The 64,924-nt window shown below is 41.0% G+C and overlaps 3 protein-coding genes across 5 annotated transcripts; all 3 read right to left on the bottom strand.

Annotated features, from left to right (window-relative positions):
* Positions 1-22,621: 22,621 nt before the first annotated feature.
* Positions 22,622-38,075, bottom strand: cc2d2a (coiled-coil and C2 domain containing 2A). Its single transcript, XM_022759097.1, has 39 exons — positions 37,988-38,075; positions 37,756-37,837; positions 37,482-37,535; positions 37,216-37,296; positions 36,967-37,099; positions 36,508-36,599; positions 36,317-36,421; positions 36,155-36,235; positions 35,858-36,067; positions 35,285-35,450; positions 35,036-35,172; positions 34,801-34,932; positions 33,228-33,437; positions 32,966-33,072; positions 32,707-32,847; positions 31,888-32,044; positions 31,408-31,679; positions 30,938-31,115; positions 30,677-30,830; positions 30,433-30,580; positions 29,571-29,709; positions 29,251-29,454; positions 29,070-29,162; positions 28,887-28,978; positions 27,527-27,694; positions 27,289-27,349; positions 27,095-27,204; positions 26,765-26,861; positions 26,573-26,671; positions 26,305-26,481; positions 26,035-26,049; positions 25,694-25,897; positions 25,513-25,602; positions 25,310-25,423; positions 24,100-24,234; positions 23,861-23,983; positions 23,724-23,782; positions 23,456-23,633; positions 22,622-23,276 (listed from the first exon to the last, which is right to left on the bottom strand). Exons 3-39 carry the CDS (start codon positions 37,485-37,487, stop codon positions 23,091-23,093), a joined length of 4,854 nt encoding a protein of 1,617 aa, XP_022614818.1. The 5' UTR covers positions 37,488-37,535; positions 37,756-37,837; positions 37,988-38,075; the 3' UTR covers positions 22,622-23,090.
* Positions 38,076-38,461: 386 nt separating this feature from the next.
* Positions 38,462-43,373, bottom strand: LOC111231849 (complement C1q tumor necrosis factor-related protein 7-like). The gene is made up of 3 exons (XM_022759104.1): positions 43,181-43,373; positions 41,057-41,293; positions 38,462-39,316 (listed from the first exon to the last, which is right to left on the bottom strand). The coding sequence occupies exons 1-3, from the start codon at positions 43,200-43,202 to the stop codon at positions 38,688-38,690; spliced, it is 888 nt and encodes a 295-aa protein (XP_022614825.1). The 5' UTR covers positions 43,203-43,373; the 3' UTR covers positions 38,462-38,687.
* Positions 43,374-45,997: 2,624 nt separating this feature from the next.
* Positions 45,998-62,966, bottom strand: cpeb2 (cytoplasmic polyadenylation element binding protein 2). 3 transcript variants are annotated; one of them, XM_022759076.1, is made up of 12 exons: positions 61,248-62,966; positions 59,451-59,720; positions 56,135-56,225; positions 53,805-53,855; positions 52,880-52,897; positions 52,622-52,645; positions 50,687-50,860; positions 49,939-50,028; positions 49,689-49,807; positions 49,488-49,602; positions 49,023-49,204; positions 45,998-48,719 (listed from the first exon to the last, which is right to left on the bottom strand). In XM_022759076.1, the coding sequence occupies exons 1-12, from the start codon at positions 62,214-62,216 to the stop codon at positions 48,492-48,494; spliced, it is 2,331 nt and encodes a 776-aa protein (XP_022614797.1). In that variant the 5' UTR covers positions 62,217-62,966; the 3' UTR covers positions 45,998-48,491. The 3 variants fall into 3 exon arrangements, with proteins under 3 accessions (XP_022614797.1, XP_022614798.1, XP_022614799.1); XM_022759077.1 differs by lacking the exon at positions 52,880-52,897; XM_022759078.1 differs by lacking the exons at positions 52,880-52,897; positions 53,805-53,855.
* Between the last annotated feature and the right edge of the window lie 1,958 nt (positions 62,967-64,924).

Below are 64,924 nucleotides of genomic sequence, written 5' to 3'. Positions count from 1 at the left end.
ATTTCTAAGTTTATTGAAAGTTGTTCTCTAAACTTATCCCACTTTGCTTTGGAAAAATTAAACCCTCTCACAATACTTTCCCTCTCCACCTGCAAAACCCTTCCAAACTGACTTAAAATAGGAAAATGATCACTCCCCATTGTGTAACAATCCATGAGATCCCAGCCACCACACCTAGCTAACTCAGCTGATGCAAAAGTTCAATCTAAGCACGACAGACTCCCATTTCCAACCTTAAATCTTGTCGACATACTATCATTCAGCATCTAGAGAGTATTTATCTAGAAGATCCTCTATTACTGCACCATTCTTATAAAGCTCTGACTCTACATTTACTCTCCTGTGCTGGATTCCCTCTCTAACGAACACAACTCACCCTCCCCCAGAAGAATTTTGATCTTTCTGTAAACAAAAACATATGTATAACATGTATAACAAAACTCAGTGCATCTACAAACCTCTTTAATTCCTGTCCATTTGCTACCAAACTCCTAGCATTCCACTGTCTCTTGTAGACACATACAGTAGCTGTGGAGAACTGACGGCTCAACCCCTGTTATTCCAGGAACCTTCTCTGCAGCCTGCACCACACTTCTTACTACATCAGTTATTTCCAGTCTGCTTCATGATACACAGGACCTCAACAATAAACGCCAAGAAATTAAGCTCACTCAACACCTCTGAATCCTCTGCTATACAACCTATAAGATGCGCCTTTATTTAACTCTCTGCATTGCTGCACCCTCATACCTTGCTTGTATTGCTCACATTCACGACTTCCAGCAATGTGTCCTCCACCACAGGAACCACATTTAATCACCTTTTCCTTACAATCAGCAATCTCATGCTCACCCCCGCATTTTCCACATCTTCTATTTGGGAGGGAGGAGTTTTCGATCAGGCAACCCCACAGTATTTTTTTAATTGTGCAAACAGCTGGTTTTCAAATTCACCGCCCTGATCATGGTGTATTCTTGCTGGGAAGCCAAATAGAGCAGTCATTAAAGGTTTTATCTGCTGCTGTTTGCCTGATTTGGAAGTCGTGGCAGGGACCGAACAGAAGATGATGATGATACTTAAACTTTTAATGTTTTTTATCCTCCAGTGGAGTTCTAGGATTTTGGTAGCTAAAGGACAGGAGTTAAAGAGGTTTGTAGATGCATTTAAGGAAAAAACAGATGTAATATGTATACAAGGAGTTTGTTATACCAGGATATGTTTGCTTACAGAAAGATCGAAATACCTCTGGGGGAGGGTGTGCTGTGTGCTTGGGTAAAGTGTGCAAAAAGTGTCGATGATGACAAGAGTGTATTCACAACCACCCTTACACTTGTCAATGTGAAGAAAATCAACAGAGACGGCTCAGACGGCTGGGTGGTGACGATGTTAGTGAGTGGCGTTCTTGTCTCACGACAAACACATCTTCTTATGACATAATCCTCTATTTCCCGTTGCATATAGGGCCAGTAAAACCCATCCCGTACCAGTGATGTGGTCCTGTCTACACCTTGGTGACTGAGTTGTTTTAGTGCTGGGCCTGATGGCTTTTGTTCTGCCAGTTTGAATCACGGGTCCACTAGTCGGATCACTCCTCTGATCCTGTTTGATCTGTCCTGTTGTCAGCGGGATGTTCGATGTGTCCGTAGTTAGAGCTGCACACTGGGCAGAGACACCCATGGACCATGACACGCTGGACTCATCCTGATTTTCCACTGCCTGTGTAACTGCTCCAAACACATCACACGACATCTCCTCTGAACATTCTTTCATAAACATCTGCATATCTATAGACAGACAATCTGCACCAATATTTTCCTTGCCCGGTCAATACTTGATTGTGAAGTAGAAATCTGCCAATTCTGCTACCCATCGGCACCCTGTTGCATTTAACTTGGCAGTAGACGGTAAATAGGTAGGTGGATTGTTGTCGCTATATGTGAAGAATGATGCATAGTAGAGGTAATCATAAAATTTCTCTGTGATTGCCCATTTGAGAGCAAAAAACTCTAACTTGCCTGAATGCAGATAGTAGTTTTTTCTCAGCTGCAGTTAAACTACGAGAGCCATAAGCAATCACACAGAGGTTTCAATTCTGCTTTTGGTACAATACAGCACCTAATCCCTGCTTTGATGCGTCAGTGCGGAGAATAACTGGCTGAGAGAAGAGGAAGCCTAGAGCAGGGATCTGAGTTAAACAGTCAATCAGCTGCTCCAGTACTAACTGATGCATGTCGGTCCACTGGATAGGTGTACTAGAGGGTTTCAGTGTCTGTGGGTCCTCTAAACAGGACATACAGAGGACTGGTGATCCGTGAGAAATCCTTGATATCCTGTCTGTAATAACTCAACAGCCTCAACGCTGCTCTCAACTCGCCAACAGTACCCGGCTGTTTGTTTTTCAAGGCTGTTACTGCTGCAGTATCAGCAGGGTCTATCCTGTTTCCCTCTGCAGACACAATCCTCCCTGTGGTACCGGACTGTCCCTTTGAACAGGTCACGTTACCTTGGTTTTTGTTTTATTCAATGCTCCCTCAGCCGTCGCAGTACTCTCCTGACATTGTTAACATGATCCTCAAATGTCCTGCTAAACACGAGGACATCATCAAGATAGGGCACACATATTTCATCTTGTTAATCCCTCCAGACACTCTTCCAAGCAGCGCTGGAGTGTTGCAGGTGCATTCATGAGTCCAAATGGGATTCTGACCTATTCATACAAGGCCCGGGGGGTCACAATGGCGGTTTACTGTCCTTGCTCATGAACCCCAAGTGGAACGCCTTACCCTGGTCCAGCAGTGAAAAGAGGGTGTTTCCACCCAGATTGTCCATAATGTCCTGTACTCTCAGGATGGGGTGGCAATCTGGCTGAGTTTTGTTGTTGAACTCCTTGTAGTCTATACATAAACGGAGTGCTGTCCCTTTTTCTCACAGACACTACCAGGGAGGAATAGGAGGAAGTGGCTTTTTCCACCCACCCCTGGGCTATCAGATCCTGTAGGTTATCCATCATCTCCTAATACAAGGGCTTTGGGACAAACGGATATGTCCTTGATACTGGTTCATTATCTTTCAGTGAAATGTTCATTTGCAGACTTTCCACACAGTCCATGTCATCACCAGATCTAGAGAATGACTCTGAATCTTCTCTTAACATCTCAGTCACAACCTGTTTTCAATGTTCATCCAGGTGAGTCAGGTCAACAGGAGGGTTCCATTGCTCATCAGTGCATATGTGCTCACTGGAACTCTCGGCCTGAACTTGGTGGACTGATGCAGTTTCTCTAATTTGGGAGACCTCAGATCTCTCAGTAGCACCATGTCAGAACGCATTTCTTTCATTTCTGAGAGGAGATCAGGGGGTAGAGTGGTTTTGCTTTGCAGGTTGGTGCTTTTCTTTTCCACTAATGATTCACTAGACTCCACAATATCTACATTAATTGCTCGTGATGAAGCTGAATGGTTCTTTTTGTCCTGTCTCTCCTTTTCATTGGTGCAGGCAATGTTCATTTTCTCCAGTAGCAGCTCATCTGATGTGTTTGTTTGCTAGAGGTAAGGCTGTAGGTCACTCTCAATATTGTCATTCTGCAGACCAGTGAGGACAGTGCGCATGAGAAGACTCTGGACTAGAGCTGGATCATATTTTAGACTTGATTCGATGTGCTGAGAAGCAAACTGAATTTTCTGTCTCAACTACTTTCTTGATTAAAATGTAAGAAAACAGTGGAAATGAGCGTTAAATGACTGAATGAATGCTGAATGATTGTTTACAGAGATTATAATGACAGAAGATGTAGTGTTACACTGCCCCCTTGTGGCTGGTTCCTCAGTTATTTGGGAGATCTCCGTGTTAAAATGAATATAGCCCGTTGGTAAGAGGAAAGAGGTACGGAAACATTGATTGTGTACATTAATGTGTCATTTATGTTCATGAAGGAAATGAGAATTTCATGGTTTGTTCATATGAGTAACACTGCACAGTTGTCCTAATTAAAGCAGAAGATTGATCCAAACTTTGAATGTACATTTAAGAGGTTTATTGTAACGATTCATATGGTACATTATGTTGTTACTGCTATATTTCAGGCTCATTGTAGCAGTTTACAGTAGCATATTTATGAGCTTGTCACAATGTATTGTATTGTCAGTTAGTCTCATACATGATTTTATATGTGTATTGTACAGTTACAGATCAGCACTGTATTTCTTTGTTTATTACTTTTCACGGAGCTTCAGCGTAAAGAGGAAGAAAATAAATACAAATGCACCGTTTGAAACTCTCTGCGTCTCTTATTGAAACCAAGCAACCGCTACCATAGCAACAAATGAATGAGCCTGAAGCAAATTACAGCATTCATCCAACAGGTGGACACCTGAAGACATTCATTTTACCATCATATATGGCAAAGAGAAGCAGAAAGTCATCACATTTTACAAAGTGGAACGGACTAATTGTTTGGCATTTTTGCACACGTTTCACAGCGCTGTATTAGCCATTACCCATAATGCAATTCAATTCAATTCAATTCCAATAACAATTCCAATTCCAGAACCAGCCTCGTGCTTTGTGGCGTCACATAATGACTAGTGACATCACACACAAGCTCTCGTTCTCCGAGGTTGTATATAGGAGTCGTTTCTGTCTTCAGACTCACTTCCACACTCCCACAGGACCCGTGGTTGGAAGCTCTGTTCTGCCGGATCGCAGCCCACTGACACACGGCTGCGGTGGAGGCCCACATATCCTGCCGGTTCCACGCCCCGGCCCCTGCGATATGCAGCGGCTGGAGCGTCGGCAGGACGGGCTAAGCGTGGTCCGGTCCTCAGAGCTTTCAGGAGTCCTCCGTGGGAGCAGGGGGCGGGCGGCCAGTAGGGAGACCCGGGAGATTCTCCCGGTGACCTGAGGCCACCTGTCCGCCCCCAGTGGATTCAAACTCTAATAAAATCTATTAGTATAGGCTAGGTAAATAAACAAATAAATAAACAAACAAAATAAATAAACTGGCTGGAAGCCAGGTTAGCTAGGGGCTAACATGCAGAACCAAAATGACATCAAACATGATGACACAATCAAATAATCACATGATACTAATATTCATTATAATTGATTATTCATCACACATATCTACAGCACTAATCAATAACACACATTTTAATCAGCCAAGAATTCAGCGGGAAACTTTCCTCCAAACACACAAATATACAGTTAAATATTATCTGAGCTCAGCCCACATCTTAAATACAAACATGAGAGAAACATTCATACACTATACATCCACATACTTATATACAGAGCACCTTTACACCTGATTATTACTGCAGCGTTTTGTTTCATACATTCAGCAATATGTCAGTGATATGTTCACAAGCTGCCAATCCAATACAAACATTTGAACTATTTGAAAAAGGCTCAAATGTATTGATATATTTTGAACAGATAGAAAGGGCTGATTGGATATAGGGTAGATAGGTTAGGGTAGATAGGGCTAAGAGGGTAGTTAAGGTAGGGCTGATAGAGTATTTTACTATAGTGTTATTTCCATTTGACACAGAGTTTTCAAGTGTTCATCAGAAATAACTCACTTTTCAGTGTTAAACCTACTTAACATTACATGCTGATTAAGAAATTACTCCCAACAGTGTTGATTTTGAACTGACTCCTGCAAGTGTTACACATAATTTACGTGTGTATTTACTCCCTGTAAGTGTTATTCCTACCCAACACCTTGTTGATTTTTAGACTCCTATTCTACTTTACCATGTCTAGCTAACACTTAAAGCAAGTAAGACGTAAAATGTTTGCAGGGGAGAAAAAACCAACAAACAATTATATTCAAGCTGTAATATCAATTTATTTAAAATAACAGTAGTTCAAAAACAAGTTTTCATTTCAGTTTTGTCAATGCTTATCACATGTGACATAACAATTACATTTCAGTTTAAAAGATGAAAAAAAACATTGTTCTTGAAAAGACAGTACAATTGTTAAGTCCCTCAACATTTCTTTTAGCACTGAAAATGTGTGTTTATAGTGCATTTCAGAGGATAGACACATCACAGCATAATTCCAGACATTTTCAAACTACAACAAACTTTGCCATCATCTGGAATCTACCAACTGAGTCAAACCAAAATCTTATCAAACAGGCCACTGAATGAGTGCTGATGTGAGTATGCCTGCCTTTATGTGTGTTTGTGGTGAATTGTTTTCAAGGGGTGAGTGAGACATGACATATTTGGGTGCTTTAGAAAATCTGACAATCTGCTGCCTCCATACATTGTACTACTGCTCGAAAAACACTAGCCAATTCAAGTGCGAAAAATGAATCCATATTATTGTCATTTATCATTGGAAATACTGGTCAAACATGGTAAGATGGCTAAAATATTGTATCTGTAACTATAGATTTCAGTTCCAAATTGGAGTACAGTTGGATTTACTTTCCGACTTTCAATTTGCCACAGATTTGTCTACTTTAAAATCATATTATCTGTGGAAGGACTAGCAGCAGACATATACCTTACTGAAGGTTTATATAAAAATTGTTTTTCCAAATTTCTAAGGAGTCCCATATAAATCCTAATCTAAGGGGTGTGTAACAGGATTTATAGATTTAACCAATTTTGCAATAAAATATTTTTATACCAGTATCAATTTCATACATTGTAGACAGATGAAGAAAAAACATTGTGTTTTATTCTAACTTTACATCCACTCAGGTTGTCTTAAAGAGAAGAAAAAAATGAAAAAGCACTTTTGATATCCACATAAGGTGTAATACGAACCTTCTTGAACATGAAAAGATGCTTCTCAGTGTGGGATGCGGACACCTTTCCTGGTCTTTTCTCTTCTGGCCTTGGGCTAAAGGAGGAATCAGGTGGAGGAAGAGGATGATAGTACACAGAAACAAGGGATAAATGTTACATGATGCTACTAGAATCTTACAATTATCTTACAAAATTTCTTTAAAGCTACAGCTGAACCAAGAAAAAGCTGGAGAATTGAAACAGGAAAAAGTCAAACCCCAACCATTTTCGAATTTGATAGTAGAAACCCAAACGTTGGGCTGCTGTACTACTTCCTCAAAGATGTCTGCATCCACCTCGGTTCCCGTCTCATCATTGATGTCTTCGATGATGGGTAGGATGGAGAACTTCATGAAAGCGTAGAGAAAAAACATACAACGAGGAGACATTCCATATGATATTCCCAGTCTTAACCAAGGGTATATTCTCAGCTATACCTTTTCACCATACCACTAATCTGGTCACACTGTCTGGCCTACAAACTTTCTTTATTCATTCATTCATTCATTCCTTTTATTTTTTACCATGGCTTGTGACTGACAGCTTACCAGAATTCAGGAATTCATCCAGGCTCGACTCACTGATCTTCTGCTTGTGTTTGATTTCTGTTTTAATCAACATGGGGGTATCTGTAAGACCCGCAAAACTGAATCGACGTTATGATCTACAACACAAAGCTACTCTGATGGTAGCATGAGTTCCAGTTGCCATTTTACAGTCAATAAAAAATAAATCACAAAAACAATTCAAATTTGAAGCCATTGAACTGAGTCTCTGAGGTGTGCAAGCAGAATCAATTTTGACATGTGTAAACAAAAACCAATATCATAAATTACTCTGACAAATACAATACACTCAAAAATGTGACTTTAGTACATGTATAACTCCTTACTACCCACGTCTGCTCCTATCTAAACTCAAAACACACGTAAATATAAAGATTAATTTAATTAGCACAGGTGAACCACTTAGCATGGTGTCTCCTAATCCTCACCGAACCGCGAGGGTGTCAGACATCCGAACAGATTAAAATATAGCTACTATGTTTATGCTTGTTGACTAGATGTATTAATAAAGTATTAGCTTTTTACTTGCGATGGTTTTATTGCACACTCGCAATAAGAGGATAACTGACTGGTTTGCAAGTTATCGTCACGGTAATGCTGCTGCAATCCCTGCTCCGTTTCTGCTGCAGCTCCTCCATTTGAGTAGAGGTGCTTCAGCCCCGACACAGAGCAGGGATTGCTGCAGCGTGATAATTAACTGCACCAAAACGTTTGGAAGTACCAACAAGCCAAGTTAGCGTGAACTTCAATCCTTGGATTGCCCGCGCACGTAAATGTAACATTAGCCACTGATGACTATACACGAACGTTAGCTAGTTTAGCTAACTCCCAACACAGATAGTCTTGGCTATTTTACCGGAATCCATGGACGTTACAATGAATAAACTAACCAACCCTCCACGTTGACAACATCCAAGTTACCTCTGCAGTCCTTGTCTAATTTGACGATAGGTAGCGTTATTTAGCTGAATGTTGCTCGCACATTTTAGCTAACCACCAACTGGGTCACATTAGCCCTGTGTAATTCGGTATTTTAAGATAGGAATTCAGCTAAAGTGTATGGCGAACACCGATATAGAAATATTCTCAAACACAGCTTCTGCTGAAAAGCCAGATATAGTTTAATAGGTGATTGGTAGAAACGTACCGCAGTCTTTCGACGTTAGGAAAATGGCAACGTAAAAGTTCTGGTCAGTTTGAGACGAGAAGGAGGCGAGCGGGGCTTTCCAGAGTATTTTTTACACTACCTCTTTTAACTCTCTATATGAACAAATACATACATCCACGTTATATTCAGCACAACTGCAGTTCCACTCTGTCACAGTCTATGGTATGGTATTAAATGGTATGTGGCGCCCTCATCTGTCCAAGTCTCAGCACTGCACCTTAGATTTAAACAAACTGTAACTGTTGAGGTCACTTCTACTAAAGCTCGTTTTATTTTGACTTCATTTGTTAAAAACTCGCTGTAGTTTGGCCTCAGACTGATTTTCAGTCTGGAAAATGAATATTGATCTGAATGAGCCTTCTTTAATGAACAGAGCTGAACTATTTTCATGATTAAAATGTAAGAAAATAGTGGAAATGAGTGACTTGGGTGTTGTCTTATGCAGTGATTGTTAACAGAGGTTGAAGATGGAAACATTTATTGTGTTCATTAATATTAGAGGTGTCATTTATGTTCATGAAGGAAATGAGAATTTCATGATTTGTTCATATGAGTAACACTGCACAGTTGTCCTAATTAAAGCAGAAGATTGATCCAAACTTTGAATGTACATTTAATTATTATTAATTATTCATATGGTACATTATGTTGTTACTGCTATATTTCAGGCTCATTGTAGCAGTTTACAGTAGCATATTTATGAGCTTGTCATAATATATTGTATTGACAGTTAGTCTCATACATGATTTTATATGTGTATTGTACAGTTACAGATCAGCACTGTATTTCTTTGTTTATTCATTCAGCGTAAAGAGGAAGAAAATAAATACAAATGCACCTTTTGAAACTCTGCCTCTCTTATTGAAACCAAGCAACCGCTACCATAGCAACAAATGAATCAGCCTGAAGCAAATTACAGCATTCATCCAACAGGTGGACACCTGAAGACATTCATTTTACCATCATATATGGCAAAGAGAAGCAGAAAGTCATCACATTTTACAAAGTGGAACGGCCGAATTGTTTGGCATTTTTGCACACGTTTCACAGCGCTGTATTAGCCATTACCCATAATGCAATTCAATTCAATTCAATTCCAATAACAATTCCAATTCCAGAACCAGTCTCGTGCTTTGTGGCGTCACATAATGACTAGTGACATCACACACAAGCTCTCGTTCTCCGAGGTTGTATATAGGAGTCGTTTCTGTCTTCAGACTCACTTCCACACTCCCACAGGACCCGTGGTTGGAAGCTCTGTTCTGCCGGATCGCAGCCCACTGACACACGGCTGCGGTGGAGGCCCACATATCCTGCCGGTTCCACGCCCCGGCCCCTGCGATATGCAGCGGCTGGAGCGTCGGCAGGACGGGCTAAGCGTGGTCCGGTCCTCAGAGCTTTCAGGAGTCCTCCGTGGGAGCAGGGGGCGGGCGGCCAGTAGGGAGACCCGGGAGATTCTCCCGGTGACCTGAGGCCACCTGTCCGCCCCCAGTGGATTCAAACTCTAATAAAATCTATTAGTATAGGCAAGGTAAATAAACAAATAAATAAACAAACAAAATAAATAAACTGGCTGGAAGCCAGGTTAGCTAGGGGCTAACATGCAGAACCAAAATGACATCAAACATGATGACACAATCAAATAATCACATGATACTAATATTCATTATAATTGATTATTCATCACACATATCTACAGCACTAATCAATAACACACATTTTAATCAGCCAAGAATTCAGCGGGAAACTTTCCTCCAAACACACAAATATACAGTTAAATATTATCTGAGCTCAGCCCACATCTTAAATACAAACATGAGAGAAACATTCATACACTATACATCCACATACTTATATACAGAGCACCTTTACACCTGATTATTACTGCAGCGTTTTGTTTCATACATTCAGCAATATGTCAGTGATATGTTCACAAGCTGCCAATCCAATACAAACATTTGAACTATTTGAAAAAGGCTCAAATGTATTGATATATTTTGAACAGATAGAAAGGGCTGATTGGATATAGGGTAGATAGGTTAGGGTAGATAGGGCTAAGAGGGTAGTTAAGGTAGGGCTGATAGAGTATTTTACTATAGTGTTATTTCCATTTGACACAGAGTTTTCAAGTGTTCATCAGAAATAACTCACTTTTCAGTGTTAAACCTACTTAACATTACATGCTGATTAAGAAATTACTCCCAACAGTGTTGATTTTGAACTGACTCCTGCAAGTGTTACACATAATTTACGTGTGTATTTACTCCCTGTAAGTGTTATTCCTACCCAACACCTTGTTGATTTTTAGACTCCTATTCTACTTTACCATGTCTAGCTAACACTTAAAGCAAGTAAGACGTAAAATGTTTGCAGGGGAGAAAAAACCAACAAACAATTATATTCAAGCTGTAATATCAATTTATTTAAAATAACAGTAGTTCAAAAACAAGTTTTCATTTCAGTTTTGTCAATGCTTATCACATGTGACATAACAATTACATTTCAGTTTAAAAGATGAAAAAAAACATTGTTCTTGAAAAGACAGTACAATTGTTAAGTCCCTCAACATTTCTTTTAGCACTGAAAATGTGTGTTTATAGTGCATTTCAGAGGATAGACACATCACAGCATAATTCCAGACATTTTCAAACTACAACAAACTTTGCCATCATCTGGAATCTACCAACTGAGTCAAACCAAAATCTTATCAAACAGGCCACTGAATGAGTGCTGATGTGAGTATGCCTGCCTTTATGTGTGTTTGTGGTGAATTGTTTTCAAGGGGTGAGTGAGACATGACATATTTGGGTGCTTTAGAAAATCTGACAATCTGCTGCCTCCATACATTGTACTACTGCTCGAAAAACACTAGCCAATTCAAGTGCGAAAAATGAATCCATATTATTGTCATTTATCATTGGAAATACTGGTCAAACATGGTAAGATGGCTAAAATATTGTATCTGTAACTATAGATTTCAGTTCCAAATTGGAGTACAGTTGGATTTACTTTCCGACTTTCAATTTGCCACAGATTTGTCTACTTTAAAATCATATTATCTGTGGAAGGACTAGCAGCAGACATATACCTTACTGAAGGTTTATATAAAAATTGTTTTTCCAAATTTCTAAGGAGTCCCATATAAATCCTAATCTAAGGGGTGTGTAACAGGATTTATAGATTTAACCAATTTTGCAATAAAATATTTTTATACCAGTATCAATTTCATACATTGTAGACAGATGAAGAAAAAACATTGTGTTTTATTCTAACTTTACATCCACTCAGGTTGTCTTAAAGAGAAGAAAAAAATGAAAAAGCACTTTTGATATCCACATAAGGTGTAATACGAACCTTCTTGAACATGAAAAGATGCTTCTCAGTGTGGGATGCGGACACCTTTCCTGGTCTTTTCTCTTCTGGCCTTGGGCTAAAGGAGGAATCAGGTGGAGGAAGAGGATGATAGTACACAGAAACAAGGGATAAATGTTACATGATGCTACTAGAATCTAACAATTATCTTACAAAATTTCTTTAAAGCTACAGCTGAACCAAGAAAAAGCTGGAGAATTGAAACAGGAAAAAGTCAAACCCCAACCATTTTCGAATTTGATAGTAGAAACCCAAACGTTGGGCTGCTGTACTACTTCCTCAAAGATGTCTGCATCCACCTCGGTTCCCGTCTCATCATTGATGTCTTCGATGATGGGTAGGATGGAGAACTTCATGAAAGCGTAGAGAAAAAACATACAACGAGGAGACATTCCATATGATATTCCCAGTCTTAACCAAGGGTATATTCTCAGCTATACCTTTTCACCATACCACTAATCTGGTCACACTGTCTGGCCTACTAACTTTCTTTATTCATTCATTCATTCATTCCTTTTATTTTTTACCATGGCTTGTGACTGACAGCTTACCAGAATTCAGGAATTCATCCAGGCTCGACTCACTGATCTTCTGCTTGTTCTTGATTTCTGTTTTAATCAACATGGGGGTATCTGTAAGACCCGCAAAACTGAATCGACGTTATGATCTACAACGCAAAGCTACTCTGATGGTAGCATGAGTTCCAGTTGCCATTTTACAGTCAATAAAAAATAAAAAAAAAATCACAAAAAAAAAATCAAATTTGAAGCCATTGAACTGAGTCTCTGAGGTGTGCAAGCAGAATCAATTTTGACGTGTGTAAACAAAAACCAATATCATAAATTACTCTGACAAATACAATACACTCAAAAATGTGACTTCAGTACATGTATAACTCCTTACTACCCACGTCTGCTCCTATCTAAACTCAAAACACACGTAAATATAAAGATTAATTTAATTAGCACAGGTGAACCACTTAGCATGGTGTCTCCTAATCCTCACCGAACCGCGAGGGTGTCAGACATCCGAACAGATTAAAATATAGCTACTATGTTTATGCTTGTTGACCAGATGTATTAATAAAGTATTAGCTTTTTACTTGCGATGGTTTTATTGCACACTCGCAATTAGAGGATAACTGACTGGTTTGCAAGTTACCGTCACGGTAGTGCTGCTGCAATCCCTGCTCCGTCTCTGCTGCAGCTCCTCCATTTGAGTAGAGGTGCTTCAGCCCCGACACAGAGCAGGGATTGCTGCAGCGTGATAATTAACTGCACCAAAACGTTTGGAAGTACCAACAAGCCAAGTTAGCATGAACTTCAATCCTTGGATTGCCCGCGCACGTAAATGTAACATTAGCCACTGATGACTATACACTAACGTTAGCTAGTTTAGCTAACTCCCAACACAGATAGTCTTGGCTATTTTACCGGAATCCATGGACGTTACAATGAATACACTAACCAACCCTCCACGTTGACAACATCCAAGTTACCTCTTGCAGTCCTTGATTAATTTGACGATAGGTAGCGTTATTTAGCTGAATGTTGCTCGCACATTTTAGCTAACTACTGACTGGGTCACGTTAGCCCTGTGTAATTCGGTACTATAAAATAGGAATTCAGCTAAAGTGTATGGCGAACACCGATATAAAAATATTCTCAAACACAGCTTCTGCTGAAAAGCCAGATATAGTTTAATAGGTGATTGGTAGAAACGTACCGCAGTCTTTCGACGTTAGGAAAATGGCAACGTAAAAGTTCTGGTCAGTTTGAGACGAGAAGGAGGCGAGCGGGGCTTTCCAGAGTATTTTTTACACTACCTCTTTTAACTCTGATCATTTTCATCAACACTGGGGAGCATCTTACTCTTGTTGTTGTTATTGTTGTTGTTGCTGTTGTTGTTGTTGTTGTTGTTGCAATAACTCTGAGAGAGTCTATGTACTTTGACACTGCATACTCTGTTGTAATAACACTGACACTGTATATTTAGGACTGTGGAATTTACTGTGTAGGACAAGATAAGAATATTTTCAATTTGATATGATACAAATCAATTATTAACTATTTAGACACAGAGTCTTATGAAAAATTTGTTTACTTGCTCTTGTAACATGGTTATCATACAGCTCTACTTATGATGCCAAATGAAAGCTTATATGAACAAATACATACATCCACATATTATATTCAGCACAGCTGCAGTTCCACTCTGTCACAGTCTATGGTATGGTATTAAATGGTATGTGGCGCCCTCATCTGTCCAAGTCTCAGCACTGCACCTTAGATTTAAACAAACTGTAACTGTTGAGGTCACTTCTACTAAAGCTGGTTTTATTTTGACTTCATTTGTTAAAAACTCGCTGTAGTTTGGCCTCAGACTGATTTTCAGTCTGGAAAATGAATATTGATCTGAATGAGCCTTCTTTAATGAACAGAGCTGAACTATTTTCATGATTAAAATGTAAGAAAATAGTGGAAATGAGTGACTTGGGTGTTGCCTTATGCAGTGATTGTTAACAGAGGTTGAAGATGGAAACATTTATTGTGTTCATTAATATTAGAGGTGTCATTTATGTTCATGAAGGAAATGAGAATTTCATGATTTGTTCATATGAGTAACACTGCACAGTTGTCCTAATTAAAGCAGAAGATTGATCCAAACTTTGAATGTACATTTAAGAGGTTTATTGTAACGATTCATATGGTACATTATGTTGTTACTGCTATATTTCAGGCTCATTGTAGCAGTTTACAGTAGCATATTTATGAGCTTGTCATAATGTATTGTATTGTCAGTTAGTCTCATACATGATTTTATATGTGTATTGTACAGTTACAGATCAGCACTGTATTTCTTTGTTTATTACTTTTCACGGAGCTTCAGCGTAAAGAGGAAGAAAATAAATACAAATGCACCGTTTGAAACTCTCTGCGTCTCTTATTGAAACCAAGCAACCGCTACCATAGCAACAAATGAATCAGCCTGAAGCAAATTACAGCATTCATCCAACAGGTGGACACCTGAAGACATTCATTTTACCATCATATATGGCAAAGAGAAGCAGAAAGTCATCACATTTTACAAAGTGGAACGGCCGAATTGTTTGGCATTTTTGCACACGTTTCACAGCGCTGTATTAGCCATTACCCATAATGCAATTCAATTCAATTCAATTCCAATAACAATTCCAATTCCAGAACCAGTCTCGTGCTTTGTGGCGTCACATAATGACTAGTGACATCACACACAAGCTCTCGTTCTCCGAGGTTGTATATAGGAGTCGTTTCTGTCTTCAGACTCACTTCCACACTCCCACAGGACCCGTGGTTGGAAGCTCTGTTCTGCCGGATCGCAGCCCACTGACACACGGCTGCGGTGGAGGCCCACATATCCTGCCGGTTCCACGCCCCGGCCCCTGCGATATGCAGCGGCTGGAGCGTCGGCAGGACGGGCTAAGCGTGGTCCGGTCCTCAGAGCTTTCAGGAGTCCTCCGTGGGAGCAGGGGGCGGGCGGCCAGTAGGGAGACCCGGGAGATTCTCCCGGTGACCTGAGGCCACCTGTCCGCCCCCAGTGGATTCAAACTCTAATAAAATCTATTAGTATAGGCTAGGTAAATAAACAAATAAATAAACAAACAAAATAAATAAACTGGCTGGAAGCCAGGTTAGCTAGGGGCTAACATGCAGAACCAAAATGACATCAAACATGATGACACAATCAAATAATCACATGATACTAATATTCATTATAATTGATTATTCATCACACATATCTACAGCACTAATCAATAACACACATTTTAATCAGCCAAGAATTCAGCGGGAAACTTTCCTCCAAACACACAAATATACAGTTAAATATTATCTGAGCTCAGCCCACATCTTAAATACAAACATGAGAGAAACATTCATACACTATACATCCACATACTTATATACAGAGCACCTTTACACCTGATTATTACTGCAGCGTTTTGTTTCATACATTCAGCAATATGTCAGTGATATGTTCACAAGCTGCCAATCCAATACAAACATTTGAACTATTTGAAAAAGGCTCAAATGTATTGATATATTTTGAACAGATAGAAAGGGCTGATTGGATATAGGGTAGATAGGTTAGGGTAGATAGGGCTAAGAGGGTAGTTAAGGTAGGGCTGATAGAGTATTTTACTATAGTGTTATTTCCATTTGACACAGAGTTTTCAAGTGTTCATCAGAAATAACTCACTTTTCAGTGTTAAACCTACTTAACATTACATGCTGATTAAGAAATTACTCCCAACAGTGTTGATTTTGAACTGACTCCTGCAAGTGTTACACATAATTTACGTGTGTATTTACTCCCTGTAAGTGTTATTCCTACCCAACACCTTGTTGATTTTTAGACTCCTATTCTACTTTACCATGTCTAGCTAACACTTAAAGCAAGTAAGACGTAAAATGTTTGCAGGGGAGAAAAAACCAACAAACAATTATATTCAAGCTGTAATATCAATTTATTTAAAATAACAGTAGTTCAAAAACAAGTTTTCATTTCAGTTTTGTCAATGCTTATCACATGTGACATAACAATTACATTTCAGTTTAAAAGATGAAAAAAAACATTGTTCTTGAAAAGACAGTACAATTGTTAAGTCCCTCAACATTTCTTTTAGCACTGAAAATGTGTGTTTATAGTGCATTTCAGAGGATAGACACATCACAGCATAATTCCAGACATTTTCAAACTACAACAAACTTTGCCATCATCTGGAATCTACCAACTGAGTCAAACCAAAATCTTATCAAACAGGCCACTGAATGAGTGCTGATGTGAGTATGCCTGCCTTTATGTGTGTTTGTGGTGAATTGTTTTCAAGGGGTGAGTGAGACATGACATATTTGGGTGCTTTAGAAAATCTGACAATCTGCTGCCTCCATACATTGTACTACTGCTCGAAAAACACTAGCCAATTCAAGTGCGAAAAATGAATCCATATTATTGTCATTTATCATTGGAAATACTGGTCAAACATGGTAAGATGGCTAAAATATTGTATCTGTAACTATAGATTTCAGTTCCAAATTGGAGTACAGTTGGATTTACTTTCCGACTTTCAATTTGCCACAGATTTGTCTACTTTAAAATCATATTATCTGTGGAAGGACTAGCAGCAGACATATACCTTACTGAAGGTTTATATAAAAATTGTTTTTCCAAATTTCTAAGGAGTCCCATATAAATCCTAATCTAAGGGGTGTGTAACAGGATTTATAGATTTAACCAATTTTGCAATAAAATATTTTTATACCAGTATCAATTTCATACATTGTAGACAGATGAAGAAAAAACATTGTGTTTTATTCTAACTTTACATCCACTCAGGTTGTCTTAAAGAGAAGAAAAAAATGAAAAAGCACTTTTGATATCCACATAAGGTGTAATACGAACCTTCTTGAACATGAAAAGATGCTTCTCAGTGTGGGATGCGGACACCTTTCCTGGTCTTTTCTCTTCTGGCCTTGGGCTAAAGGAGGAATCAGGTGGAGGAAGAGGATGATAGTACACAGAAACAAGGGATAAATGTTACATGATGCTACTAGAATCTAACAATTATCTTACAAAATTTCTTTAAAGCTACAGCTGAACCAAGAAAAAGCTGGAGAATTGAAACAGGAAAAAGTCAAACCCCAACCATTTTCGAATTTGATAGTAGAAACCCAAACGTTGGGCTGCTGTACTACTTCCTCAAAGATGTCTGCATCCACCTCGGTTCCCGTCTCATCATTGATGTCTTCGATGATGGGTAGGATGGAGAACTTCATGAAAGCGTAGAGAAAAAACATACAACGAGGAGACATTCCATATGATATTCCCAGTCTTAACCAAGGGTATATTCTCAGCTATACCTTTTCACCATACCACTAATCTGGTCACACTGTCTGGCCTACTAACTTTCTTTATTCATTCATTCATTCATTCCTTTTATTTTTTACCATGGCTTGTGACTGACAGCTTACCAGAATTCAGGAATTCATCCAGGCTCGACTCACTGATCTTCTGCTTGTTCTTGATTTCTGTTTTAATCAACATGGGGGTATCTGTAAGACCCGCAAAACTGAATCGACGTTATGATCTACAACGCAAAGCTACTCTGATGGTAGCATGAGTTCCAGTTGCCATTTTACAGTCAATAAAAAATAAAAAAAAAATCACAAAAAAAAAATCAAATTTGAAGCCATTGAACTGAGTCTCTGAGGTGTGCAAGCAGAATCAATTTTGACGTGTGTAAACAAAAACCAATATCATAAATTACTCTGACAAATACAATACACTCAAAAATGTGACTTCAGTACATGTATAACTCCTTACTACCCACGTCTGCTCCTATCTAAACTCAAAACACACGTAAATATAAAGATTAATTTAATTAGCACAGGTGAACCACTTAGCATGGTGTCTCCTAATCCTCACCGAACCGCGAGGGTGTCAGACATCCGAACAGATTAAAATATAGCTACTATGTTTATGCTTGTTGACCAGATGTATTAATAAAGTATTAGCTTTTTACTTGCGATGGTTTTATTGCACACTCGCAATTAGAGGATAACTGACTGGTTTGCAAGTTACCGTCACGGTAGTGCTGCTGCAATCCCTGCTCCGTCTCTGCTGCAGCTCCTCCATTTGAGTAGAGGTGCTTCAGCCCCGACACAGAGCAGGGATTGCTGCAGCGTGATAATTAACTGCACCAAAACGTTTGGAAGTACCAACAAGCCAAGTTAGCATGAACTTCAATCCTTGGATTGCCCGCGCACGTAAATGTAACATTAGCCACTGATGACTATACACTAACGTTAGCTAGTTTAGCTAACTCCCAACACAGATAGTCTTGGCTATTTTACCGGAATCCATGGACGTTACAATGAATACACTAACCAACCCTCCACGTTGACAACATCCAAGTTACCTCTTGCAGTCCTTGATTAATTTGACGATAGGTAGCGTTATTTAGCTGAATGTTGCTCGCACATTTTAGCTAACTACTGACTGGGTCACGTTAGCCCTGTGTAATTCGGTACTATAAAATAGGAATTCAGCTAAAGTGTATGGCGAACACCGATATAAAAATATTCTCAAACACAGCTTCTGCTGAAAAGCCAGATATAGTTTAATAGGTGATTGGTAGAAACGTACCGCAGTCTTTCGACGTTAGGAAAATGGCAACGTAAAAGTTCTGGTCAGTTTGAGACGAGAAGGAGGCGAGCGGGGCTTTCCAGAGTATTTTTTACACTACCTCTTTTAACTCTGATCATTTTCATCAACACTGGGGAGCATCTTACTCTTGTTGTTGTTATTGTTGTTGTTGCTGTTGTTGTTGTTGTTGTTGTTGCAATAACTCTGAGAGAGTCTATGTACTTTGACACTGCATACTCTGTTGTAATAACACTGACACTGTATATTTAGGACTGTGGAATTTACTGTGTAGGACAAGATAAGAATATTTTCAATTTGATATGATACAAATCAATTATTAACTATTTAGACACAGAGTCTTATGAAAAATTTGTTTACTTGCTCTTGTAACATGGTTATCATACAGCTCTACTTATGATGCCAAATGAAAGCTTATATGAACAAATACATACATCCACATATTATATTCAGCACAGCTGCAGTTCCACTCTGTCACAGTCTATGGTATGGTATTAAATGGTATGTGGCGCCCTCATCTGTCCAAGTCTCAGCACTGCACCTTAGATTTAAACAAACTGTAACTGTTGAGGTCACTTCTACTAAAGCTGGTTTTATTTTGACTTCATTTGTTAAAAACTCGCTGTAGTTTGGCCTCAGACTGATTTTCAGTCTGGAAAATGAATATTGATCTGAATGAGCCTTCTTTAATGAACAGAGCTGAACTATTTTCATGATTAAAATGTAAGAAAATAGTGGAAATGAGTGACTTGGGTGTTGCCTTATGCAGTGATTGTTAACAGAGGTTGAAGATGGAAACATTTATTGTGTTCATTAATATTAGAGGTGTCATTTATGTTCATGAAGGAAATGAGAATTTCATGATTTGTTCATATGAGTAACACTGCACAGTTGTCCTAATTAAAGCAGAAGATTGATCCAAACTTTGAATGTACATTTAAGAGGTTTATTGTAACGATTCATATGGTACATTATGTTGTTACTGCTATATTTCAGGCTCATTGTAGCAGTTTACAGTAGCATATTTATGAGCTTGTCATAATGTATTGTATTGTCAGTTAGTCTCATACATGATTTTATATGTGTATTGTACAGTTACAGATCAGCACTGTATTTCTTTGTTTATTACTTTTCACGGAGCTTCAGCGTAAAGAGGAAGAAAATAAATACAAATGCACCGTTTGAAACTCTCTGCGTCTCTTATTGAAACCAAGCAACCGCTACCATAGCAACAAATGAATCAGCCTGAAGCAAATTACAGCATTCATCCAACAGGTGGACACCTGAAGACATTCATTTTACCATCATATATGGCAAAGAGAAGCAGAAAGTCATCACATTTTACAAAGTGGAACGGCCGAATTGTTTGGCATTTTTGCACACGTTTCACAGCGCTGTATTAGCCATTACCCATAATGCAATTCAATTCAATTCAATTCCAATAACAATTCCAATTCCAGAACCAGTCTCGTGCTTTGTGGCGTCACATAATGACTAGTGACATCACACACAAGCTCTCGTTCTCCGAGGTTGTATATAGGAGTCGTTTCTGTCTTCAGACTCACTTCCACACTCCCACAGGACCCGTGGTTGGAAGCTCTGTTCTGCCGGATCGCAGCCCACTGACACACGGCTGCGGTGGAGGCCCACATATCCTGCCGGTTCCACGCCCCGGCCCCTGCGATATGCAGCGGCTGGAGCGTCGGCAGGACGGGCTAAGCGTGGTCCGGTCCTCAGAGCTTTCAGGAGTCCTCCGTGGGAGCAGGGGGCGGGCGGCCAGTAGGGAGACCCGGGAGATTCTCCCGGTGACCTGAGGCCACCTGTCCGCCCCCAGTGGATTCAAACTCTAATAAAATCTATTAGTATAGGCTAGGTAAATAAACAAATAAATAAACAAACAAAATAAACAAACTGGCTGGAAGCCAGGTTAGCTAGGGGCTAACATGCAGAACCAAAATGACATCAAACATGATGACACAATCAAATAATCACATGATACTAATATTCATTATAATTGATTATTCATCACACATATCTACAGCACTAATCAATAACAGGCATTTTAATCAGCCAAGAATTCAGCGGGAAACTTTCCTCCAAACACACAAATATACAGTTAAATATTATCTGAGCTCAGTCCACATCTTAAATACAAACATGAGAGAAACATTCATACACTATACATCCACATACTTATATACAGAGCACCTTTACACCTGATTATTACTGCAGCATTTTGTTTCATACATTCAGCAATATGTCAGTGATATGTTCACAAGCTGCCAATCCAATACAAACATTTGACTATTTGAAAAAAGGCTCAAATGTATTGATATATGTTGAACAAAAATGAATAAAATAGTCTATATTTTTAAATCAGTGTCTAGTGTCCACTTGCTGAGGTGAGGTTGTATATAGGACCTCAAACTGGTTATTTGTTTGTAGCTGGGGAGCACAGATACCGGCACATGGATAGGTGGAAGTCCGCCGGGGGCATCCCGTCCTCCTCCACCGGCCTTAGGGCCTTGGAGACTGGTGGAGAATGAAGGGAGCACCTGCCTAGCCAGCCAGATCAGCCAAATCCCACCTTAGATAGATGGGTAGACAGGGTAGATAGAGCTGAGGGTAGGGTAGGCAACATAAAATGTGAAAACAATGAAGGGTTCTGACACTCTGAATGTTCTGTAGGTGGGATACAGATCAACACTCCTTCTGCGGCAGTCAAAAACGTTAGCGATTGTGCTGTGGGAAAGCTCCATATATATATGCTTTCAAACTTGATTGTGATTCCTAGTCCATTATTCTCACCTGGCAGGTCTTTAGCCAATTTACTGTAGCAGACATCACAAACACTCCATGTCATGGGTATTTATAGTGTATACATGCATGTCTGACAGATTTTGATCATTGAATGGATCATTTTGCATGTGATACTCAAACAATGAAAGAATGTTTATAAGCTGTGAAGAGTTTGACAATTTCCCTGAGAATCAACTAATCAGTTTTGATCAGCTAGCCATATACAAGTGATTTTTGTGCAGATTTGTAGAGGATTGTACTTACTCTTTTGCACACATGTACCAAAACACTGCAATTTGCTTGAATGAATGAGAAATTCTAATCTGTTCTGAACGCCAAACTAATTGTTCAAAGATTTAAGCTTAATGTTTTGAAAAATGCTTTTCTCATTTGAGAACTGAGCCAAAGCGTATGAGAAAAACTGTAAGAGGAACAGACTTCCAAAATGTGAAAACAATGAAGGGTTCTGACACTCTGAATGTTCTGTAGGTGGGGTACAGATCAACACTCCTTCTGCAGCAGTCAGTTTGCCTGGAAAACCAATCTGGTTGGAATAATCAACCTCAGATTGGGAGCAGCCTGCTGTGTTCTTGGCCAAATACAGAACTGCATTTGTCTGATGGATCTGCAGCATGATCTATTGGCCTGTTCAAAAGTCCTACAATGTTAGTTCATAAACAAAAATAAGACAACAGTGACAACAAAACTCTGTAGTTATTTTAATACTTGTGAAAAAAACAAATTGTAAGGTTTGCAAATGTGACATTGTGCCTCAACGCATTGACGTGGAAAACATATTTCAAGAGCCCAGCACACTGAGCTATCAGTTAATTACATACATGTACATATTAACAGCTCTGCAGTATTTTTGTAAAGACTAATACTGTTTTTGTTGATATGGTCAGAGGTTGAATTTTTTAACTGTATGATAGATCTTTAGTTGTGGTGCTAGATTGGACTGTAAGTGTTCCTATATATTTATATTATTCTGTACCTCAGTGCATGTAGCATGTTATGTGCAACAGTAACACACGCCTCAGCCTCAACATGGCTTTTCTCTTACCAGAGAAGCAACACTGTAAAGTTCAGAAAGGTGAGATTCATTAGCTTCATTAAGGCTAAAGTTCATTTATACAGAAGCAGCAGCACAGTGATAAACAGTTAGATGAGTGTTTCCTGTATCATGTGCGGACGAGTGAGGCCAGGTACACCCACACAGACAGGACGTTATTGGGGTAGGGGTGCACGTACACAGCCAGGGCAAACTCCACGTTTGATGCCTGAATATTGTGGACTCCTGTGCTGTACACCGCCTCTATGATGGGCTGAATCTCAGAGAATGGCAGATGCAGGGGGAATCCTGAGATCTAAATAGAAACATATGACTATTAGTGGTAATTTATGATATGAATCTCATCCAAGTGAGATCATGTGCTTTCCATCAGCTTTTACAGAGCAGAGATCATTGAGATGATAGATTGATGTTGATGTCATACGGTGACTCAGTGCAGTAGCTGTTTTAGAGTCACACCCATTTCAGACTCACCCTGTTGTCTCCCAGCAGGCTTTGCAACTCATGACGGTGCCCCTCAGCCATGTCCCGGCCCCCACTCAGCTCCAGTTTGGGCAGGAATTGTTTGAGGGTGGTGGTGCAGTAGCGGTTCCAGCGGGTTGGGTGACGAGGGCGCCACTCCATGATCTTCTCCTTTAGGATCTTCTCAATTCTGTGGAGAGTGAAATATTGTCATTGTGATTGTAGTAAAAATTCACATGACACAGTGTTAGTGGTAATCAAGTCACCTGCCACTACTCACCTGTCCTGGAGCTCTGCAGCAGCTGCTTTGTCTGTGCGCCGATACACCAGCTCCTCTGGCTGAAGAGATTTAGTGAAACAAGGATGACATCACCAGAAAACCAACGATAAGACTGCACAGAGATAAAGACCACTCACCTGCACACTAGACAGCCCAGGGTGGGAGAAGGATCTGGAGAAAAAGGGCTTCCACAAATTGGCTTTTGTGATGTCAAAACTCATCCTTACTGGTGAGATGTACTCTTGAATGTTTAACCACACCTAGATAGGTCACAGAACAGTCAATTATTTGCTGCAAACAGGAACTTATTAAAGAGTCAGACTTCACATTGTGAACAGTTTATTTAATGACATATAGCTGCTTTGTCCTCACTCACGTTGTCAGCGTTGACCAGGCAACCAACAGTCTGCAGTGGGCAGAAGGTGTCATACTGGCCATAGTACTGACCACTGCTGGGGTTCCAGATCAGGTAGCGGCTCTGCTCAGAGGTCAGGACATAAGCTGTGGGTCCCTGAGAAATAGAAAGACCAGAGAGCTTAGTGCTGCCACTGAAGGCCTTAAAACCTCCTCACTATTAGCTGGACCGTAACAGCAGGGCCAGCCCTATAAACATGACTGCTTATAACTGACTGAGTGTCTACTGGCTGTTGCTCTTTCAAAATAAATCAGCACCAACAGGTTCTACTAGAGGGGTGTTTACAGCTGCAGTGGTGCTTAGCGTATTTGTTGATATATTTAGAGACTTTTTTTCCAAAACAGCTCTTAGCGACAAATCTAGTGAGAAACCTTTGCTACTTTCCATAGAAGAGAGTCTCAAGTTCTGTCCTCTCTGTATCGGCGACTGGCAGAAAGGTCAGTTGTATGAGAGATCAAATAAAATGTCTCTTCTAACTTTCTCTGTGACTGATCATGTTACAGCAAATCCATCTGAAATCACAGCTCAGTCTTTGTCGTGAACCGATGTGTTTGGTGATTTTGTCAGACAATGTTGTGGTTATAAATTCAGAATTTAAGCAGCAGCTTGGAGTTGACTGCTGGTTAATCTGTAGTGTTAATGAGCCATGTTTCAGTTTTCAGTGTTCTCAGGTGAGTGGTCAGCTCTAAGTTCAGGTGTGAACGCAACTAAGACGCATTGAGGATGCATTTGAGATCTGATCACTCATATTCAGAGGTGGTCTGGGCCACATGTGTCCACAGTGTTTTGTCAGTGTGAACGCAAATGTGTCCAGGCTACACTGAAGGACCAACTACTCTACTGACGTCCTCTGCCACAGTCTGATTAGTCCCAAAACAGTTTATAATGAACCAAAATATTTTACAATTTCAAATGGATAAAACTTTATTTCACTCTAAAGCTATGAGCAGCAGTAATTCCCCCCCCCCCCACTCAAACACAGCCAGGTGTGAACAGGGCCTATGATGCAATGATGTCAGCTGTTTACAGCTGTTCCACTACAGTTTTCAACTACGTCCTGAATTTCACACTTTGACCATACTCTTGCTTTTATAACCCTGAAAAACACTTCTAATCTCATTAACTAATGAAAAAGTGTCTGTTTCATGTTTTACACATGGATGTCACCCACCTCTGGTATAGCAGTGCCAATTATCAGCCAGGCTTTCTTGCCCATAGACAGAAAGTAGTTGCACAACAGTACAGCATGTTCTTCTTCATCTCCTGCTAAGAGGGTGAGGAATTGCTATAAACAAGAAGAGGAAACACAAGGTAGTGTAAGATGGACATTTCTCTCCTTTTACAAAAACAATGTCTCACAGAGAGTTGACTCACATCACAGGTGCTCCACAGGTCACAGGCACCAGAGAACGAAACTCTGTCTGGCAAGAAAGGGATGAGCGAGACAAACCGGGCGACCAGGGCCTGATTAGAGAGAGAGAAGAAGTGGCCCCAATAAATAAGGAATACGGGCAACTGGACAGCTGCTTTCTATATTCAGTTCAATCACACTGACCGTGGTTTCCTGGGGGTTATTAGGGAAGGCATCCAGTAACTCTTGTGGGGGCTTGAGTGGTCGAATATAACGCGTGATGAAGACTGTCTTCCCATTGAGGTCTATGACAGTTGTAATGCAGGGTCTGTCTGGATATCCCTGTGCTGCATCCCGCTCAAATCTCTCTGAAGCCTGCAGTAAACGCTCATCTTCCTGGCTGTCAAACTGCACACCAAAGTCAAAATTGGATGAATACAGGTGTCAACACTATGTAGATTTATTAATATACCTTGAGAACAATGTGTTCAGGAATGGGTGGATTAGATGAATAAAGGAGGATGAGTGTTCTAAAGGGCTTTTACCTTAATTTCCTTTATCTAGTACATGCAGCAGAGACAAATCAAGTAAGTGACACAAAAGGATGAAAAACATAAGAGAAAATTAATATACTGATGTTAAACCTCTATGATCAAACAAATACACTTTAAATTAACTGGATGTGAACATAAATGTCAAAATATGAAAAAAGAAACTAATCTAAAGACATAAATGAATTATCACATAGTGATGCAGAATGGGAACTAAAAAGCATACACACTCCATCCTTTAGGTCAGCACTGGATGTGACTTACCTTCTCCCTAATAGACTCCCCAGGCACCAGCTGAGGTTCAATGGTGATGAACAGTGTGATAAATGCTCCCTCACTCAGGCTCCGCAAAATATCATAACCATCATTAGTGCCATGGCTCCGCTCCTTGCTGTACCCCAGCAACACTGCTGGTGTATTCACCTTGAATGTTCCATCAATCTGCCAGATGCAAATGAAAAAATAAGTCAATAGTGTAGACAGTTTTTGTGCCTTTTCTGTAAATAAAGCCACAACATCTCAGGACTCTCACCCTGGCCTGAGAATAAATGGTGCTGAAAGGAATCCTGACAGAGCCTAACCAGTGCTTCTCTGTGCGGGTGTGTATTGATTTCCCTCTGTCTGCATCATTCTGAAAGTAAAACACTGCAGTTAAAGGAACACATCCTCACACAAACACTGTGAGTGAGATGAGAGAAATGGAACATCACAGTGTTTTACTCACCACTCCAGTTTCATAAACCACCTCATCAAATATGCTGATGAAGACTTCATCTTTGACTGACTGTAAGCTCGCAGTGCTGTAGTCACCATTCGGGGCACTGCAGAGAAGAAAGCCAGAATTCAGCTGCATTATTGAAATTAACTCAATTAAGTGCTAATTAAAATGACATAGAACTAGAAACTATTAAACAAACTTTTATTCAATCTTCCTGATACTGTCTCAGCTAGTTATACATCTTACCAGCCACTGGATGTACTGGTACTATGCTGAACCTGCATGTCACCAGACAAAAGTCAAGCCATGAAATAAACTGTTGTTGTTGTTGTTCACCTGAATGGCAGCTGCAGCTCCTCGTTCCAGCAGGGGTTCGGTCCATCTGCTGTGGTTGTTTGAAGTACGGTGCGCTGGAAGGAAACCTCCACGAATGGCCGCACTTGTACCTACATCACACAAAAGGACAGATAATATAAATCATACAGATCACATTGCAGAAAGCTCTGCAATAAGGTTAAGGTGTATTGTACCTGGCTGAGGAGCCAATCGGAGCCGACCTGGATGGCGCTCTGAGGCGACTGTGCTGATTTACTGCAATAAAAATGCATTAAAACAAAGTTCAACATTTTCTCTAGTGTCAAAACTCTTGAAAAATCATCACAACAGAAATACAATACTAATCTTTTTAAGAAGATGCCTGAGGGTAAATGAGGACTTTCATAAGACTCTAATGTATTCTGATTCAGACTTGGTGCGCTGGACACTCACTTGCTCTGGGGTCTGCGGATGGGGATGTCATAGGCCCGGATGAGGTTGATCAGAAGTTTGATGTCTCCATCTGACAGATTCTGAGCCGTCACCTTCTTTCTTTCTTTCCTCTGAGGTTTTAGCGGCCGCTTGGGCTCAGCCAGCTTGAAAAGGTTGAGTCCCAGAAGCCTGTCACAACAAACACCTTGATTCAGTCGTTCATTTAAACTGACATCAGACTGAATGCGAGTAAGTATAAGTACACATTTTCATGGGATTATTACCACCAACAGTACACAGTCCCTCCAGGTATTTGCGATTTTGCCATCAAAACAGTGATATCTCATTCCCATATGACCTTTGGTGGCACGGTAAGAAAAACTGGTTTATACTGTGTTGCTTAATATGTATCTACTGTGTCCAGCTGAAATACTTTGTCATGAAGAAGAGAGCAACTCTGCAGTTAGCAATCTCTCAGTATCATAGCAGCCAACACAAGATGAATACATTTAGGCAAAACTGCCTAACTAAAAAAAAAACAAAAAAAAAACCATTTATCTATTATTAAAGTTTTATGATTTTAAACTGGAGTACATCTTCTGCAGATTCCTAGAAGGACTGAATACGACAAAAGGCAGACTGTCACTACTGGTGGTTCTCGGGGTTCAAAACTAAATGGAGAAACAGAGACACAGGGGGTGGGAGAAAAAGAAAGAAACTCTAAGCACATACCCAGGACCTGCACCACTGTTAAAAACGCACAGCAGGAGAATATCAGAAAAATGGAACAGAAGAAATTATAACATTCACCTCAATAATGAAAAAAATGTGCAAAGAAACACTCAACAGCCTGAATGACACTGGCGTACATCAACGTGCATAAATCTGCTCAGACATCATCGAAGACTGAAATTAATTTCTGATTTTCTCTCATCATGTCCACATGTTGTGAGACCTGCTCTAAGACACCACCTTGAACAGTTCCAGAGAACAGTATTACTCAGCCAGGGGAATGCAGTGTTGAGTCGAGATCAAATAAACCGAAACAACATCAGGCCAAGAAACATACTTACACCAGCTTGTGGTTTATATAGGCCCTGTCACTCTTTCTGATAGGTGGATTTGGCTGTTGATCCCACAGTACAAGGGACTCCAAGTTATCTAATCTTTTTCTTTACAACTGGAGCAGGGAGTTCAGTCATTTTTCAATTCTATCTGACAAGACGAATAAGCGTGGCGTCCACAGAAATGATACATTACAATACACAGAGTAGCCTTTAGTATTTCGTGACTGACAAGAAAGACATATGTTTACTGTAACACATAACATGCACAACACAAACATAAAGGCTGGGAGTTAATGTTGGCGGGGGTTTTTTACCCAATGCTAGGTATCTCCTCTTCTACAACGATGTCCGACAGGAGGTAGTGATGCTTGGCAAGAAGAAATCTGTTGATGACTGATTCTCGGATCTGTGGGAAAATTCCAAAATATGTTACACTAAGCGCAACCATATGTTAAATACTGGGTTAGAAATATGTTTAGATCAAATGTGTTTCTTACTTTCTGAAGGTATTTGGCAACTAAAGCTCTGTGTGAATCCAGATGTTCTTTGGTGTCAATAATCTCTCCTTCTTTCAGTCTCTTCTCATACTCCTGAAATCATTTTAAACAAAGAAAATCCTCATCCTCATTCTGCCATATTCATAATATTCTACATCATGTAAATATTTGGAAGGCTGACCTGGAACGTCTTATCAGGGACTTCTCTCTCCAGAGCAGGAATAAATTTGTAATTTCGAAACTCTGCAACTTCTTGGCTCCGGAGCCTGAGCAGGCGAAATCTCCTGGACCTCTCAAACTCTTCATCAGTCACAAAGTTAAACTCCTCCTGGAGCTGTTCCAGACGGAAGTACTCTGGAGCTGTCACCTCTCCACTGCTGGCCACCTGGTGAACCACAGACACAAAGAGAGAAAGTGTTCGTTACAAAAATGAGAAACTTGAAGTCTCCAGGGGTTGTTGAGACGTCATTTTGATGCACTGTCCTGTATTCTGGTACCCACCTTGAGTAGCTGCATGATGGAGGCATTTTTTGGATCATTGGGGTCCAGTCGTGACTGTGTGGCCCACTCCCCAATTTTTTTCATGTCATAGAGTCCAGATGCACCAATATATGTGACGGCATCAAGACGGGCCAAGCCACTGAAACACAAAGTGATTAAAATGACTAAAAGCTACAGTGTTCTTGAGTCATGTGTTACATTGACAAAGATCAAGGTGTTTTAGGCCATAAACTCCACACTGTGAACACAATAAAACTAAAGACTATTTTTCTAAACCTGCTATGAGTTACTTATTTGCATCAACAATTAATGAGCCTTGAGCTTCATTTATGAGCTTTGTTATTAGAGAATACAGCTGAAAACACATACAATAAGCATGCATGGGAATGTCTATGGTATGGCAATTTGAGTATGAGTACCCCCCCCAACCCAACCGGTTGAGTCAGACCTCCGCCCACCCTGAGTCCGGTTCTGTTTTTTTTCCTGTTAAAAGAGAGTTTTTCCTCCCCACTGTTGCCAAGTGCTGCTCATTGTGAACTGTTGTGTTTCTCTTTATAATATAATATTCTATGTCTTGACCTTAGCTTATGAAGTGCCTTGAGATAATGTTTGTTATGATTTGGCACTATACAAATAAAAATGAATTGAATTGAATTAAACAAGTTTCAAGCTGCAAAGTTTATATCATGCTGACATAAACTGAAACCACTGGCTGGCTAGAGAGTAGGAAAATGCATTCATGAATATAACCACCTGTGCTATGCTTTGTAAAATGCTCAGAAGGGATGTAAATCATACAGGGTTTGTAGTTCATGAGCTAAAGAATGTAAAACCTCCAATAGTGTACTTAAAGTGATACTACCTGTGTACGCCGGCAGGGTGTTGAGACACAGGAGGGGCAAGCGGTACATCATCCTCCCCAATGCCCCAAGAAACACAGCACGACAGCTTACCGGAGGTCAGCAGGATCTGTTTGTTACTGCCATCAGCCTCAAAGGAGAGGGGGACATCTGAAGAGACATACGAGAGACAGGAGGACAGGGACTGAGATAAGTTAAATGACAAGCTGGCTAGTTACTGAAATGGTTTCAAATTTAGACATTTACCACTTCCAACTCCCTCATGGTCAAACATCTCTCTCTGGTTGCTGCTAAACTCAAATTCTTCCAGAGGGCCGTTACCCGTCAAGACCGAGGGTTCTGGCACAGGGACGAACACTTCAGCCAGGAGGGAACATGATGATCCAATCTCCTCAAACACCTGCCCACAAACAGTGCACAACCACACACGTGCAGAAATGGTGAGAATACAGTTCCTGTGGCCATCTATCAGCAGCAGCTCACTTAATATTTATTTCTGTACTGTACCTGCAAGTTGATGCTTTGAGGACAGTTAACTATTTTGAGATTGAAAATTTGACCAAAGTGCACTCTGAAATCACTGTTCAGGGAGCGGCTGTCAGTTCGGGAAACCTCTTTGTCATTGTATAAGATCTTGATGAAAAGAGAGCGCCTTGAAATATCCTCTCTTCGAGCTATTTCAGCCCTACAACAAAGGGAAAACAAAAGTGATGAAAAACATCCACTGTACCACAATCAAAGTACAGACCGTCTTCAAACATCTTGCTTTTCTCAAAACAAGAGAGGAATCAACCACGGGGTGAGATCATTTCATTAGTTTCAAAGACAAATGAAGCTGTTTCACAATAGCCTTAATTCAAGTTGCAGTATTGTGACACAAGTGGATTTATTTGTTGTTTCTGCATACTTTTATTAAGTTCAAATCTTCTCTAAAATCTGTCTGAAGAAACAGACATTCTCCATGTTTCTGCTCATACCTGGGGCAGAGTTCATTGGCGGTGATCTTTCCGGATGCTGACAGCTCAGGGATCAGGATGGACTCTCCTGGTTTCCTGCGTATCCTAGAGGCTTTCTCTCTGACTTGCTGCTCTATAGAGTCAAAGTCTGGCTTCTTAGGAGGCTCTGGCTTTGGGAGGTCTTCTTCAACGGGCCCTTCTGATTCGCTCAATTCTTGGTCTTCATCTTCTTCTTCTGTATCGCCCTGTACCTGTCCTTTCTTCTTCTTTTTTCTCTTTTTCTTTTTGGCTTTCTGAAAACAAGGAACACAAGATATACAGCATGCTTGGGTATCATTATATGTTTATATATGCACACAATATACAAGGCTATTCTGATCTCAAACCACAATTTTAACTTTTTTTTTCTCAGAAACTAATGATGCTAATAAACATATCTAATCAGGTGTAAGAAAATGACTGAGCTAAGCTAAATAAATAGTAAATACTGTTGGTAGGCACCTGTTTTCTTCTCGAGAGCTTCCACTCCTCCAGCTGTTTCCTGTACTCAACCAGCTCTCTCTGGTAGTCCTCCTCACTCTCAGCCTCCAATTCCACAACCTCTGCCAAGATTTCATCTTCATACTTCTGCTCATCTGACGGCCGGTCTACGTTCTCTCTGGAGCAAATGTGGACACCACGGCACATTAGTAACATAAGAGAATATGTAGGACAAGATAACAAGATAACAGACACATTATTCAGTAAATACAGTGGCAGGAAAAAGTAAGTGAACTCTTAGAAATTACCTCCATTTATGTACAAATATGCCCTTAAATATACTGGGAAAATGTTTTATGGACTGATGAAGCTAAGGTTGAATTGTTTGGGGAAAACATGCAGCACTATGCATGGTGTAGAAAGGGAACTGCATATTAACATCCCAACATCATCATCCCAAAGGTGAAGCTGGGTGGAGGGAGCATCATGATCTGGAGCTTCGCTGCCTCTGATCCTGTCCCTCTGTCCTGAATAGAAACGTGAAACCCAGACATCCTGAGAATATGTCTGGGCTGAAGCAGCTCTTTAAAGAAGAATGGTCCAATCCTCCCCTGAACATTGAGCAGATCTGATCAGGAAGCTCTTGTTTGAGGTTATTGGTGCCCAGGTTTAGGGACACTGTGATTGTCGACATTTTTGACTTAGATGAAGATCAGATCACATTTTATGACAAATCAGGGCAGAAAACCAGGTCATTCCAAAGGGTTCACATATTTTTTCTTGCCATTGTATTTGTTAGGGGTTGTGAAGCAATAACATTTTAGAGATGTAGAGATCTACCTTCTGAGGTAGAGCTTATAAGGTGTGTTGGTGAACTTCTGAAACTCTCTTAGGGCCTTGATCTCCTTCCACACTTTAACTATGTTCTTCAGCAGAGTCCGGTCTTTCTCCTGCTCAGTGTCTCGCAGCTGCCGTGTGTTTCTATGATAGTTTGGAGGACAAACATACAGCAGGAATATTGATTGCCATAGTTCCAAGGGTACTGCACATGCTTCTAGGCTGAATAGGACTTGGATTGGAGACAATCTGGAGAACTCACCGAACCTCCAGACTGTACTCAGATATCCTCTGCTGCATGGCCTGAGTGAGGCTCTGCCCGCCGTGGATCTCAAGCATATTCCGCAGTGCACTCCTCAATCCATTCAGCTGCAGCAGAAAGAAAATACTGAGCACACTGCATATATGCACACTGCATATATATATATGCATATATATATATAGCCTCTTTTAATAATAAAAGAACATTTCAAATGTATTCTACAGATATGAAGGCTTAGTGTGAGTCAGCTGGTGGAGTTTACCTTGTCAGTAAGGTGTCCTGTGAGATTATTGTGCTGCCTAGTGAGGTACTGATCATACAACTGAGCTAGACGGGCGCCCAGGACATGTTCACGACTGAAGAGAGGGTGATGGGAGAAGATCAGACCAGCAACATCAACATCAAGTTGGTAATCTCCCTCAGCATCCGCTGTGCCGGTGATGTACAGATCTGCATACTTGGACTTCACTGCCTGGTGGATTGAATAACATCATCCATCATGTGATGTTCTGTAAAATAATGATCGCTATGAAATATATTCAGCGCCTGTGCTTTGCTTGCATGTGTCTAAGTATGTGTGCAAACTTAAAGGAAGCATGAAATTGTTGGCTGGATTAATAGCCCCATTAGGGGGTGCTGCAATGTAATGTAATGTCATGCATGACAATAATGTACCATAAACACCCAACTGAAGTACAACGAATGCTCTGTTTCCCAGATGATCACCTCTGACAGCTGCACCTATCTCCTGAATTAAAAAAAAATACATGAGGATCTTTGATGGTACTAAGGTGATGCAGACTTGTTTCCTATCCAGTGAACCAGAGCTGAACACTGCTTTGGATATGTGTAACCATCGTCAGTTCACTGAGGGTTTACGTACAGTAGTGGTCATATTTTGGTTCTACTGTCATTCACACCATTTCCAAAATTGTGATTAATAAAGTCTAGAATTAACTGCTTTTCATAAGGATGCAGATGAACCATGAAATCCAGATTGAACTCAGAGAGAACACATAACTCACCATCCTTTATGAATCAGTGGATGAATGAAGTGAACCACTGGTAACACAGGAGATATTTAATACATTTCTGTTTTCACCCGAGCTGAAACAAGTAGCTCATTAACTGATTAGCTCATGTACTACAGCTCTTTTTATTTAACAGATTTATTGCTTTGTTGCCAAACTCTACTTTAGAGCTTAAACAATTAGTCTTTTAATTGATTAGTAGATTGACAGACAATTAATTGGCAACTATTTTGATAATAAGTTAGTTGTTTAATCAATTTTTCAACAAAAATACATAACCTATATTACCTGGTTCTTCAGGGTGATTTGTGTGGATTTGTCCCTTTGTTTCTTAGAAGTAGGCTGATTAAGATTGATTGATAATTGAGAAAATAATCAGCAGATTAATGGATGATGAAAATAATCAACTGTCTTGTTTCTAGCAAAAGCCAATATTAAGAACAGGTAAATGCATATAAAGCTAATATTCAATTTTTATGTCAGCTCTTCTTCAAAGGTAACTTCATAGCTTGTATTAGTTCCATTACCCATGATGCCGTGTTGGAGTTTTGATGTAAGTGTATATTGTCTGTAACGATGACGCCACAGATGTGACAGCCTCCACCTCTCTGCTCTATTCCCTGATAACAACCCCCCCCATGTTCCTTTGTATCAAATGTCAAACTGCCCTTCAGCTTTCTTTCAAAATGGCAAAGGGGTTAGAGAACACTCAAATCTGAGGGCACTGCAACCCTTTCTGTGCATGAATGTGCACAGAGCTTTAGATGTGATCGAAGTGAGAGTCACAGTGGGCATGTGTCTGACCTTCCTGTATACAGTTTGCAGTGCAGGGTCCAGGTCCTCCTCCATGTGGAAGAGAGGGGGTCTTGTAGATGATTCCTTTATGGGGTCAGGCAGAGCTATGATCCTGCCGTCATCTCCAAACCATTTCCTTCCCTTAACAAGTGTTAAAAATAAAAACAGACATATTTTAGAGAATTCCTGGAAGCTTCAGAACCAGTGACGTTGTTGAACGGTTGGGCATGTTGGTTGAGATTACCTCTTCCATCTTCAAAATGCGGTTCTCCAGAATATTCTCATTAGTCAGTGATACAGGAGGCCTCTCCCCTACATACAGACCCTCGTCCTCTAGATAACGGGGCTTCATGTTTTCAGGCAGTTTAATGGAGGTTGGAACTGTGATTGTAATAAATAAATAGTTATTATACTGAACAGAAAGATAAAGCTGACATCATAGTATTTAAGAGTTGTGCATTGGAATAAGGTGGTTTAGTACATGACGGAATACCTGTTTGAAAACTTGGCGTAAAGAAAAGCTCACTGTTTCTCTCCCTCTGAATAAGTTTTTGGTACCCAACATACTCTGCTTTCCTCACTTCCAGGAAGTCTTGGGACGACTGTTCAATGACGAATAAATCCTCCTCTGCATCTCGTACAAGAGGAGCTTCTTCACTCTGAGGCGGGACAAAGAATATGAGGCATTTGAATCCTGCTTGTGTCTTATGCAACTGCAAGTGCAATTATACATAGATGTGCATTATGATAATGTAGCAGACCAAAGAGGAAGAGATGAAACAAGCAATAAATATGGTCCTAACTCACATGCTAAGCATCAAAATGTCTTTTTCAAATTAAATATCCCGTACCCTCACAGTCAAACATGAAAAATGTATTGTATTATATTGTATTTCTCACTTAATGCATGCAAATGCTGAGAACATGCTGCTTAACCAACTGTAATAAGCCTCAATATAATTAAAGGTGTAGTTTTTGTATGGTTCACATAATATATTAGAAACAGTCACACAATTGGAAAAGTCAACACGACAAGTGACTACTTACAAAATTGTTGGTGTCTTACCTGGTCTTCCTTTTCATCCTCATTATCTTCATCTACTTCACCATCTTCCTCAGCTTCATCTCGTCCTTCTTCATCTCCGTCATCCTCAGCTGTTTTTTTCTTTTTTTGTCTTTTCCTGCTAATCCTCTCTGCCTCATCTTGTGGATCTGGCTCAAAGTTGAATGTAAAGAAATTGTATGACTCCTCAGCAGTCGGTAGGCCACTCTCTGCCTGTATTTGAAAAGAATAAATGAATAAATGCAACGATACAAATGATTTGCACATAAAGGCTTGAATTGTTTTTTTTTAAAGCCTTACTCGCTTTGCCATTCCTCTGAACTTGACCCTGCTGCTGAGGTCCAGAGGGACATCATGTCTTCCAGCTCTGTCGGGATCAACCTGTAAAACTCTGGTATTTAACCTTCCACTGCTGGTCTGTATTACAGGGGTACAATCATGGTTATTGATGTAGATGCTCACCTCTTGGTCAAACCTTGTTACAGTGTCTCTGTCTCTGAGGCTTTGGAGGCGACTGGCTGGCTCAAGAGAGACCTCCTCCTCTTGCTGAAGGCTCTCACCTTTAGACTGGAATACGAGAGCCATTCATTATGCATGAGTACTTTATTCAAATCCAAAACTGGTTTATGTGGAAAAAAGAAAACTGGTCTTACTCTGGCTGCTCTCAGCTTCTCCTCCAAGTGTCGTGTCACAAAGCTGTCTAAACGCTGAGAGTGGGAAGTATGTTGAAGTCTTGGGGAGAGACCTAGAAGACAGAGGAGCATCATGAAACAACAATACTCAATACTCAGTATTGTATATGGCCAGTTATCAAACCTCAGTACTTACAGACTAAATCATCTCTATCTTATACCTAATGATGCTGCTGAGTGCTTGGTCAGCTTCTCAGATTTGTTTACTTATTGTTTCATAAGATATTTACAGATTTAAACAGTCATTTTGTTGTTTTTAATTCTTACTTTAAAGTGTTTCTGTGGCTGTATTTTGAGAAGTTTGGCTCACTATGTTGAAATGAAAGTGAAACATATCCATGCACTTCAGGATAAAGGATCAACTAGTATAAAAGGCGAGGCAGTTTTAGCAAGATCATGGACACCAACCACTCTGAGAACCAGTTGGAGGTCTGGACAAAACCACTGGGTCAGCTGCCCCCTCAGCTGATTCCTCATCTTCACTGTGGGGCTGAATGGTGGATATTTCTTCCACATCATCATTGGACTCCTGAGCTGAAGACTGTTCAAGCAGCTAATATACAACAAGAAATTGAGCGGGGATTAATAGTTTTATTGTTACAGCTGATAAGTGGGTACAATTAAAGAATAACGGAATGAGGACTGAGAGGGTGCCAGAGGAAGATTTACCCTCTTCTTCCTCCTCTGTCTCTGAGCCCGTAACGTGCGTTTGAGTGTCTCTCCTGGATCTTCATCACTGCCTTGAGGTTCCTGTTGTTTCACAAACTCACAGTTAAGACAAACAGCAACAGAACTGCAGCTGCATTCACAGTTCTTAAAGTGAAAGAGGATTCATATGCAGAGGGGGATACAGTAGGGAGGTTGAGTCAGGCAGCCAGCAGTACAGACGAATGGAGGGGTTGATCTACAGTCTACAGTAACAAACACACACCTACCTTCATTGTGGTGTGTCGTTTCTCCTGACTCAACGTAGTAGATGGAACCAGAGCCTATTGAGTACAATTACATTTACTAAAGCGTTAGCAGCTCTCTTATCTCTGTCCCTGTGTATTTCTTGAGTGTGTATAAAGTGAGCCGCTCCTCCGGGTCATGTTGAGTCTTGTCGGGGAGGGCTCTTGTTCATTTGATGCTGGGTGTCCAAAGTAGCAAAACAACACTTAACTTAAACCTTTAACAGCATTCATTTAAGTTAACTATGATAGACTTTACCTGAACGTCGTCCTCATTTTTGTTTTTTACCAAACTTTCTTGCAAAGCACGCCCTTTCTTCCGCAGTTTTTCTCGAATGTCACTAGAATAAAAGAGGGGGTTACTTTAAAGAAGGCCTAACGTTAACTTAAAGACTATCTTAGCTAGCTAAAGATGGCTAAATGTGGCTTTTCAGAGACGGAACAGCTACTTTAGAGTCGTTTATGGAAGAAACCAAGGCGGGAACAAGTACCTTGAGGAGGCCAGGTTGACGATGTTAGTTGTTTTTACAATAATTATCTTGTGCTTAAATGGCTCTGACTATGTCTACAGTTGTTGTGGTCTAGTCTGTGTAAAATATTCTCCCTCAGTAGCACGGCCGTTACCGCTGCCTAGTAACGAGATAAACTACGTTTCAACCTACCTTGGAAACAAACGCCGGTGCAGACAACCCTCAGCAGTGTTGGAACTCCATTCGTCCGACAGACTGTCAATCAACTAACGTAATGACGCAATGAGCTCTTCACTACGGGTTCCGAGAAGCCACAAAAAATGCGCTTTGCAGAACGCAAACCTGGAATGCTCCCTACAGGCTGTTGTTTTTGGCAATATTTCCAATAGCAGCTCCGTTTTAACGGTTCATATTACGTTTTGTTAAATGTTTTTCTCACACGTTCCAGTTTTGTCTTTTCTAGAGGAAAAACTCCAAACCAAACTCAACCTGTCAACAATGTTTATTTAAGTTATTGACTTCCACTCAAAACAAATACATCAGAAACTGATTCAAGCTTTATCAAATGATATAATCAGTAGATAAGACTCTATAGTAATAATATGACTAGCAGTACAAACATTTGTATAAAAATATAGTTTGACCATACCATATGTGTAATAACAGTATCAAAATACCAGTGACAGTAGCAGTTTTTGGTTAGCTTTGTGTTTTTCAGGTTCTATGCGTAGTCCTCTGCCAGTAAATCAAAGTAGTTTGTGTCAGCATAGAGAAGGAAGCCAGAGAACAAGCTGTCAGCCCAGCCAGGGTCTGCAAACAAACCATTCTGGTCATGGTAGAAGATTTCCAGCCACACCTCATCTTCTGGGTTCAGGTACATCACAGTGGACCCAGACGCCACATCATGATTTCCTGTGTTGGCATCAAAGGTTTTGATGCGATACTGGCCATTCTGCACCAGACCGATAGCCAGGTGTTTGTTGGCCAGTGTAATGTCATATGAGAAATAATAGATGCCTGGGTATGCACAGATAAACTTGCCAGTCTGTGGGTTGTAGTGTTCGCCCTCATTAAAGAGGACCTTATTGAACTTGATGGGGGTTTTCTCTGTAGGGTAGCTGCTGGTGATTCCCACAGAGAAGGCAGATTTAGGCAGCAAGCTGCCACACTTGCAGATTCCCGCAGTGCCACGTGGACCTCGTTCACCCTTGTCCCCTTTATGTCCTTCACGGCCTAGAGAACCAGGTGGGCCCAAATCTCCGTTCTCTCCTGTGGGGCCTCGTTTCCCTGCAGGGCCACGATCACCTCGTTCTCCAATCCTACCTGTTGGGCCAACTCTGCCCTTGAACCCTGAAACAGGAAAAATCATATTGGGATCATCATTTCTGCACCATTATTGATGCTTTTGCTTTTGTATTGCTTTTCTTCATCAGTCCCCTGCCATGTGAGTTTCTGTTCTGCACTTGTTGAACCAGACCATGAGCGGAATAGTCAATGGAAACACAACTCCACACCCAGTGACATGTATTAAGTCACACTTGGAACAGAGCCACCTTGACATTGAAGAGGCACAGTTTTGGCTTGATTCTTCCAAACTGTCTTATATCCAGTTGACTACAGTGTAAATATCCTGGAGCTAAGGAACACTGTATGTTTGTGCAAGGACAGACAGCTATGCTGAATATGTAGTTTCATGTTAAGATAAAGGTGTGTGTCTGAATTCCTGTCTCCACACATAATGGAAAGCACAGGTTCATGTCGTTTATTTATCACTGATGGATTGATTGCAGGTCAGAGATTATATCAGTGCAGTATTTTTGTGGGTGAGACAGGCACAGTCTGTCCAAATCTCTTTGCAACATGATGCCAGCTTTACCCACATGAGATATTAACTTGTTCATAATCTAAAGAAGAAGAGGTTTACACCAAGCTGTGAACAACCACCATAAACTGTTTGTGTTAAGGGATACTTGGAAGAGTTCACATTTGGGTGAAGAGTTGTGAACCAGTTGTATAATATCTCCTAATTTGGTAGAATTGCTTCAATGCAAAACCTAAAGACATGTAAGAGAAACATTAACTGCAGGTCGTCCACACACACATTCGAACCCTGGTGGATTGGATCCTTCCCAGCCCTTATAAAAATATAGGCTCAGTCCAGCACCGCCTCTCCTATAGTGAGTATAAATATGAAATATGATGGAGCAGCAGCCAGATGGAAAGAAACTCAGTATGCTTTGCTAAATTCATTCGAAAAGTGAAACGATATGCAAGAGCAAACATGCAGCAGTCTCATTTATATTATCTCTCATTTCTTGGAATACTGAAAGCTACCTCTGTCCACTACTATTTGGATCTTATACTTAGAAGTACGACCCAGGCAAAAAGCTGTTAGATCATGTTTGTGTAAAATATGAAAAAAGTAAAGTATAAAGTATAAAATGATCAAATATTCTAAACTCAAGATTCACTTAATAGGTTTTTTAAAAATTCAAATTTTTTAATGATTTTATTCTTTTATTTGATATAGGCAACAGAGACATGACGGGAAACAAGGAGGAAAAAAACAAAGGTCCCAGGCTACTTCATGGACAGCATCTTAGCTCCTGAGCCAGTCACACACCACATTTGCTATTTTGTTTTTAAAAGAGGAAAGTTATGAGTTATGGTTGAACGCTCTAGAAGAAACACTTAGTAAGTCAACCAGGAGTTGAGAATGGTTTAATGTTGTTTACTGTTCCTGATTAGGAAAATACACAGGATATACTGACTGTGTTTGCTCTGTATTGTCCCTGATGGTCTCGGCCTTTTGGGGAAATCGTTTACATGGATTTGTCATTTATCTTCCAGCCTGCAGTGGGTGCTGTTGTAAATAGCGCCTACTTTGAATATTTTGTCTGACATTTCATTTCATAAACAATCTATTTATGGTTTTTCTGTGGAACTCATCAGTTCATATTCTCTTTCATTGCTCCTGCTTATACCAGCTGTCAGATAAAAAAAAAAAACTTTCCTTTGGCACAAACTGCTGGTATTTATTTATTGGCACACATAAACTGATGCTGTATCTGTTCAGGTTTCATATTATACCTGTGTCTCCCTTTTCTCCCTTTTCACCCTTCCTGCCATCTCTGCCATCTCTTCCTGGGATACCCACATTCCCATCTGCTCCCGGGGGACCACTCAGACCAGGTTTGCCAGGCAGGCCCGGTGACCCGGGGACACTGCAGATCAGACGTGGCGCTCCTTTCAGCTTGGTCTCAAACAGCTGTCCAAAGACACAGTGGCACAGACAGACCACCCCCATCAATGTCCACATCTTCAAATCTGTGAATACAAATGACAATTTTACTGTCTGTTCTGTTTTCCACACTGACCTGAAGATTTAACCTTGTGTCTGGAAGTGTTTGCAGATATAAAAGAGCGGAGGAGAAGGAGAACATCAGACAGAAACAACATGTTCGGGTGCCAGGTTCCGACCAGAAATAGGAACTTGTTATCAGTTTTCACCAGGCAATAAAACACGCAGTGATGCTGTCATGGTCGTAGAGAGAACAAAAGCAGTGAATCAAATTGGTGATCAACTGCAGTTTGAGACCAGATGTGAGTCTTGTAATAAGAAGCAATTGGTATTTGACTCTGTCTCACACACTGATGTTCTCATCTAACTTTGAATTGCATGAGCGAGACCTCAGATGAAACCTTTGTCCCTGATCCAAGACTTCTCTGTTTTTTTGCCAAAACATTCCCAAGTTATGACATAACATCCAGCACAATTCCTGTCAGGGGAACCTGATAATGAATCAGACATTATACATTTATGTTACACAGAGAGGGAGACAGAGAAATGGTTTCATCGTGTTTAACCGTGTTTCGCTGACAGAATATAACCATGAGATCAAAAGTAGTAACAGTGGTGAATGAGTGACTTCACACTTCAGGCCAGTCTGGCAACTTTTCAGATGCTCATCATATAGACACATACTGAACAAATTCTTCTACAGGAAAATCTTTCCGGGTGATTTATGGATTTGATGAATACAATCCTTGTTCTTTGCATATTTGCCCATGTGGGCGTGAGAATATGAGTTTTGCATCTGCTCCTTGGCCGGCTGTCTCTGGTCGGAGGAGGCTTCGGAACATGTGTGTCAGGTTTTTAGATCGTCCCCACGTCTGTCTTTAAAAACAACTGTGTTTTCATTGCTCCACTTGGCATTACACAAGATGCAAGATGCCAAGTATATGTTACAATAGACATAATGAGATGGACAGGAAGGACACACAAATACTTCCACACACACGTTAGTGTTAGTATGTTTTTGATTTTGAGGGTAATCAACTGGTCACGGAGCCAGTGTGAGGTCCTGAGAGAGAGAAACCCCGCCCGCCAGTTCCGCTCTGCAGCAATGATGTCATCATTATTAAAATGGTCCTCTTTTTACACACATGGGCATGTGTACGTATGCATGAGGCCATTAAATGAATGCATGCAAACACAAACACATTACACACTAGATTACGCACAGATACACACTAATCATTACGTAACAAGTAAGACTTTTTATAGCCATTTTATAGCCATTGTGGGGCTCTGACTGCAGCTCTCCTCTGGTTACAAAGTCAACATAAAGACATTCATGTCCCACTGAAGCTCCATTAAAAAACTCACTGTTCTCATTCTATTACTTCCCAGTAAATAGGTGGAGCAAGGCAGATTCTTTGGAAAAGATTGTGTTTGTCTGTACTTCACTAAACATTTCTGAGTCCACTTTCAGAGACGGTGGTCTCTATGACAACCGCAAAGGTGTTTCTAATTGATGTCAGATAGAAGTCTCACAATGATTCCTGAGACGAGGTCTGAGGTTTGTCAATCCAGGTCATCATGTTAAAAAAGTTTAAAAAGAAGAAATCAGATATTTTTATTAAAAGCCTTTCAGGGAGCTTGTGGACTATTTATAGTACGTGTATTTATTTGGATACACGCAGTTACACACACTAAGAAGCCATGCATGCTTACAGGACATGTGGGTCCAGCTGTACACACACACACACTGACACACACTGACAAGTATTTGTAAAGATATTCAAGGTATTCATTCAGCTGAGGAACTTAAAGTCTTAAAGACAGCAGTGTCTCTGTAGTTATCACTCTAATCAAGGATGTGATAGTCAACAACACACTGCAGACAGAAGTGTGTGACCAAATGTTCTTACCCCACAGTTGGCAGCTGTTCATCAAAGCTGATCAGGGTTCTCACTGCTGAGTCTTGGTCCTATGTGCTCAGAGTCCGGTCTTCTTCCTGGTCCGAGTCCTTGGTGAACATGGTACTCGCCTTCTTGCTGCTGTGCTCTCAGACGTCTGTTACTTGTCGCTGCTGCTGACAGCGTCTTGTGGTGCAGCAGCAGCAGCAGCAGCACCAACAAAAACAGCAGGAGCAGGCTGAATTCCCTCCATCCAACCCTCCCTCATCCTCTCCCTCCCCTTATCCACTCCCTTCTCTCTGCCTCATAAATTTCCCAAGGCAAACAGCTATCCTCTCGGCACACACTGTGTGTGCATTCAGAGTCAGCTCCATTATGTCATGGATGAAGACTCCTTAAATATCAGACATGCAGAGGAGAAGTAAAGCCGTTGTTTCATGAAAAGTCAGATTGATAAATGCCAGAAGTCATTTGTGCCATGTTGACTTCAGTAAATGTCAGTTGTATTTCTGACACTTACCTCTAGATGGGGCCAAAAGTGAGGTGAGGTTAGATCATTGCCTTTTCTCATATGGTTGGTTGAGGTCACCTTTATAGGAATTATCTGAAAAATGTATCACACCACACCACAATCAAGATGATATATTAACATGACTGGTTTCAAATGAGATTATTAATTAGGTAATTGAATGTGTTGATTAGACTTTGTATATTTGCACTTTCATAAAAAAGTAGTCACAGGTGTTTTGTGTTGTGGATGTAAATGTACAGGTCCATATGCTGTAAATAGATTGTCACTTGTATCATAATATAATAAATATAATAGATGCAAGAAAATACATGTACATTTGCACCAGTGGTGGAAGAAGTATTTATTATTATTAAGCGCTCAGAAGATTCCTTATGTGAACATAAAGAAGTGTTATCAGCAAAAGTCATCCAAAGTAAAATCAGTCATTGTGCAGAAAGTGAAAAATGTGTCACTGTTAGATTTTCATGCCGTTGTGTGAATGTACAAGGAGCATTTGACCGTGGTAGCTGATCAAGGTGGAGCTAGTTTCAGACACTTTATATACTATTATGTTGTTTAGTCCAGTGGTTCAGGAGGGGTGGGCTCACAGGACAGGTTTGAGCGGTTTAATGATTAATGGAAAAGAGTTCTGCTACACATTGTCTTGTTTTGAAGTTTTATTTAATCTTTTGTGAAATATTGGAGAATTAAATCACTTTAGGCCTTAAAGTTCTGCACATGAAAAGTTCTGCTTTGTTGGAGCTGGTGCTATTTCTATAAAAAAAAAACTGTGAGTTCACCAATGTTATGAGTCGAATACTGACTCAGTGTACTCCTTAAACAAAACACTGCATTTTATAAGCTTACTGTATATATTTCTTTTATGCAAAATCTTGATCTGCAAAGTAACTAGTAACTCCTCTTGATGTGTAGTGATGAAAGAAGAACAATTTTCTCTGAAATGTAGTGAGCTAGAAGAATAAAGAAATAGTCAAGTTAAGCAAGAAAACCTCAAAATGACTATAAATGCCATTATATTCCACCCATGATTCAAATGCTTGACAGTCTTAACCAGAACGTTTATGAATGGGGATTTATATCTAGAGCAACACTACAGTATCTGTGATGACTCATATAAATCAGTGGATTGTAACAGTTTTTCAGTCATGATGAAGTAAACTTTAGTAGAGTGCACTCCTGTTTTTTTTCAAATCATATGCAGCAATACTGGACAGAAGCCACCGGAACAAGAAGAAGAAACATACAGCAGCCATGTTGTGTCCAAACAGAATGGGTCTTTATTCAGGAAGTGAAAGAAGAAAACAAAGATTGTAATCAACACCCCATTTAAATACAAAACCAACAAAAATAAAAATAAACATGATATTCATTTTGCATATCAAAGAACCATTTAGTAATAATTACAATCCAAACACCTCATAAACCACTTCTGTCAATGTATACACAAACTCTGATTTAGAAATTAGTCACTTTAACAATAAAATTACAAATATTTAGCTTTAAAAATAATTAAACTCAAAATAATAATAGCATCTTAAAATTATATATAGTGTATTTCCACATAAAAATAGAAAATAATACCAATGACATTTAAATATGAAAAATTATTCCAAGATTTCTGCTATTATTAAATGAAATAAAAACGCGGGATAAAACAAGATGAAATGAAATAGAAATATGCATGAAAAAGTCTCTCCTTTTGTTAGCAAAACACTATCCAAAATAACTACAATCATTTACATCAGTACAAAGATATCTGGATTTAAAAATAGTTGCAATGAAAAAACGGGGTTTATTTTTTTTCTGACAGTAAAAAATGACACTGTGGATCAGAAATCTGCAAAATATGCAATGAAAAAAATAAATCTGCATTAAAAAGGTTTACACTGTAGTTCTTACTTTTATACAAACATTAGAAACAGTATTGCACATCACAACACAGATTCGAGGTTAGTCAGCCTTTCAAAATGTGTTATATTCAAGTTTCAGAGCATCTACGAGGACAGGCAGCCGAGGCCTCGATGCAACGGGGAGAATCTCAAGTGTCTTCCAAGAATATAATAAAACCTTCATGTTTCCTTCCTTCAAAAGAAATGTGTATCAAAATAAGAATCAACCGTATATCAAAAACTTTGATGATATTAATGACATGATTCTTTGTCTTAAAACAGAACTTTTGGACATAATAATCACTGGTGGGGGGTGGGGTGGGGTGGGGGGGGGGGACAAATTGTATAATAGTCCTATTTAAATAGAAAAATACAATCAAAATCAAATAGTTTTTTTTTGTCTACAAAAATAGTGAAATAAATATGATTTTTACAAAAACAAAGACACATACAGAACAAAGTAACAGTGTTCAACAGAGAAAATAGAACCTCACAAGAAACAGCACGAGTCAAGTGTTACAGGTAACGATATTCACACGTTCGCAGCGGACACCATGAGAACTGAAGCCACGGGGGGACAACGGGAGCTCCTTCCTTAACCGACTTCCTCACCTCGATGCTGTTCTGACTCTCGCTCCTCACAACATCCAGACTACATTAGTTAATATATTAGAAAATATTGGATTCCTGCTCTACTCATACAGAACACAGATAACTTAAGACCACTGATTCACGCTACATCTTAAATAAGTAATCATGAAAAAATAAAATTTAATAAATCATCTGTAGAATTATAAATAGGTGGAGGTTTCAGAGAATCCACATCTGCACTGAAATCGCTTCAGGGGGCGAATAGGAAGAAAAAACGCGGGGGGCGGGAGGGGGGTAGAAAAGTAGTGCATAATATATATTATAAAAAACATACTGAAGGGCCAGTGATGGGTAAGTAGTTAACACAAATTAAATTATATGACTCAGCTATAGGTAAAAGCTATAAGTAATTAGTTTCATAACACACTTGATGCCTGAACACAGACACAGAGGAGCACACACCAGGGCGTGGAGCACGAAAACCACAAAGACACGAGAGCGACACACTTGTACAGTACCGAGCGGATGGCCGTCTTCACACAGAGATTGTCCCTAAATAGTTTTTAAAGAGTATTTCAAGGGTCACGGTGGGAAATCAAACACACAAACAGCACGAACAAAGAGAAGAGCGTTTCATCTTTAGCACGCCAAGAAACCCGGTGTCATCATCCTCGTTATAAAAGCTGGGTGTGGAGATGAGGGGAAACTGGGCTGGGGTTTCATGGAGCTGCAGCCACACGGCAAGACTGTCTCAACTAGTCCTCACAAAACAAACAGCTTAGTCCTAAAGGTGCTTATTAACACAACCTTAAGCCCAGGCCCACTCCTCCCAGTTAAATCTTCTGAGCTGACCGTTTGTTTTGTTGGCCTTTGGTGTCTGGACGATGCTTTATCAGATTAACCTTTGGGACCATACAAAGATAAAGGATAGGAAGGGTGAAGGCAGAGTCATTGTGATGTTTCCGTTCTCCTCTACGTAGTCAGGTTGGAAACTAAACTAGAGCCTCAGTCTACACTAACAACAGTCACACAGCACATGGACGACACACAAACACAAACCACTGAACACCACTCTGCTTCTCAAGAGGTTTTTTTTTTTTTTGCCATATAAGCCACCATGTCACAAAACGATGGCGTCCACTAAGTCTACAGTAGAACCAATATCACTTTTTGTATCGTTAAATATGTAAACGGATCAAACAACAGATAAACATCAATGCATGCAAGTTTAAATATGATTTTTTTTAGTTATTTAGCTTTGTCTGATTTTTTTCCCTCTTAGGCATCTGTAATAGATGGTCATGCTACTGACTATAGAATTTAAAGTCTTGTCTTTAATTATGATTTCAGTGGTTTGTTTTTTGTTTTTTTTCTCTGTGTTTTTTTCTCATATCTATCCTGCATGCTAGTTGTGTAGCTAAGCCTATTGTCATAACATGCACTTTTACTCTTTCCATGGCAATGGGGGCCATTAGTGGTTGAGTGCATACTGCATTTCATTTTACATGATTCTGGTTTATAAATGGCATTTAATATAATACCTACTCATCTATTCATATATATATATATGTATATATAGCAGCAAAGCTTCTAAAGTAGCTTGTTAAGTATAAATGTTGAATACAGTTACAAGAAACCAGATTTTGTATTTTGAGGTATCACTCTATGGGTCAGTATGAGCGCAGAAATAACCTATCTTAGTTTTTTTTTTTTTAATAAACTCTCTAACAAGAAGAAAGAGCCCATGGCAAAGATAAAAAACAACTGTTTGTTTTGCGGCAGAAATGTGTCAATTTGAAGCTTCCTATCACTTTTGCTACCTTTGGTTAATGACCTGGGGCAGGAGTCAACGTTAGAGAATCGAGGTTTTCCCAGAAACAAGTGTGCACTACACGCACTGTGGGGTGGCTAGCAGCAGACAAACAGACAGACAAGCTGCCCCCATGCAAAAACATTCCTGTATCTACTTTAAATCTCACATACAAAAATAATAATGATAAAAAAATCTACAAAAATCAATCTCTTTTTTAAATCTCCTCTTAGAAAAGATGAAAGTACCACAAAAGAGTTGTAGAGTTGTCAGAGCCTGAGATGTGAGGGGGGTTTTGGTGAAAAACTGAGGCTTGTGGTGTTTGACTGCTACAAAAGATATATAGATATATATAGTTTACTGTATACTGTATAGTGTTACGTACTCGATTATACTGATAGCTTAGGAGAGCAGGAGAGGCAGAGCGATGCTCTTTTTCCTGTTAGCCAGTGTTTCATTTCCCTTCCCTCTGACTGTGTCACCATGGCTGCGGTCTCATCTCTAGTTCCAGCGGAAGTGAATCTGGCGAGGGCGGTCGGCTCCCTCTTTCACCAGGGGCTTGTGAAACTCTCGTCCGGCGCGGGAGTGGATGTTGGCCCAGCAGAACTCGCAGTAGTACTGCAGACAGGTGACATTCGCACAGAAGAAGGGAGCGAATTTCCCTCCGCAACGCGCACCCTGACACTCATCACACAGCTGATCATCCAGGACGTAGGGCTTCACCTCCACCTGCGAGCACACATGTTGGAGAGCGTGGAGACATGGCATAAAGAAATACAGTAACAATCTAATATGTTCATGAAAGGCCAGCGCTCACAGCAGCAGAGAGGAAGTTAATTCAATCAGCCTTAATAAGGTTTTGATCACCATAGCAACAAGCTGCTGCTTGTCTGTGCTGATGCTGATAGCACACATACACACACACACACACACATACACACACAGCCATGCACTCACAATGAATCCTCATAATGACTGAGGCATGTACACTTCATGAAAAGTAGGGAATATTTAGAGAAGGGGAGTCTGTACCCTCTTGTCAATGTCACCATGCTGCAGTTGGACGAATCTCGCGCTGATGGCAGCGATGTAACTCTGCTGATTGGAGAACGCCACCCGTCCTGCACCCTTAGGGTATTTGAGCTCTGGATCAGTGTCGATTCCTGCGTAACAGACTCCACCGTACAGACGATCCATAATCATGGCCAGCTCAACTGGCAGAGAGGGAACAAAAGAGGAAAAAGAGGAACAGATTTAGATGAGTGAAAGGATTGGAGGAGAGATATGAGAGGAGACGAGGAAGTTACACAACAGGATGTGAGACAGAGTGGGGAAGAAGCTGCCAGACTGTGTTTGCAGATGGGATTTCTAGTCTCAGATACTCACATCACACACTTTAAACATACAGCTGATCATCTGCTGCAATATGTCCCTGTCCAAGGCAGCACAGGTCTGAATGATGAAACTGTTTGAAATGAACAAACTGGGTGTAATTACTTGCTCTCAGGGGACGAGGGACACCGCCCACAAAGATGGTCTTGCGGGGATCAAGGGGCTGAGATCCGTCCATCACAAAGTCACTGTCGCTCAGGTTCCAAGGTCGAATTTGCACCTGAAGTCAAATTCAACATTAAATCAACCTGCTGATTATCTTAGCACTCAGGCCTTTTCAGTGTGAGCTGGTGCTGCCGAACTCACAGGTTTGTCCTTAATGGTGGGACTGGAGACGCACAGGTACAGCTTCCCGTCCTCCTCCATGCAGGCTTCAATCAGAGCCTGCACTGAGCTCTCCTCCTGGAACAGCAGGAATGCGTAACCTATGAAACAAACACACAAGCACACGCTCAGTGCGGGCGTAAACACTTATGTTCTTATGTTAAATGTAAATACTATTCCTCAGCCGTAAATGTATGTTTATAATATGGAGGCTAGCAGCTTTTGTCAGTACCTTTAGGTGGAAAGTAGGATTTGCTCTCTGCTTTGTGCGGCCAGTCGACCACCAGGTGACCAAAGCGGCGGAAGCTTGAGGTTATTTCATCTTAGGGAAAAAGGAGCAGTAGATGGGTAAAGAGAGAGAAGGATGGTTGATAGAACAGAAGGAACAAATGCCATCGCATGGTACCGACTCAACCTGACTCGACTCAGCTTGACCCTACTCGCTTTTGGTACCGGGTTCTTCTTTTTCCACTGCAGATAGTACTCCCTGAATGTGGCTATCGTGACATTCTTCAACGCAACACACATGAACAATGGGGGATAATAAAGGGATAGCAAACAGGGAAACGTCTACACCTCTTCAATCGAAGAGGTGTAGACGTGTAGACGTAGATGTTTCCACAGTGTGGTTTGGCGGGTTGCCTTATTGAAAGTAAAGAACAACAACTAACAGATATGTAACAGGCAACAGTGGGTGATGTAGCTACAGTTGCTTGGCTGTTTAAAAATGGCGGTTTTGTTCAGAACATCTCGTCTCAACAATGATGATACAGAAGTGACCAATTAGTAGTCTTCAGTATTTTCCCATCACCTTTTGGTATCACATCAGCTCGGTTGAGGTGACACCAAAAAAAGTACCAGGTATAAGGTACTATCCACAACATTTGCCCAATGGAAAACCAAAAAGGGCGAGTAGAGTTGAGTTGAGTCGAGAGGGAAAGGGCTATGATACAACCATGAGAGAGTGTTTTTTGTCTCACCTTCATCTATGTCAGGGGGCAAACCTCCCACAAACACCTTACGGGAGAAGCGCTCAATGCGTTCCCCGTTTTGGTGGGGGTAACAGTTGGGGGAGCCAAGGACTCCTGGGACACCCTGGTTGCCGTGGCCATCATCAAGGAGATTGTCATCGATAGGGAAGAGAGAGGAACGGCCTGGTGGAAAAGAAACAGAGCAGGTAAGGCCACGGCAAATGTCAAGCACTCTATTAGACACTCACAAGCAGAAACGCTTAAACATGTATTTAAACCCAGTCTAATTACAGTTATGGAGTTTTATATTTCTGCTATGACATGGATAAATCCAGAGGATAGGCTGCCTATAAAATAATGTGTCTGTATTTAGTACAGCTTTATACTGAGTGGTTGTGAGACAAAGCACCAGCTTAGAGTGAGGATTATACAGTTTGGATTTTTACAGATCTGAGACTGGGACACGCAATCATGTGTGCTCCACTTTATCTACCAGCAGTGTGGTGGATAAAGCAGGTGTGGAAAGGCTGGTTGTGTCGAACAAAGCTGTTAACAACATGGCTGAGCACTATGGAGCCCCAAAGTGTTGGCTATTAGATAAATAAATAAATAAGTATATAATAAAATAGTTGTATGAATGAATTGCGTAAAATATAGAAATGACACAATAATTTGAATCTGAATTTAAGAAGTTAAACTCTACATTTTTATTGCATGTTAGAAATTTATACATTTATTTTATATTCAAAATTAATTTCTTATTTTATAATTGCATTTTCCCCAAAGACACTTTTATTTTATGACACTATTTATTTTATAATGTCACATTTCATAATGTCACTTCTGATGTCCTCTCATCTTTCAGCCAATCACACATATCCGACCTTTCCAGTAATAACTGCTGCTAGTTTTAGGCAGTTAGCCTCCGTCAGCCAGAGACACATGGCAAAGTTAGTCTGAATGACTACACGCTGCTGCTGTGAATGAACAAAGACAGAAACTAGCATTTCCTTTCATTTATTTAGCTTAACAAGGCTGTACGTGTGTCCAAGCTAAGTAGCTATGTTGGGTTGTTATATTAGTTGGTTAATTCAAAAATACCATGGGTGTGTTTTTATTCTAATGCTGTTCCTCTGTCACAGTTCAATACATTCGTTCAGCCTCTGCCTGCCTTTTCCATTAGCTACTATATGTAATATACCAGCCCATTTTAAACTGTTCTCTGCCTGACTGTCTATTGTTCTTCCTCCGCCGTACTTAGGTAGCATGTAGCATGAAAAAAAGTTTGAAAGCTATTAAGGTTTAAATACTGTGGCTGTGTACTTACTGCAGCAGCCTCTAGTGGGCTAATTCATTATAACATTAGCATTGTCGCTGCTCTAGCTAACAGAAGCTAACTGGCTAAATTTGCACTTGTTGATCTTGCTATCCTAAGAGAAGCAGGGGGATTATGTGAGTGGCTGAACTGTCAAGTTTGAATAATTTCTAATATTTTCACAAATACTAACATATTTTACACAAATTATTCATCTAATTATTTACATGTTCTTTACATGTTTTTTTTCATTTGATTTTGAACACTGTGGAGTTGCATAGAGCAGAGACACAATAACTGCCATAGTGCTTCAAATAAATGAGACCAAACCTGAAACCCTTGATATCATGCATGTCTGTTTACTAAAACAATACAATCACATTGTAATCGTGTAAAGTAATTTTGTTATTTAGTATCTTTTGATGGCCAATGATAATTTACTGGGTCAAATTCACCCTCAATGATTGTATAAGAACACTACAAAAAAATCTGTGTTCCTGAATCTGAAGAGTTTGAAGTCTAACCCCAGACTGAAGGCCTCAGCAGTTTGGCATCCATTCAAGCAATAAAGCATGCCACAAGAGAATAAGCCAGAATGAAAAAGATATGTTGTAGAAAGCTGAGTTTACCTCGACGTCGCCCATAGCTCCTGGCTGCATGTAGAAAAGTACAGAGTGCAAGTTTCAGCTGTGCAGACATTTCTCAAAGGTTATTTGTAACGTCTATAAACTAAAACCTGCAGAGTTGTCTTATGATTAATTTACAATTGTGAGAGGTCACTTAGTCAGTGTCAAATAAGCTGTCAGTCAGAAAATATAGCCTACTAAACTGATTAACATCCTCCTGATACCCTGAACATGATTTATAACTTCTTTTTTCTATATTACCTCTTTGAATAAAATAAACTTTATAGAAAGAAAAGAAAAGAAAAGAAAAGAAAAGAAAAGAAAAGAAAAGAAAAGAAAAGAAAAGAAAATAAGCATATTTTTTTGAGAACATGAAGACATAGAGTAGGCATCAACAATGTGTAGTAAAATACATGAAAAAAATAAACATATGGAAATTCCTGATGTCTCTGTAGATGACGAATACGATAAACAAAACTATTTCACTGCTCTGAAAACGTATCCTCTTTTTTCCATAAAATTTGCCAGATATGAGGGAAGCCATTTGGAGAACTAGAAAAATAAAGTTGTCCAACTGCACATATGTTACATCACTGAAAAGCCCTGGACGTCCTCTGTCAGGGAAAACAAACCCTGCCTCCAACAGATGACAAAAATGAATTACTGATTCCTGAGTCTCAGGAGGAAACGGCAAACATCAGGCAACACCAGAAATAATAATAAAAAATCGTGCTGGTAAATTATTTGCAAATGCCGCCTGACCCAGATATGTGTCCTGTTGAGACTATTATAAAACGAGATTTTATTTTTAACATGACGTGCGTCCCAAAAAAAGGGCAGTGGCACTGACCATTTACATTTTAATGAAAGGATGTAACAGACTTCTGTTTGTGGTGCACGTGGCTGTTGGTATAACAATGGAAACACACCATCAGATAACAGAGCTCAGGTTTGAATGAAGTCATGAAAAAGCAAACAGTAAGTATGCAAATATTCCTTCTGGATTAGTTGAAAATAAACCAAATAATGATAGATGTTCTCATCTCTACACCAGATCTAGCACCTCACCTGGTGTGACCCTATTATACCACTGTGAGTCTGCTGAGTCTAATGAGGCTAAGAAGTAACAGTGAAAGCATCATGAGAGCTAGAGACACAGAGGGAGATGGTGCTAAGAGATAATTACCATTGAGCATGAGTAGGCCGTCAGCCCCAGGGTTAGGGCATCCCACACGGCCTGACATGAGAAACAGACACACACACACACACACACACACACACACACACACACACACACACACACACACACACACACACACACACACACACACACACACACAAATAGGGATGAGACAGAGCAGATGGAGAGGACAGGGCGAGGCCAATGTGTGTACATGGGAGCGAGAACACACACAAACCACACACACACATTCAACTACAGCATCTGCCTGCGAATGTGTCTGAAACCACCCTGTCACATGTCCACACTGAGCCCTGCAGAGAAACTACAGCTCTTCTTAACCCCAAAGATAACTCGAGTTCATATCACGAGAACACAGAGGAAACCTACCAGAATAAAACATCTCAGATTTTGTTTTCATCAGCACTACGATGGATTCTTTAGATAAAACAGATAATTTCCTTTCCAGCTTTAAGAAGGGAGCCCGAAAAGACTGTGACTTCTCCACTAGCAATATGATGTGATCTAAAGTTAATCATGAAATATCACACTGACCTATTTGTATTTGGATTATAGCTGAAACAATTTGTTGATTCATCAATTATTTGGACCGTAGAAAATCAATCAGCAACAAACTGGATAATCAACTAACCATTAAAGTCATGTTTATGCAAAAAACTCCAAAAATAAACTTGTTCAAGCCTCTTAGATGAAATGATTTACCATGTTCTTAGTTCTTTGTGTTTTGGTTTTTAGGTGGAAGCAATGTGATATGTCATCTGAGACTTTGAGAGTTATGATGGATGTTTTTCACTCTTAATAGAGTAAATGATAAATAGAGAAAATAAACTGCAGACTAATTAGTAATGAAAATGAACGTTGCAATCATAATTTAGTTGGATTGTATTTTTGTTCATGGTATCTCTTTATAATCTCTGAGTCTAGTTTTTTCGTTCATATACTAATGTTAAAGCTCCTGCCTGCAATGTCTCTTGTGTGTTTATAGCATCTTTTAAATTATTGTGTTCATATAAGATTAAACCAAAAAATACCAGGAAAAACTGGTTTAGACAGTGTATTGCACTTTAGCCCTTCACCCTCACTATCAGAGCAGTGGTGTACCTCGGTGTCGTCTTTGTTACTACCACTGGGCGGCACCAAGAAAGAAAGAAAGAAACCAGAAATCTTCAAATTCTACATAGTGGCTTTAAATGTTAAAAAAAAAAAACACAAGCAGGTGTTGTCCCAAAGAAGATACACAAGCGGATTTAAAAATACTGTTGCACGTGCACAAGGTTTTTTCATTATCACTGCACTGAATTTCTTGCAGCATTACCATTACGGTCTATTAGAGCTGCTAACCAGAGTACACTGTTGTGTTAGCTGTGGCAATGCTATAAATGGCAGAGCCCTTCCTTGCGAGCCCTCCTTCCCTCTCGTCTGCTCTCTTGGCTGTCATACGCAGTGTGTGAAAGTGTGATCACATCTAAAATTAGTCTCGATCCCCCTCTCTCTGCTGTGCACACTGGCCCATGTCCTCTCCATCTGCTCCGGCAGGAAAAACAAGAAACTCGCCCAAGAAAGGAGGGCACAGGACAAGTCCTGGTTTCAGCAGGGTCTAAATGAAGACTACAAATAACCAGTTTATACACATATACAAACAAATACCAGCTGTACGCCTGGTTTGCTTTTTTTTTTACCACTGTTGTTAATTTTGGGTTATATATTTTAAAGTGAGAGTGCAGCAGTCCTGTGAGGCTGTAAATGGGCTACAAGCAGCCGTCAGTAGAAGAGCAGGGTGAGAACGGTGCAGTTATTTGACACTGCTCCTCTGATGTCCAGCAGCTGAGCCCAGGAGGCCACAGCAGTGTCATACTACAGTACATTCTCTGCTCGCTACTGCCATGAGGAATAATTCATCAGAAACCAAAGACTTTTTATACTTCTTTTACTTTAAAAAATTCCAATTTATGTGTGATGTGCTCGTTTCTAATCTGTCAGAAAACATCTGTAACTAATTAAAGATATTCACAGTAAAGAAAGGCCCACACACACACACCCACCCTCCTGACTCTGCTCTGTGTGCTGCCCAGGTTAAGCAGCAACAGGATCAGTGCTGTGGGGTCATGTAAATGTGCAGCTGGTGGCAGAAGTATTAAGCTCTCAGCAGGGAGAAAATAAGCTGGTGCGTGGAAAAGCAACACAGCTCTGGGAGCAACGTGCCGTTTCACTTTCCTGCACTGAGTCACTCCGAACGACTTTGGGTTTCCTATCTGAACACGATTACCTCCGCCTGACCCCACATACGTAGACAGAAAAGGGAAAGGGACTCTTACCCTTCATCGGATCCTGCTCAGCTCGCATGATGTCGATCAGAGAGCTCTCCAGGGAGTGCATGTTCAGACTGTCGTACATTCTGGAGCGGTCCTATAGAAACACAAAGTGTTACATATGAACTTTTACATCATCCACAGTCAGAACTGACGAACACACGTCATGATGCAAGTCTGATTCCTCACATTTCTAACACACTTTTATGATTTGGCTTATGAATAATAAAGCCTCAGAAACGCAGGGTATTTGGCTTAACATGTAAGAGTGTGAGTAGCTCACGCTTGGATTAACATTCTTTCCGTATTTATTCACTTTAGGAGTCTGAAGGTATGTTTGTGAGCGGTCTATATGATGGATTCCCCAGGATCTCTGGACTGGTTCCCAGAGGCAGGCGGACAGAGAATGGAAACCAAAACCAGGAGTGGCATTTAGAGCTGAGATGGAGGTTCTGAGTTCATCAGCTCTTCCAGTTAACCATAACAAACAACCATGACTCATGTGGATATATTCTGGTGTCTAACATACCACAGAGTGCCAAGCCTACCTTATCAAACCCAGCATAATAACAGGGTAAAGGTCAATTCAATACACTTTGATAATGAAGGGTTTCGGCTGTGTCTGTTGTTTTCATGTTTATTTTTAATGCAACAGAGAGTTTGTCAGGAAAAATGACATAATTCGTTAAATCAAAAAACTGACATCCACAGTCCATCACTGCAGTACCTGCTTGTTTTAGTTTGATAATGGGATCATTGATTAATCATAAACAGACTGATAGGCCCTGAAACTGGCTTCACCTCTACAGCTAATCAGTGGGACATAATTGCCATCATTAATGTGTCAGTTCAACTAAATTACGAGAAGATTTATTTTCTCAATGACCTCTAACAGTGTCTCACCATGCAGATCAATTTAGTTTAATTATTCCAGGTTTGCCGATCTCTGTCTCCGATATTTCTGCCATCACATCGATGCCATGTAGGTGAACCCGATTTCATTTGTGCTCGTGAGCAGCAACATCTATTTCCAGTGGCAGTGACTCTGTTATTCTGGATAAAAACACAGTTTAACCTTGTCAGCAGGGACAATTTCTTTGGTGGGAAGTTCTCCCAATGTAAACTGTGGCGTATCCAGAGTAATTAGGACACTGTTATTAGAAAAACACTGTTTTTTTTCAATGTAATTTTTCAACACTGTAATTGATTAACAGCAGGAAACTCAAATTGGATATCTTATTTATTAAAATAAATCCAGAACTATCTGTGTGGCCTGGTACCACTGAAGATAGCTGAGAAAATATGTTTAATGTGGTAATTTTGGTGAACTGCACCTTTAAACCAAGCCAGCTGATCACTGCTCTATTGGTCTATGAGAACTTGACAGTCCGTGGTTTCCAAAAGGGCTTACAGGAATCCTCCATCGGTTTAGCTTTGCATAACTCCACATGCTCAGTTTTTTTTCACTTTCAAACCTGAATTTAAAAAAACTCAGATTCACACAGCTCCACCATTTTTCACACGTGCATGGATGTGGGAATCGCAGTGTTAGATAAATATTCTCTACTTTCAGAATATAGTGAATATAAGAACAGTAGAATAGTGTTTTAGGCTCATAGTGTGCATGACAATTGCTGTACATGTAACCACCTTTACTACAAGCTTAGCACCCTTACTGAAAGTAAGGGTGCCTCTCTCCTGTCTCCCTCCGTCCACCTCTGTGATGTTAAAAACATGACACAGCAGAGATACAGTGTGTCGCAGCCTGCCCAGCATTAAACAGAAAGGAAGGAAGGAAAAGACTTGGAATCTAAAAAATTCTGGGTCCGACACTGTTTATGGAAATTAACAATCCACGGAGTCAGGCCTGTTTCCTGGAATAGGAAGCATTGTACTTCTTGGCACTGATACCACTAATAATTTGAGCTCATAGCAACAGTAAAACCACTTGGTGACAACATTATTTAGGTGATATCATTATTTTAGCTTGAGTGAGTCACAGTGATGAATATCTTCTCTATGAGAGGTTTTTATTATTCTGGTATCTGCTCCACACAGACACAGTAAAGACACTGAGTTTGTAGTTTCATGAATTTTACTGGGTGTTCAATATGTGTAGAGGTTATTAAGAGACACACTGACTTATAACTGTACTCTCTCACACACAGCCTCCCCAGACTGTGACTGATTTACTGACAGATTTACATGAGCACTAATACCTCATCTCACCAACACTGTAAAACACAGCATTAGAAATTAGAAATTGAATCTAGGCCAATGGCAATGTGGGCTTTCAGCAAATACTGCAGCATAATAAATTAAAGCTATATAACTATAAAACTAGTCCAATATTGTTCTTTGCCCAAATAATCACAATTCTTATTATTGATATATATTGTTGACAAGTGTTGAAATGCATCTGGGTCGCGGTAGTTCAAAACTATTTACTGATGTGTTTTTTTTTAAAGCTAACGTCTAATTAACTGCATTAAATCCATCAAATACCACATAAACCTCGAAGAGACGATAGGTGGATGTCAGCCATGATGTAATTTATATCACTGAAGAAGACGCAGGGCGTTAGTATTTTCTTGTCCAAGAAAAACTATTCATTTAATTTGGAGAATTAATGGGGATTTTGCCATGGGAGGGAGGAGGACGAAACAAAAAGTGAGTTATAATCAAAACATGAACAAACATGAACAAACAGGGACCATCTAGATCCTAATGCAGCCTTCACAGAGGAGAACAGATTCTCCCTATTTAGACTCAGTAAATACAACATCGAATAAGACACACACACACACACACACACACACAAAGAACTTTCTCAGCCCTGGTACCTGAGGTAGATCTCACCTACAAGATGTTTGTATCCTGAAAATGAATTCAGCCCAGCCCCCACTTTCTAACAGCTTCAGTAAAACCTGCAGAGCAAATCAGTTCAAACTCTTCCCAGCTGATTGAAATACTGACCATGTTGACCCTTTATGGTAAAAGACATCTACACATCTACTCACTGCTACATACGTCTGAGGAAGCCTTTGGTCTATGTTTCTCTGTTGATAAAAAATGATTCTCTCTGTTTCTCTTTCATCAAAGGACCTCACCTGAAACTGTCCCTCTCACTCACACACTGATACCAACACACACACACACACACACACACACACACACACACACACACACACATACACACACCTTGACCGTTCCCTTTGTACTGAGTTTGCCTGTTACTAAACAAAACCCTCCCAGTCACAAAGACACTGATCCTACAAAAACACCCACATCAGTCATTGCAAGATCAACCCCAAACACCTACCTGCAGGGGCAACAAGGTGTTGCTGTTGCTGTCAGTGCGGAACATGTTTTCCTCTATCCAGGACTTAGGTCCCAGTGATCCACCAGAGCGTGGGAACTTGGGAGGAGCGATGACGTTGCTGGAGAAGGGCTTCTTCAGAGGTGAGACGTGACTGACCGAGCCAGGTACGCCCATGCCGCTGCCTCTGCGGTGGTCCCGGCCCCAGGACATCCCCCCGGAGCCCCAGCCGTTCCCCTGGTGGCTGCCCCAGGGAGACTGCTTCACCATGGGCTGCAGACACATCAATGGTGGAAAGATGGAGGGTTAGAAAGAGCATGTACATTTTTTATTATGAATATTTTCATTTCATCCTGTCCTGCCCCTGTACCCTTCCTTTTCTCCCTGTCAGCCACAGCCGCTTGATCTGCTCCTGTAGCGGGTGGCTAGATAAGAAGATTTAGGGCTTTAAGACTAATACTAAGTATCCCGTGCACTGCAACACCACCAGTGTAAGTTACACACACACACACACACACACACACACACACACACACACAACACACACACACACACACACACACACACACTATACCTGGACCTTGTGTCCACTCTTAATCATACATTGAATCGCATCATACTTAATCTTTCGTGCTTTCACGTGAAAATCTTACCCGGAGCACAATCACCGTTCTGTTCCTCACACACTCAACACATAATGTCATCTAAAGTCTTTGATCCACTGCTAACAGCTGTGTAGAAAATCAGATAGTGCCTAAAATAGTTTAAGTACTTGTACAAAAGAGCCATTGGAAAAAATAAATAAATAAAAAGTATATATATATATAAATAACAACACAATAACGAAAAATAAGATTTTTCTGCTCTGTGCTGTATTTCCTTTTATTTTCTGGCCGTTTGAATATGTATATGAACGAGAGACCAAAGAGGGCTGGGTGTCTTTTTAATGAAAATACATTTACATAGCACTCATAAAGAAAGCATGGGGTTAAAGGTCAGCCAAACAGCACACCACAAATGCACTTCAAGCACACCCAGTCACAAACATGCTCTCTCTCTCTCACACACACACACACACACACCCAATGTGCAACATCACACATCACATGAGAAACCTGAAGCTGAAGGCTACTGACACGTACGCCCCAAGACTACTGCATAATCTGAACCTTCATGAAAGCTGCTGCTGCCACTGGTCTATCTTCAGGGTGCCTTAACTGTCTGCCACCACACACACACACACACACACACACACACAGTCGAGATACTAGATGTCTTCATTTGACCCAAATAAGCACCCATTTAGGACACCAAACCCTGAGAGCCTTTGTATTCCTACTGAGTGAACCACAAGACAGGGATGGTCTGCTGCCATGTGACCGCATCCCACTGCCAGCTTCCAGGAGAGAACAACAGCTAGATTCAGTGATGCTCCCTTGTTCCCCTGTTCACCCTCCCTCCTCCCTCCCTTGACCTCAAGAGTAGTGACTTCAGCCCTTGCAGAGAACATGGCAAATGCATTAGGAAGAAAAAAAAAAGGTTAATTATCCTGCTACAGCTGCATAATGTACAGACACACACACACACACATCCTAGGGTGATGTTTTATCTTTGCAGTGTCACAGAATGCTCCCTAACCTAAAGACACCAAAGTGGTGTCATCATTTAAAATTACAGGAACCTCAGATCCGCATTCTGGGTTTTTGTGGCTCTGAGGCCTATTTTTGGTCATGAATGGAGGGATACATAATGTGAGAGAGCTGTTCTCTGCCCTGTGTCACCTTCATGTGATCATCTCACCTGGTGCTGGTTGTAGTTGTTCCTCTGCTGCAGGAAGGCGCCCTGCTGGGGATGCATCTGGGGACTGACCGGGGACCTGCGACTCTGCGGCTGTTGAGGGACGTTTATCTGGGGCGAGAAAGGACCGCTGAAGCCCTGCACATTAATCCCGGCGCACGGATTAGCTGACACCGGCGAAAAACTCTGGAAGAAGGCCGGGTTGATGGAGGAGGGGATACCTGGGTAGAAGCTGTTGTCAGAGTCGGTGTTGGGCATCTGGTTAATGGCGTTCGCGTGGATGGGGTTGATGGAGTTGGGTGCGGGTGGGGGCGAGGAGCTGGTCTGGACGGACCACGGGGTGCCGAACCCGGGGAGCGAAGGTGAAGACGAGCCCCCGCTGGCGCTCTGCATCTCCTGGACGGGGAGGTTCGGGAAAGCGGCGCCGAGACCTCCGGACAACATGTTGCCGGTGCTGCTGCTGCCATTGCCGTTATTTATATGGTGGGTGATGGGGGAGTCCATTTGGATCTTGTTTGGATTTACGGAAGTGGGCGATAGCGACGCAGCATCGGCTTCAGCCTCTTCCAGTGGAGAGCCGCAGGGGCCAGCAGCAGCGCTGGGGTCGGGCTTGGAGAAGGGCTGCCTCTGCGGCAGGTGACTGAAATGTCCCTGGGGTGGGGGCGACTCAGTGGGGCTAAACTCAGTGTGCTGACTTAACTGCTGATGTATTTTGCGGCTGTGCTGAAGGTCACAGAGAGACTGGGTCGGGCAAAAACGGTCTCGATCGAAATCGGGAAAGGCTGTCTTCTGGTGTAGGTGGTTATAATCCGGCGTGAATGAGCTCAGCGGGCTGTCGCGGTTGTCGGCTTGGTTCGGCTGTTTCCCAGATATGCTGACCGTGCTGCTGCTGCTGCTGCTGCTGCTGCTGTCCTTTTCCTCGGTTGACGGGGGTAAGTGCGTGGTGGTCACCCCCACAGGCTCATCCTGCATGTTTTGCTGATGCGCAGCAGTTGACAGGAACAGCGAGGACGCGGCGACGCTGCTGAAGGGCGAACTAACCGAAGGAAACCGGCAGGACGAGGCGTAGGATCCGACAGCCGGCTAACAGACTCCAAATTCGGCTTTTCAGTGAAGCAAATAGATGCGACTGAAAATATATTACAGCTAAATGAGGTCTCTTTAATAGGAAAATGTCAGAGAATAGGCTGAAGGCTACAGGCAGAGACAGAGAGGAGGGGGTCTGGCCTACGCAAAGAGTCGACTCGTTGTAGTCGTGATCTCTGTTTTACTCGGTGATATTCTCCTCTATCTGAAGACCGAGCTGTTCCGGCCTTGTAGTGGGCTATAGCCTAGCCCGTGCGGTCCATTCCTGTCCGACCGTGTTACCCCCTCCTCTGGTTACCGGCTGTGCTGCTGCGGCAGAGGATTAAAGATCCCCGACTGGATCTACGTCACGACCGCATCACGCCTCGGTGCGCCCGCCTCGAGCCTCAAGCCCGAGCTGCAGAGAGGACCGCATTGTTTACGTCATTGTTTCATTATTCATAAAGTGCAGTAGGCCTACACCCTCACCAGGACCCGGGAAGTAGCCGACGGTAGGCTGAGTTACAGCGGCGGCCTAATTACACTCAAACACGTCATGAATATTCCTGCAGAGAGCAGTTGGTCCGTTCACAATGATCCAGTGCAGCTCTATGGTGTCACAGTGCTAAAGGTTATTATGTCTGCTAGTTTGTCATATTTGTAATGGAGATTGCATTATTGATGTAAAGCATTTCATTTTATTTTGAAATAAATGACGTTGCATATTGATAAACCTAAATCCAGGGACATTACTGCGGTTTTATTTCCCAGTCCACCTCCAGCGGGATGTAGATGAGCAGACCTTCAGAGTCCTACAAGATCAGAGTGACAGACACCTCACAGCCTGATGGTGTCACATTATGAGGATTATAATCTTGCCTTTTAGGGCTGTGGATGTTTTCTTTGAAGCTTAAACATTACCAGACTACATGGTGTGGCTACAGTTTGTGCCCATTAGTATTCACTCCACAACTATTGTGCGTGCGTCTGCGCCAGCGTCACTTTACGCACGGACGCAAACAGCTAAATATAGTTTTCTATGTCAGCGCCTGTCGAGGGAGATGAATCTACATCGCCTGTTCTGAAATCAAAGCTGACAAGCGACCCCACCATATGATGTGCCTCGTAAATGGCCACCACCAGCACCACCAGCACTTTATGGCTGCTGGCAAATTCTATTTAAGTGTGGATGGGACAGAGTGATTGTGTTGGCCTGGGAGTCAGGACAGTGTCACCATATGACTGTTCATTTATGTTTAAGGACTAAAGACAAAGGGTTTACCCTTCTGTCAGCACATGATAGTAGATCTCTTTTATTCACTTTCAAATACAAAACAAGCATCAGCTGGGGTTGGGGAGTAAATGAGGATCATATAAGATCTAGTTAAACCTGCTGTTATACATTATTGTTGTTGGACCAGTGTCTTTGGTGTGTGAACACAGGGGCTTATTTAAATAAACAGTCAGGGTCCTCCTCTCTTTATCAAGTCCTGAACTGAATATATCATCACTCTGTGTGTGTGGTAATGTGGTTACTAATGAGGAAGACAGATACCAGAATGGCAAAGCAATGTGCGTGATCAACCTACCATCTGGTCTCTGCTAATGATGATGGCTTATCTCAGCACAAACTACACACAGCCTTTCCGCCCTGCATTGTCACCTACACAATGCTTTTTAATCTGGAGCACCTGGTTAGAAAAAGAATGTTCATTTCATAACCTGCCCAAAACTCTGAGACTATTTTTAGACTCAAGTGTTATAAAGTTTGTTGTTATGACCTCTGGCAGTCATACACATACATTATCATTTCCATTGTTACACAGTTATTCATAAGTGCCACAGAGCATTTCCTGCATGTGCTGAAGTTTTGATCACCACAACTTCTCATTCCCACAGTTTGTACACAACATGAATCTCATCCATGACAGGATTCAACTCCAGTCTCTGAGGTCTTGTTTTTCATTTCCCTTTTCACAGCACCTTGAGCTGTTTTGGGAAGTAAGAAGACACCCCCCAGAAATTCCTCATCATAAGGTCCCAGATGGGACAGTCCCACCATGAGGGGGCAGGTGTGGTGGACATGGTTGGTGCTGAGCACCAGTGATTAGCCAGACCCAGTAAGTGCTGGAGGGAGTTAAATGGGGCAGGCTGCCAGCTGCTGGTGTCTGATGGTTTTGGGATGGGGGAGGGGGGTCAGGCAAATGTGGGTGGAGTGGACAGTTTATTTCATTGCCTTTGCAAACAGGAGTCTACCTGAGCCTGTTTTGTGGGAAGTAAGAAGACACCCGTAGAATCTCCATCATAAGGTCCCAGATGGGACAGTCCCACCATGAGGGGGCAGGTGTGGTGGACATGGTTGGTGCTGAAGCAATGATTAGCCAGACCCAGTAAGTGCTGGAGGGAGTGTAAATGGCAGGCTGCCAGTGCTGCTGGTTTGATGTTTTGGATGGGGGAGGGGGGTCAGGCATTAATGGGTGGAGTGGACATCAGGGGGTGGTGTTATGGGGACAGGGGATGGGGGGGGGGGGGGGGGGGGGGGGGGGGGGGGGGAGGGGGGGACTGGGGGGGGGGGGGCGGGGAGGGGGGGGGGGGGGGGGGGGGGGGGGGGGGGG

The sequence above is a fragment of the Seriola dumerili genome, unplaced genomic scaffold, assembly GCF_002260705.1.
Source record: "Seriola dumerili isolate Sdu_G_001 unplaced genomic scaffold, Sdu_1.0 BDQW01000319.1, whole genome shotgun sequence".
Classification (NCBI taxonomy): domain Eukaryota; kingdom Metazoa; phylum Chordata; class Actinopteri; order Carangiformes; family Carangidae; genus Seriola; species Seriola dumerili.
Note: the sequence above shows the minus strand (reverse complement) of the source record. Positions and strands in the feature narration are given on the sequence as shown.

Coding starts and splice junctions, on each gene's coding strand:
- cpeb2 (XM_022759076.1), bottom strand. CDS start 62,216: ATGCAGGATGAGCCTGTGGGGGTGACCACCACGCACTTACCCCCGTCA. Junction 50,029..50,686: donor GCCCCCTGACATAGATGAAG/GTGAGACAAAAA, acceptor TTTTTCCCTAAG/ATGAAATAACCTCAAGCTTC. Junction 49,808..49,938: donor ATCCTACTTTCCACCTAAAG/GTACTGACAAAA, acceptor TTTGTTTCATAG/GTTACGCATTCCTGCTGTTC.
- LOC111231849 (XM_022759104.1), bottom strand. CDS start 43,202: ATGAACAGCTGCCAACTGTGGG. Junction 41,294..43,180: donor GAACAGCTGCCAACTGTGGG/GTAAGAACATTT, acceptor TTGTATTCACAG/ATTTGAAGATGTGGACATTG. Junction 39,317..41,056: donor GGGAGAAAAGGGAGACACAG/GTATAATATGAA, acceptor TTCCTGTTTCAG/GGTTCAAGGGCAGAGTTGGC.
- cc2d2a (XM_022759097.1), bottom strand. Junction 35,451..35,857: donor AGGATGAAAAGGAAGACCAG/GTAAGACACCAA, acceptor GTCCCGCCTCAG/AGTGAAGAAGCTCCTCTTGT. Junction 32,848..32,965: donor GAGTACAGTCTGGAGGTTCG/GTGAGTTCTCCA, acceptor AAACTATCATAG/AAACACACGGCAGCTGCGAG.